This window comes from Oncorhynchus mykiss, chromosome 4, assembly GCF_057628025.1.
Source record: "Oncorhynchus mykiss isolate SJ-2025 chromosome 4, ASM5762802v1, whole genome shotgun sequence".
NCBI lineage: Eukaryota > Metazoa > Chordata > Actinopteri > Salmoniformes > Salmonidae > Oncorhynchus > Oncorhynchus mykiss.
Window position 1 is genome coordinate 14,273,656 of NC_143025.1, and position 72,089 is coordinate 14,345,744.

A 72,089-nucleotide genomic window follows, 5' to 3' on the forward strand; every position below is an offset into this window, starting at 1 on the left:
CCACGCAAAACGGGATATATGAGAGGAATTGTTGTCACTGTTATCCCTTGACTAACCCAGAGGAATCAGTGCAAAATACAGATTTATCGCCCCCTACAGTTACTTTACACCATCAGCAGGAGTTTAATTTACGTTGCCCTTTTTAATGAAGCATTCCCTTCCTGTCTGGCTAGGATACATATGGATACATATTTTCAAATGGAGGAACGCTAACAGCAACAAGGAGCTTGGGTGGAACATAGTGGTATAGTCTGGTTAATTTGTTTACATTGTCCCCTTAGTGAGACACATAGGCACTCTAGCCAGAAGACGCATGGATTCATGCTATGGATCTGTAACGTCCAATAATATCTGTGAGAAATGACTGAAATCAAATCACATTTTATTTGTCACATGCCCGAATACTTCAGGTACAGGTATACTTTACTGGGAAATGCTTACTTACGAGCCTTTTCCCAGCAATGCAGAGTTAAAAAGTATTTTCAAGATCAATGTATTTTTTTAAAATCTGTCAGACAGACACAAAGTTCCCTCGAGCTAAACAACAGGTTTTGAAAGCTATCTGGAGATTTGTGAACAGGAAACTTGTCATTGACAGGAGATGCCAGTGGTCTATATACCTGATGAATGCTGGCCTTACAGTGTCATAAGATATTGGGTACAGTATGTCACATTAGAAACCTAGTTAAAGGTTGTGGATATACAGTATATCACATTAGAAACCTAGTTAAAGGTTGTGGGTATACAGTATATAACATTAGAAACCTAGTTAAAGGTTGTGGGTATACAGTATATAACATTAGAAACCTAGTTAAAGGTTGTGGATATACAGTATATAACATTAGAAACCTAGTTAAAGGTTGTGGGTATACAGTATATAACATTAGAAACCTAGTTAAAGGTTGTGGATATACAGTATATAACATTAGAAACCTAGTTAAAGGTTGTGGGTATACAGTATATAACATTAGAAACCTAGTTAAAGGTTGTGGATATACAGTATATCACATTAGAAACCTAGTTAAAGGTTGTGGGTATACAGTATATAACATTAGAAACCTAGTTAAAGGTTGTGGATATACAGTATATCACATTAGAAACCTAGTTAAAGGTTGTGGATATACAGTATATAACATTAGAAACCTAGTTAAAGGTTGTGGATAAACAGTATATCACATTAGAAACCTAGTTAAAGGTTGTGGATATACAGTATATAACATTAGAAACCTAGTTAAAGGTTGTGGATATACAGTATATCACATTAGAAACCTAGTTAAAGGTTGTGGGTATACAGTATATAACATTAGAAACCTAGTTAAAGGTTGTGGATATACAGTATATAACATTAGAAACCTAGTTAAAGGTTGTGGATAAACAGTATATAACATTAGAAACCTAGTTAAAGGTTGTGGATATACAGTATATAACATTAGAAACCTAGTTAAAGGTTGTGGGTATACAGTATATAACATTAGAAACCTAGTTAAAGGTTGTGGATATACAGTATATAACATTAGAAACCTAGTTAAAGGTTGTGGGTATACAGTATATAACATTAGAAACCTAGTTAAAGGTTGTGGATAAACAGTATATAACATTAGAAACCTAGTTAAAGGTTGTGGGTATACAGTATATAACATTAGAAACCTAGTTAAAGGTTGTGGATATACAGTATATAACATTAGAAACCTAGTTAAAGGTTGTGGATATACAGTATATAACATTAGAAACCTAGTTAAAGGTTGTGGATATACAGTATATCACATTAGAAACCTAGTTAAAGGTTGTGGGTATACAGTATATAACATTAGAAACCTAGTTAAAGGTTGTGGGTATACAGTATATAACATTAGAAACCTAGTTAAAGGTTGTGGATATACAGTATATAACATTAGAAACCTAGTTAAAGGTTGTGGATATACAGTATATAACATTAGAAACCTAGTTAAAGGTTGTGGATATACAGTATATCACATTAGAAACCTAGTTAAAGGTTGTGGGTATACAGTATATAACATTAGAAACCTAGTTAAAGGTTGTGGGTATACAGTATATAACATTAGAAACCTAGTTAAAGGTTGTGGATATACAGTATATAACATTAGAAACCTAGTTAAAGGTTGTGGATAAACAGTATATAACATTAGAAACCTAGTTAAAGGTTGTGGATATACAGTATATAACATTAGAAACCTAGTTAAAGGTTGTGGATATACAGTATATAACATTAGAAACCTAGTTAAAGGTTGTGGGTATACAGTATATAACATTAGAAACCTAGTTAAAGGTTGTGGATATACAGTATATCACATTAGAAACCTAGTTAAAGGTTGTGGATATACAGTATATAACATTAGAAACCTAGTTAAAGGTTGTGGATAAACAGTATATAACATTAGAAACCTAGTTAAAGGTTGTGGATATACAGTATATAACATTAGAAACCTAGTTAAAGGTTGTGGGTATACAGTATATAACATTAGAAACCTAGTTAAAGGTTGTGGATAAACAGTATATAACATTAGAAACCTAGTTAAAGGTTGTGGATATACAGTATATAACATTAGAAACCTAGTTAAAGGTTGTGGATATACAGTATATAACATTAGAAACCTAGTTAAAGGTTGTGGGTATACAGTATATAACATTAAAAACCTAGTTAAAGGTTGTGGATATACAGTATATAACATTAGAAACCTAGTTAAAGGTTGTGGGTATACAGTATATAACATTAGAAACCTAGTTAAAGGTTGTGGATAAACAGTATATAACATTAGAAACCTAGTTAAAGGTTGTGGATATACAGTATATAACATTAGAAACCTAGTTAAAGGTTGTGGGTATACAGTATATAACATTAGAAACCTAGTTAAAGGTTGTGGGTATACAGTATATAACATTAGAAACCTAGTTAAAGGTTGTGGATAAACAGTATATAACATTAGAAACCTAGTTAAAGGTTGTGGATATACAGTATATAACATTAGAAACCTAGTTAAAGGTTGTGGGTATACAGTATATAACATTAGAAACCTAGTTAAAGGTTGTGGATATACAGTATATAACATTAGAAACCTAGTTAAAGGTTGTGGATAAACAGTATATAACATTAGAAACCTAGTTAAAGGTTGTGGGTATACAGTATATAACATTAGAAACCTAGTTAAAGGTTGTGGATATACAGTATATCACATTAGAAACCTAGTTAAAGGTTGTGGATATACAGTATATAACATTAGAAACCTAGTTAAAGGTTGTGGGTATACAGTATATAACATTAGAAACCTAGTTAAAGGTTGTGGATATACAGTATATAACATTAGAAACCTAGTTAAAGGTTGTGGATATACAGTATATAACATTAGAAACCTAGTTAAAGGTTGTGGATATACAGTATATAACATTAGAAACCTAGTTAAAGGTTGTGGGTATACAGTATATAACATTAGAAACCTAGTTAAAGGTTGTGGATATACAGTATATAACATTAGAAACCTAGTTAAAGGTTGTGGGTATACAGTATATAACATTAGAAACCTAGTTAAAGGTTGTGGGTATACAGTATATAACATTAGAAACCTAGTTAAAGGTTGTGGATATACAGTATATAACATTAGAAACCTAGTTAAAGGTTGTGGATATACAGTATATCACATCAGAAACCTAGTTAAAGGTTGTGGGTATACAGTATATCCAGTTACACTTGTGATCTTGTCTTTACTTGGAAATGATGGTATTTTCACCATAATGTGTACTTTTACATCACCATCAAATGTGTTTACACTTTTCACAGCAGTTTCATTTATGTTTTTGTACTTTCACCAAAAGTGCAGTGTTCATACCTTTTACCTGAACTTTTTTTATTAGAATTTTTTACATATGGTAGCAACCCAAACTAGTATCCCAAACATAAACTCAAGAAGCCCTGGAAACTCCAAGTGACAGTACAACACAGTACAACACCTCCTTTTGTACACAATACACATACATCACAGGTGGCTTGTGGCACCTTAATTGGGCTCATAGTAATGGCTGGAAAGGAATAAATCAAATGGTATTGTCATGGCTGTTGAAGGAAGAACTGGACCAAGGTGCAGAGTGGTGAGCGTACATTTTCTTTTATTAGAAAAAATGACGCCAACAAAACAACAAACGAGAAAACAACCGTGAAGCTACAGGCTATGTGGAATAAACAAAAGTCAACTTCCCACAAAGACAGGTGGGAAAAGGGCTACCTAAGTATGGTTCTCAATCAGAGACAACGATAGACAGCTGTCCCTGATTGAGAACCCTACGTGGCCAAAACATAGAAACACAAATAATAGAACATAGAATACCCACCCCAAATCACACCCTGACCAAACCAAATAGAGACATAAAAAAGGATCTCTAAGGTCAGGGCGTGACAGGTATCAAACACATGGTTTCCATATGCTTGATACCAATCCATTCACTCCATTCCAGCCATTATTAGCAGTCTTCCCTTCACCAGCTTCCTGTGTTGTTGCACATCATTACAAGAAAAACATACATACTGTAGACAGAAGTCAGAATGACAAATGGTTGGAAGTATTGGGGAGTTCCATTGCTTTGGACAAAGTTGGGGAAGGAGTTTAGAGTACTGGAGGACTGACATGGTTCGTCAGAGTAGCACAAACAGTCAAATCTGTCAGCAAACCAGTCAATCTCATATTGGGACATTTCACCCTTCACAGCCAGATTGCCTGTTTTATATCTCTTGATCTGGAAGGTATATGGGTTGAGGTGTAGGTAGTCGTCTCTGTCCCAGTGCTTTCTTATGCATCGGCCATTCGCCCGACACAAAGCCTCGCTGCACAGCCGCGATGCTGTGGAAACATTCAAGATGTATGGATTCATGATCTTCTCCAGGTGGCGTCTGGCAGTGAAGCAGGAGTCCTGTGAAAAGTTAGGGACAGAATGATAAAGTGCTTTTGTTGTGTTTACATTAAATGTTTGATTAAATGCATTTAGGTGTATGGATTGTTCTTAGAAGCATATGAAATAGATCTGTAAAGAAATAGGGAGCATACCTCTGAGTCAGTGACATTCATGTCCCCCCAGGAGATCACCCCAGCCGCTCCCAGGGCAGCTGCCTCCCCAATGGTGTTCACCAGGTCATACTGGAAACCACAGAGTTACAAAGTCATAAGGGAAAATCACTATGACATAATACACCCCCACCAAGTCATTTAAAAGATACAAATCACACCAAGTCATTCAAAGAATAGACATTTTGCCAAGACAAAACACTAGCACTTCAAACACACTTCAAACAATAACATGATAGAAAATGACACTAAACAAAGTTGTCATGTTGGTAGAACAGAGGATTAAATAAAAAGATAGAGAGATCACTATGATTTTTTAGCAATACCCTTGAGACATTTAGGCCAGGGGTCGGCCAAAGGTTTTTAGCAACGTAAAAAACTATACGTCTTGTTTGTAGGATTTTAGTTTTACGTCCAAAAAGACTAAAATCACCAGTATTCCAGTAAAACATTTGTTTCATTTAGGAAATCTATTAAATTATTCCCACAAATATAAAAAGAGACATATGTGATCGTGTCTCAATATATTCAAGGTATGAAAGTATTGTTCTTTTGAAATACAATCTCTTTTTGGGCTTAGTTGTGTTCAATTATGCAGTGTACAAATTATTATAATTAAGTTCCATCCTCTACCACGGCTGAATCTAGTTGCAGACCCCTGGTTTAGGCTATGTCTGATTTTAGGCCAGTTAGTGTGCTGTCAGGTACATAAATAGTTTTCAGATCTCTTGACAGTGTTCACTGACCTCTGACATGTAGTCATCACCACTATCTTTGAAAACTGGGCGGATGTAGGCGTAGACAGGAATGGCGTAACTTTGGTTGGGGAGCATGGATACTCTCATAGCTTCCTGAATGCGGTGGCGGACAAACAGGCGGGCTTGGTAGGAATCTCTCAGGATCAGCTCCAGATAGATGGATGGATAGAGAGCAGTGGACTCCTTCCATAGCCACATCAACTCATCGTTCCTCTCTTGCTCAAGCTCAGGACAACTCCCAGAATAATCACTCATATCCTGGTTGTAGTCGTAGTTGTAACAGTCCGGGTACAGATAGTATCCCCAAAGCCTGTTGGGTCTTAGCCTCTTCCCAACCAAGAGAGATCGGAGAAAGTATCGCTTTGCTGCTCGCTCAAACACTATTTTGGCTCTGTCTTCGGCCTCGTCGTCGGATAAGGTTGGGGTCTTGGTTTTCACAGTCTCAATTGAGAGATCTCGATAGACGTCCTTGCTGCCCCAGTTCCGGACCCACTGTGGTCGCCACTCCTCAAAGTCAAGGATGGCGAGGCCCGGTTGGTCTTCGGGGATGTAGTATTCAATGTCATCTTCGGCCTGCTCACGGTGTTCCTGGAAATCAATCAGCTGTGGAAGGCCTTCATCATACATTTCCCCTGTGTCCTCGTCCACGTAGGGGAAGAGGCCGAAACGGTCGGTGTAGAAAATGGAGATGCTTTGGTTGGTGGCAGACTTCAAAGTGCTGCTCACTAACTGGAAGTGGGAGAGGTTGAGAACTACGCCAAATCTGGTCTCGCAGAGTTCTGTGGGAGCGTTCCACATGAATAGGAAGGGGTAGTCAGGATCTACAGGTGGGTCTGTTTTAGGTAGTGCCCAGTTAGTGCCCAGCAGAGTCATGAGAAAAAAACATTCCATGAAGTGCAGTCCACGAACGGAGACCCTGTCAAGATTCATTTTCAACTCTTTGTCTTATTCCTTAAGATGGGAAAACAAAGCATAAATAATCAAAGTTTTTGTGAGTAATGTTTTGGAGCAGAATCAAAAGAAAGCACATCCAACCCAGAGTTAAGTAGGTAAATGTGTTCTGCACTACCTTTCTTTTCAAAGCAGATTTCCTTTCAAAGAAGAAGTATTTGTTTTTGTTTGATTTAATTTTGTCAAATACAAACATAACTGTGACATCACTGGTCAGCATTCTATCCTGCACCATCTACTCAAAAAAAGCTTTTACATTTAAAGTGTTCAATTCAATAAAAATAATTACATTTTTCTGCGAGGGAACATCTTGTGTGGAGTGGAAAATACAACCAAACACTGCACAAATTGTAAAAATAGAAGTGATAGTCAAAATGGAGGCAATAGAGAATGACATCAGCACAAAACTAAGCACATTGTATTCAATCTTTTTTTTTGTTTTTGTTCACCTTTATTTAACCAGGTAGGCAAGTTGAGAACAAGTTCTCATTTATAACTGCTTCCTGGCCAAGAAAAAGTAAAGCAGTTCGACACATATAACAACACAGAGTTACACATGGAGTAAAACAAACATACACATCAATAATACAGTAGAAAAATAAGTCTATATACAATGTGAGCAAATGAGGTGAATCATATCTGTGATTTCTCAACTGCTGAAAATTACCACCCCATTTCCCGTACAATAGAGTTAGTAGAGAAATTCCATTATTATGTAAAGGGTAATTGATTTGGTGCATTTCCAAAGATCTGATCTATGTTCTGTTTTTCTCTTTCCTCAAGAACACCTGTTGGTACTTGTACTATTTCACAATGTATTGCAACTGGAAGAGTAGGAATTGGAGTTGATGATCATTGACTAGCAATGCCTGACGTGTGAATTAGAGCTCTGTGATATGGACAAAAATCCGTAATACAATACATTTCCTGAATATTGTGAGTATGATAATTAGAACTATACATTTATAACATTAATGTGCATCACATATATATATATATATATATATATATATATTACAAATAGTTTGATGGTTGAAGTCATCAATTGTAAAATGAACAATCACCCATATAAGCAAACGTATTTCGCATTTCTGTAGTAAATGTTAATTATTTTAATGAAGGATATCTGCAAAATGTCTGCGATAAGTGAATGGTATGGTCAGAGTTTATTGACCCAGTTCTACACTCTTAGAAAAAAGGGTTCCAAAAGGGCTCTGAAGCTATCAACATAGGATTTTTGTTCCAGGAAGAACACTTATTGGTTCAAGGTAGAACTATTTTGGGTTCCATGTAGAACCCTTTCCACAAAGGGTTCTACATGGAACCCAAAATAGTTCTACCTGGAACCAAAAGGGGTTCTTCAAAGGGTTCTCCTATGAGGACAGCCGAAGACCCCTTTTTGGTTCTACATAGCACCTTTTTTTCTAAGAGTGTACATGCATCTCTCACTTGAACTAATTCGGATGGTGGTTGTACTGGAATAAAGTCACATCCAGTTAAGCTGTCTTGTGTCCAAGTCTTTTCTTTAATAAAGCTGATGTTCCACTCTCTGAAAGCTACAAACGGCGCGTTGCATTACCCATCTCAATTCATTTACATGGCAGACAGGAACTTAGACACACGTCAAGCATTACTAATCAATGATCATCAACTCCAATTCCCACTCTCATTCCTCACATTATGCAACCTTGTAATGTACTCAAGGTTTAAAAAGGCTTCTAAAGTTTGTCATTTCCACTTTGGAAAATGAATCAAACCCTACTAAAATGTCCATTAATTATAATCCACATAATAATTCACATTTCCTTTTGCTGCAGGATTATTTTCCTGCTGTTGCGAACTGGCTCAAATTAAGATCCTATATCTATACCACTTCAAACTTACTTCAAACAATAACATGAGAGAAAATGAGACTTAACAAAGTTGTCGAGCTGGTAGAACAAAGGAATAAAGGTTACAACATGAATGTGCACACACCTGTTCCAGGGATTCACACACAAATCCCTTGCAATCCAGCACACTCTGTATTTCCCCTTCTCCTGCTCAAAATGTTTGATCCCTTACTACAAACTTCACCACAGGTCTCATCTGGGAAATTTAAATAGGGTGTCTCTAAATACGTTTTGCAATAGCTTTGAGCGTAGCTTGCGTTTGAAGACAGACGTTGATTTATATGCTAGGTCTTGTGACTCCCTCAGGTGGTTATATTTATTGGGATTCGTTGATATGAACAGGTTTAAAATGAACCTGTCTGTGCCTGGAGGGGGGTATGAGGAAACATGTTTATCACAACAATGTGTGGACACCACCAAATATCCTTGCTATGTGTCATAATTTGATTTGTCCCTAGTATCTTTCCCTCTATATGCTCGGTCAGTTTAAATTGGAAATGTACTGCTGAGTAATTGTACATACGTAGCTAGTAATTTCATCATATCTATGACCGAATCTGTTAATTCTTTGGAGTCTAAGACGTTGGGGGGGGGATTGTTAAGTTGAAATCTGGATTTGTTTTTAGATGGCCATACTATGGATCATTTAGCTATTTGATTTGGAATTGTAGGACCTTTTTTTTTATACCTTTTAGGTATAATATATATATATATATATATATATATATATATATATAAAATATGTATACGCCCATATAATCACATTGAATAACACATTCATAAATGGCAAAAAGGATAGTCCAAAAATAAATAATAAGAAACAAGGTTTTGAAGTGTTTGTCTTAATTCTAGGAGACGTACAAAAAAACTCAGGAAATATATCTATATTTTTTACACATATTTAAAACAAACTATTTCATCAACTTAATTATCACAGTAGCATTACTCAAAGCCCCTCAAAGGTTATTGGGTTAAAGGTTACTATCACGACCCAAATGCAGACTGTGTTGAAGTAACAATATTCTGGAAGAAATATGTTCTGGAAGAAAACCTGATGGAGTCTGCAAAAGACCTGAGACTGGGACGGAGATTTGTCTTCCAACAAGACAATGATCCAAAACATAAAGCAAAATCTACAATGGAATGGTTCAAAAATAAACATATCCAGGTGTTAGAATGGCCAAGTCAAAGTCCAGACCTGAATCCAATCGAGAATCTGTGGAAAGAACTGAAAACTGCTGTTCACAAATGCTCTCCATCCAACCTCACTGAGCTCGAGCTGTTTTGCAAGGAGGAATGGGAAAAAATGTCAGTCTCTCGATGTGCAAAACTGATAGAGACATACCTCAAGCGACTTACAGCTGTAATCGCAGCAAAAGGTGGCGCTACAAAGTATTAACTTAAGGGGGCTGAATAATTTTGCACGCCCAATTTTTCAGTTTTTGATTTGTTAAAAAAGTTTGAAATATCCAATAAATGTCGTTCCACTTCATGATTGTGTCCCACTTGTTGTTGATTCTTCACAAAAAAATACAGTTTTATATCTTTATGTTTGAAGCCTGAAATGTGGCAAAAGGTCGCAAAGTTCAAGGGGGCCGAATACTTTCGCAAGGCACTGTAATTCTAGGCAGAGTCGCAAAGAAAAAGCCATATCTCAGACTGGCCAATAAAAATAAAAGGTTAAGATGGGCAAAATAACACAGACACTGGACAGAGGAACTCTGCCTAGAAGGCCAGCATTCTGGAGTCGCCTCTTCACTGTTGACGTTGAGACTGGTGTTTTACGGGTACTATTTAACGAAGCTGCCAGTTGAGGACTTGTGAGACGTCTGTTTCTCAAGCTAGACACTATAATGTACTTGTCCTCTTACTCAGTTGTGCACCGCGGCCTCCCATTCCTCTTTCTATTCTGGTTAAGGCCAGTTTGCGCTGTTCTGTGAAGGGAGTAGTAGACAGCGCAATTTCTCGCATGGAGTAGCCCTTATTTCTCAGAACAAGAATAGACTGACGAGTTTCAGAAGAAAATTATTTGTTTCTGGCTATTTTGAGCCTGTAATCAAACCCAAAAATGCTGATGCTCCAGATACTCACCCTCTCTAAAGAAGGCCAGTTGTGTTGCTTCTTTAATCAGAACAACATTTTTCAGTTGTGCTAACATAATTGCAAAAGGGTTTTCTCATGATCAATTAGCCTTTTAAAATGACTAACTTGGATTAGCTAACACAACGTGCCATTGGAACACAGGAGTGATGGTTGCTGATAATGGGCCTCTGTACGCCTATGTAGATATTCCATTAAAAATCAGCTGTTTCCAGCTACAATAGTCATTTACAACATTAACAATGTCTACACTGTATTTCTGATCAATTTGATGTTATTTTAATGGACAGAAAAATGTGATTTTCTTTCAAAAACAAGGACATTTCTAATTAACCCCAAACTTTTGAACGGTAGTGTCTATCAGCCAATACAGCTGGTCCTGTACATTTCTGTGAAACTGCTGCTTTTACTGATATCTGGTCTCCTATCTCGTTTCTGCACTCTGGAAAACACAGATGCCCTTCAAGGCACCTGACCTCTGGAGTGTGCCGAGGATATCAGTGTGTGTCTGCAGTTATCAGCCTAACACATTGCGTGTAAGAGAAGGAATGTGTCCAAATACACATGCAATAGAATCCAAACTTTAAGGGTCACTTTCAGGGCCACTTTCAGGGTCACTTTCAGGGCCACTTTAAGGGACTGTTAAAGGGCTACTAAAGGGCCGATTAAAAACCATTCTCAATGGAGAATCTTCATTGATACGTTGTCAATCGGAAAATAGTCATCCATGTTTATTTCTTGATATCAGCCTCCATACAATGCCATTTAATTAAGTTTCTTAGCTTTGAAGCAGAATGTAGAAACAAATTGATGTATCCAAAATGATTGATTTTTTATTTTTTTGCAGTTCATCTACATTCAAGCAACACGTGTCATATGTTGCATATAATCCTTGTGTATTTGGTTTACAATCTTGGAATCTTAAGTGCAGTCTAGGCAAAAGCACAACAGGGCTACTATTGCTGAGATGGCTGAGATGATGAAATCATCCACATTGAGATGGATTTGTCTACAGTGAAACCACAGTCAGTAGACATAATGAAAAAAATTGTATGAACTACTTATATGAGCCACTTGTTCATACACATAAAACATGAACACAAAGTGAGTAAAGCAATCCAAAAAGAAATGTTGGCGGCCATCAAAATGCTGACATGCCTTATATTGATGCCAAGTCAATTATGACTCTAGCCCTTGGTGCTTCACAGAAAGAACATCTGGAGAACATTTGTTCAGTGCCATCGTGCATGGATGGAACAACATGGATACAAGATTTGAAACATTTCTGTTATTTACATTAAAATAACATATAGTCCATATACAGAATGGTTTTACAGTCTAGTTTAGCATAACAATTGTACATCAAAATTATTTTACAGTTTCACACATTTCAAGAGTAACCTGGGTAGAAAACACTCACTTTGGTGTTGCAAGACAATACCTTGTGACTCTCCTACAGTAAACTACTAACTAAGGAGGACAGGCAAAAGGTGTTGACATTACATACCTTGTCTCTTCCATTGCTGCTCAGTGTTAACCCCTGCCTACCTGAGCTTTAATGTCAGAGTGATAAGTAAAGGCTTTGGCTTCTTTTGAGCATACACCTGTGAATCTATGAGATGTCCAGTTTAAATACAACTTGAACACCAATGTTTGCAAAAAGGTGTGGGAAGGAAACAGCTGGCACCCTCCATAGCGCCTCTGTCACACAATGCTCTGTTGCCTACTAAACAGTGCTGCCTGTGGAAGGCCATGGGAAGGCCCGAACGTGATGTGCTTCGGAAACTTTTCCATGGAGATATACCAATTTGTTAAAGGCTTTTTCAAATTGCGCTGTGCCAAGGAACTTTTTAAAACTTTATTGTTCCTCCAGTAGTCAAATTAGATAATCCGTTCAAATTAATTCGCATTCAATGATAGCGTACGATTAAAAAAAAAAAAAAACTTGGAAATACCAAGCTTATTGCTAGATGAAACTGCACAGTATTAGGGGAGACTGGAGCAAAAAACAGCCCACAGTTTATATTGATCCTAATATTTAGTAAGGCTTAATGAAACCATAATGTAGGTTTGATGACAGGATAAGCATTTAGGGTGGCAGGTAGCCTAGCAGTTAGAGCATTGGGCCAGTAACTGAAAGGTTGTTAGTTTCAATCCCTGAGCTGACAAGGTGGTACCCTTCAAGTAAAGTGTTACCCATTATAGTGAAGGACCGCAGTTGAAAAATGACACAGCGTTGCATGAAAGCAGTGTCCCATGGAAGTGACTTCAAGCTCTGTCTCCCCTACCGCAAATAACACACGGCACTTAAAGTGCTATCATCATACAACAGTCCCCACTAAGGATATAAGTTCAATAGGAGGAGCAACACTACCAAGCCAAGGGTGTTCCCAGTTCGTGAAGCCGCACTTTCCCTCTGCTCCTCCTCCCCCTCTCCCCCCTCCTCTTCCTCCTCTTCTTCCACCACCTTGTTCAGGCTGTCACACTTCTCCCCGGTGTGTCCCTCATAGCAGTGACAGCGGAACCTCTCGGCCAGTAGTTGGAGCTCGTGCTGCGAGTGCCAGCCAGTGACCACAAAGTCCCCGTCCCCTGAGGGCTGGATGTGGTAGCTGTCTCCGCTCAGGTGGAGGTAGTACGGGGCGTGGAGGTTCCTGCGGACACAGCGGCCGTTGCTCTGGCACAGGAAGTCACTGCAGACCTCTGCAGCCCGTGTCACATTGGTGATGTACTGACCCAGGCGCTGGTTCAGGAAGGACTTCACCTTTGTGCAGTTGTGCTGGAGACAAGAGAGAGAGAGAGAGAGAGAGAGAGAGAGAGAGAGAGAGAGAGAGAGAGAGAGAGAGAGAGAGAGAGAGATAGAGAGAGAGAGATAGAGAGATAGAGAGAGAGAGAGATAGAGAGAGAGATAGAGAGAGAGAGAGAGAGAGAGAGAGAGAGAGAGAGAGAGAGATAGAGAGATAGAGAGATAGAGAGATAGAGAGATAGAGAGAGATAGAGAGAGAGAGAGAGAGAGAGAGAGAGAGAGAGAGAGAGAGAGAGAGAAAACGAAGAGACAGTCAAACAAATAAGGACATTGTGCAATCCACGATAATCCCTTATATACTTTAGCGCGTTGCCCCATACTGTCATAACTATTCTCTGTTGGTTTTCAGCTATTTTCAACCAACTATTGTCCTCCTTATAGCATTGGTACGTCTTACACCCAGATTTATAAAATGCTTGAAGCTTCAACTCAAGCTTCAAGAGAACCCAGTAAGCAAAATGAAGTTGAAAATACATATTTTAGACTTCATTTCCAGACGTTGACGGTGTATTTTATCTGCTGAATGAAAGGTGAAAATACTTCTTTTCCGGATGCTGAAAATACTTGTTTTCTGGACGTTGCAATCAAGTGCATTTGAGGTGCTGAATGAAAGGAGAAAATACAAAGACGTCAAAAATATGTATTTTCCAGACATTGAAAAGAGATAATTTACAGATATTGAAATAAGTATTTTTTGGTCATTAATTCTGTGGCCAAATTTCAACTGCACATACATTATCAATGGCGATCTGTTGATGAGGAAGGCACAAAACACAAATTGCTCCTGTAATCCGCTCTGTATAAGAGTGTCTGCTAAAATGTAATGTAAATATAAACTGTGCAGTACTGTGATGTTCAAACTTGTGAAATATAGCCTAGACGTCTATGATTCGGTTGGACAGACCACATTTGTACTTGTTTGGGGGTGGAGCTCATTAGAATAATACCCAGCATGCGTTTGCAAGTGTTTGTTTTTACATTTACAATAATGTAATACATTTAATGTTGCAATCTTCATTTTGCTTATCTTTCCTATTTTAAGAGGCATTATATCACAATAATAATTTATTAGGGTTAGTATATAGACTGTATTTAGACTTTCTTTTTTCTACTGTGTCATTGACTTGTTTATTGTGTTATTGGCTTGTTTATTGTTTATTCCATATGTAACTCTGTGTTGTTGTCTGTGTTCCACAAGATATAGTCCTGACACACATCTAGGGTTGCTAGATGTGCGATCCAGTCGTTCGTTATTTTTGTTCTGCATCTATAGACACGACCCAGTCGTTCGTTCTTTTTGTTCTGTATCTATGGACACGACCCAGTCGTTCATTCTTTTTGTTCTGTATCTATGGACACGACCAAGTCGTTTAGTCTTTTTGTTCTGTATCTATGGACACGACCCAGTCGTTCATTCTTTTTGTTCTGTATCTATGGACACGACCAAGTCGTTTAGTCTTTTTGTTCTGTATCTATAGACACGACCCAGTCGTTCATTCTTTTTGTTCTGTATCTATGGACACGACCCAGTCGTTCTGTCTTTTTGTTCTGTATCTATGGACACGACCCAGTCGTTCATTCTTTTTGTTCTGTATCTATAGACACGATCCAGTCGTTCATTCTTTTTGTTCTGTATCTATGGACACGACCCAGTCGTTCATTCTTTTTGTTCTGTATCTATGGACACGACCCAGTCGTTCTGTCTTTTTGTTCTGTATCTATGGACACGACCCAGTCGTTCATTCTTTTTGTTCTGTATCTATGGACACGACCCAGTCGTTCATTCTTTTTGTTCTGTATCTATGGACACGACCCAGTCGTTCTGTCTTTTTGTTCTGTATCTATGGACACGACCCAGTCATTCATTCTTTTTGTTCTGTATCTATGGACACGACCCAGTCGTTCATTCTTTTTGTTCTGTATCTATGGACACGACCCAGTCGTTCTGTCTTTTTGTTCTGTATCTATGGACACGACCCAGTCGTTCTGTCTTTTTGTTCTGTATCTATGGACACGACCCAGTCGTTCTGTCTTTTTGTTCTGTATCTATGGACACGATCCAGTCATTCAGTCTTTTTGTTCTGTATCTATGGACACGACCCAGTCGTTCTGTCTTTTTGTTCTGTATCTATGGACACGACCCAGTCGTTCATTATTTTTGTTCTGTATCTATAGACACGATCCAGTCGTTCATTCTTTTTGTTCTGTATCTATAGACACGATCCAGTCGTTCATTCTTTTTGTTCTGTATCTATAGACACGACCCAGTCGTTCTGTCTTTTTGTTCTGTATCTATGGACACGACCCAGTCGTTCATTCCTTTTCTTCTGTATCTATAGACACGATCCAGTCGTTCATTCCTTTTCTTCTGTATCTATAGACACGATCCAGTCGTTCATTCCTTTTCTTCTGTATCTATAGACACGATCCAGTCGTTCATTCTTTTTGTTCTGTATCTATAGACACGATCCAGTCGTTCATTCTTTTTGTTCTGTATCTATAGACACGACCCAGTCGTTCTGTCTTTTTGTTCTGTATCTATGGACACGACCCAGTCGTTCATTCTTTTTGTTCTGTATCTATGGACACGACCCAGTCGTTCATTCTTTTTGTTCTGTATCTATAGACACGATCCAGTCGTTCATTCTTTTTGTTCTGTATCTATGGACACGATCCAGTCATTCAGTCTTTTTGTTCTGTATCTATGGACACGACCCAGTCGTTCTGTCTTTTTGTTCTGTATCTATGGACACGACCCAGTCGTTCATTATTTTTGTTCTGTATCTATAGACACGATCCAGTCGTTCATTCCTTTTCTTCTGTATCTATGGACACGATCCAGTCGTTCATTCTTTTTGTTCTGTATCTATAGACACGATCCAGTCGTTCATTCCTTTTCTTCTGTATCTATAGACACGATCCAGTCGTTCATTCCTTTTCTTCTGTATCTATGGACACGATCCAGTCGTTCATTCTTTTTGTTCTGTATCTATAGACACGATCCAGTCGTTCATTATTTTTGTTCTGTATCTATAGACACGATCCAGTCGTTCAGTCTTTTTGTTCTGTATCTATAGACACGATCCAGTCGTTCATTCTTTTTGTTCTGTATCTATAGACACGATCCAGTCGTTCAGTCTTTTTGTTCTGTATCTATAGACACGATCCAGTCGTTCAGTCTTTTTGTTCTGTATCTATAGACACGATCCAGTCGTTCATTCTTTTTGTTCTGTATCTATAGACACGATCCAGTCGTTCAGTCTTTTTGTTCTGTATCTATAGACACGATCCAGTCGTTCAGTCTTTTTGTTCTGTATCTATAGACACGATCCAGTCGTTCATTCTTTTCTTCTGTATCTATAGACACGATCCAGTCGTTCATTCTTTTTGTTCTGTATCTATAGACACGATCCAGTCGTTCATTCTTTTTGTTCTGTATCTATAGACACGACCCAGTCGTTCTGTCTTTTTGTTCTGTATCTATGGACACGACCCAGTCGTTCATTCTTTTTGTTCTGTATCTATGGACACGACCCAGTCGTTCATTCTTTTTGTTCTGTATCTATAGACACGATCCAGTCGTTCATTCTTTTTGTTCTGTATCTATGGACACGACCCAGTCGTTCATTCTTTTTGTTCTGTATCTATGGACACGACCCAGTCGTTCTGTCTTTTTGTTCTGTATCTATGGACACGACCCAGTCGTTCATTCTTTTTGTTCTGTATCTATGGACACGACCCAGTCGTTCATTCTTTTTGTTCTGTATCTATGGACACGACCCAGTCGTTCTGTCTTTTTGTTCTGTATCTATGGACACGACCCAGTCGTTCATTCTTTTTGTTCTGTATCTATGGACACGACCCAGTCGTTCATTCTTTTTGTTCTGTATCTATGGACACGACCCAGTCGTTCTGTCTTTTTGTTCTGTATCTATGGACACGACCCAGTCGTTCTGTCTTTTTGTTCTGTATCTATGGACACGACCCAGTCGTTCTGTCTTTTTGTTCTGTATCTATGGACACGATCCAGTCATTCAGTCTTTTTGTTCTGTATCTATGGACACGACCCAGTCGTTCTGTCTTTTTGTTCTGTATCTATGGACACGACCCAGTCGTTCATTATTTTTGTTCTGTATCTATAGACACGATCCAGTCGTTCATTCCTTTTCTTCTGTATCTATGGACACGATCCAGTCGTTCATTCTTTTTGTTCTGTATCTATGGACACGATCCAGTCGTTCATTCTTTTTGTTCTGTATCTATAGACACGATCCAGTCGTTCATTATTTTTGTTCTGTATCTATAGACACGATCCAGTCGTTCATTCTTTTTGTTCTGTATCTATAGACACGATCCAGTCGTTCATTCTTTTTGTTCTGTATCTATAGACACGACCCAGTCGTTCTGTCTTTTTGTTCTGTATCTATGGACACGACCCAGTCGTTCATTCCTTTTCTTCTGTATCTATAGACACGATCCAGTCGTTCATTCCTTTTCTTCTGTATCTATAGACACGATCCAGTCGTTCATTCCTTTTCTTCTGTATCTATAGACACGATCCAGTCGTTCATTCTTTTTGTTCTGTATCTATAGACACGATCCAGTCGTTCATTCTTTTTGTTCTGTATCTATAGACACGACCCAGTCGTTCTGTCTTTTTGTTCTGTATCTATGGACACGACCCAGTCGTTCTGTCTTTTTGTTCTGTATCTATGGACACGACCCAGTCGTTCTGTCTTTTTGTTCTGTATCTATGGACACGACCCAGTCGTTCATTCCTTTTCTTCTGTATCTATGGACACGATCCAGTCGTTCATTCTTTTTGTTCTGTATCTATAGACACGATCCAGTCGTTCATTCTTTTTGTTCTGTATCTATGGACACGATCCAGTTGTTCATTCTTTTTCTTCTGTATCTATGGACACGATCCAGTTGTTCATTCTTTTTGTTCTGTATCTATAGACACGATCCAGTCGTTCATTCTTTTTGTTCTGTATCTATAGACACGATCCAGTCGTTCATTCTTTTTGTTCTGTATATATAGACACGACCCAGTCGTTCTGTCTTTTTGTTCTGTATCTATGGACACGATCCAGTCGTTCATTCTTTTTCTTCTGTATCTATGGACACGATCCAGTTGTTCATTCTTTTTGTTCTGTATCTATGGACACGATCCAGTTGTTCATTCTTTTTGTTCTGTATCTATGGACACGATCCAGTCGTTCATTCCTTTTCTTCTGTATCTATGGACACGATCCAGTCGTTCATTATTTTTGTTCTGTATCTATAGACACGATCCAGTCGTTCATTCTTTTTGTTCTGTATCTATAGACACGATCCAGTCGTTCATTCTTTTTGTTCTGTATCTATGGACACGATCCAGTCGTTCATTCTTTTTGTTCTGTATCTATAGACACGATCCAGTCGTTCATTCTTTTTGTTCTGTATCTATAGACACGATCCAGTCGTTCATTCTAAATGTTCCATTGCCATACTGACTGGCAACGTTCTTTTCCCTTGCCTGCTAGCTAGCCAACTACGGTTAATTTACAGTCATGTCAAAAAGTGCAGCCAGAATAACAGCAAAGTAGCTGCATTTGCATTTGTTTAAACTGTTTTCTAGTGAAGATGGAACAGAGGAAATAGGCATTTCAACATCATAGATTCAGCCAGTGGTAACTTTTGAAATAGACACTGGCTGGAAGGCGGTTTTAACCAATCAGCATTCTGGATTAGTCCCACCCTTGTATAATTCATTACAGTACAGTATAGTTTAATTCCGTAGAGTACAGTGGGGTGCAAAACAGTACACTATACTTTACTTTTCTATACTTTACTGTTCCTTAATGTGCTCTACTGTACTGTAATGTATTGTACTCTGCTTTTCATCAATGTACTGTGCAGTACGGTGCGGTCCAAACCGGACCGGATTAAATCTGAACCAATTATAGACGTCTATGTTTGGGCCAATTCCAGGGTGATCTGGACCGGACCAAATCTGAAACAATTATAAACGTCTGTTTGGGCCAAATATAGGCACGTCCAGAACAGACATCTGTGGACGGAGAAATCAAGGCTGGTCCAGTCCGGACAAAATCTGAACCATAGACGTCTATGTTTGGCTAAAATAAAGTTGAGACCAAAAATCTGCATCCTTGTACGCTGAAAACAAGGCCAGTACAGACTGCACCAAAAAAAGATATACAAAAGACATCGCCATTGGTAAATGCTTAGTGGGAAGAATGTTTGGAATACATTTAGGAATACATTACATTTCTTCTCAAAGCCTCATTTTGAATGACAGATGTACACAGGCCTTGGAGGTGTTGACAGCAAAATTAAGAATGAACAGAATGAACAGAATGAAATAGCAAGCACATTATTTTCATAGCTTTAATTCATGATTTGTCTTTGTCAGAGCTGTTCATTGCCCTGACGCCAGCCTTTTTGGCTCTTCTCTATTCTAGCTTGTCTAACACTTGGATGGTCTAACTATAATGCAAATCATATAAGATAACAGTAAAGATGGAGAATCAGACTCACTCTGGATGAGGTGAGGTTGAGGTCTCCCCAGATCACAAAACCAGCAGCACCAAGAGCAGCACTCTCCCCAATGGTGTGGATCAAGTCTTTCTGCAATACACATACAGACAGACACACAGACAGGATAATTCCACCACATTTTCAACTTTTTTAAGCAGCCACAAGATGGTGCTAATGTCTCCTCAGGAAAAGCAGAATTGCCTGCACACAACTGATGATGCAGTACTCTAAATAGGGTTGACTGCTGAGGGGGAAACAAATTAGTGTAGGTTAAAGAATGCCAAAAAGAAATAATTCCCAGTCAAACAAATTATGTCTAAACTGATCCTGTCTGTAAAGCATTACAAAGCTTTGTAGTATCAACTAATGATCAGTGAATTACCAGTCCCATTGGGATAATGTAGGATGAAAAGCATTTGATTTTAGACCTTTGGGTTACTAAGTGTGGTAGTCTTACCGTGGTGAGGAAGGCCATTGCCTCGTCTCTGTAGCCCAGGCGTGTGTACACAAATGTGGGCAGATCATAGCTGTGTGAGGTGAGCCCAGCTATCCTCAGAGATTCCAGCACCCTAAACTGGGAGAAATGGAGATTGCTGACACTGTCTGTTTGGCTCTTCCTGATAGCCACTGAGGGAAACAGTGCTGTGCTGCTGTTCCACAACCAGAGCAGTTCGTCATTACGCAGGCTCTCCAGCAGAGGGCAGGAGCCTGTGTAGTTGTGCTCATACAGGTTGTAGTTGTGGCAGTCCGGATAGAGGTAGAAGCCCCAGAGTCCGTTGGGGCGAAGGAACGTCCCTAGCTGGACAGTCTTCTGCATGAACGCACGGGCACTCTTCTCAAAGCGTTTGCTCGCCAGCTCTTCGATTTGTGATGAAGTCACATTAACATAGGCCTGTGTGATCAGCTCCCGGGACTTCCGCCGGTAAATGTCTTTCTTGTGCCAGTTGCGGTTCCACTGTGGGCGCCAGTACTCCCAGTCAATGACCGCCAGACCGGCAAAGTCCTCCGAGGGGATAAAATGGTTGATATCCCTGTAGGCCTTGAGGAGATGGTCATTCATGTTGCAGTTTTGGGGCAGGCCTCCATTGATAGGGATGCTGTGGTCCGTGTAGAAAGGGTAGAGGCCCAGCCGGTTGGCATAGAAGATGGTAACGTTCTGGCCAGTGTGGACGGCCCGCGGACTGCCACTAATGTGGAAGAGGTGCTCCAGGTTGGTGTGGACATTGTACTTGACAGTGCAGAGGTCCAGCGGTGCGTTCCAGGCAGCGATGAAGGGCTTGCGGCCCACCAGGGGCAGTTTGGCAGGCTTCTGGCTGAAGGCGGCATGAAAGAATAGCAGGAGCCAGGAACAGGTGAGGGCGCAGGCCACAGGCACGGCGTGGTGAGGTTGGCCACTTCCAACGGGCACCATGAGCATCCTGGAGCTTGGGTCAATGGGAAGGGCTGTCAAACATCCTGAAGAGAGAAAAGGGAAGAGAGAGAGTGAGTAAGATAGTGAATGATACAGACAGAAGAAGGACAGAGAGTGAAATGGTGTGAAAGAGAGTGAACAATATAGAGGAATGATGGAGAGAGAAAGAGTGGATGAGGAAGAGAGAGAGAGAGAGAGAAAGAGAGGCAGAGTGAGTGAGAGAGAAGGAGAAAGGAAGAGAGAGGACATTAGGGATTATAGATGAGGGGTCATTTTATCATATAGTGTTTCATATAGTGTTTCACAACAATGCTTGTGAAAAAAATGACAATTTTAATTTACGATCTGTAGAAAATATGCGAATAGAAAGGTTCAGAACCTTTGTGAAACATCACAGCACAGTGGGAAAATATATGGCAGCTGGAAATCCAAACTGGATGGTCTTCAGACACAGATGGGAGAGGACAAACAAAATATAACTAAAGTTAAATATACTGTGCATAAAATGAATATACAGTTGAAGTTGGATGTTTACATACACCTTAGCCAACTACATTTATACTCCGTTTTTCACAATTCCTGAGATGTAATCCTAGTAAACAAACCCCTGTCTTAGGTCAGTTAGGATCACCACTTGATTTAAAGAAAGTGAAATGTCAGAATAAGAGTAGAGAGAATAACTTATTTCAGCTTTTATTTCTTTCATCACATTTCCAGTGAGTCGGCAGTTTACATACAGTCAATTCGTATTTGGTAGCATTGCCATCAAATTGTTTAACTTGGGTCAAACGTTTCGGGTAGCCTTCCACAAACTTCCCACAAGAAGTTCGGTGAATTTTGGCCCATTCCTCCTGACAGAGCTGGTGTAACTGAGTCAGGATTGTAGGCCTCCTTGCAAGCACATGATTTTTCAATTCTGCCCTCAAATTGTCTATAGGATTGAGGTCAGGGCCTTGTGATGGCCACTCCAATACCTTGACTTTGTTGTCCTTAAGCCATTTTGCCACAGCTTTGGAAGTATGCTTGGGGTCATTGTCCATTCGGAGACCCATTTGTGACCAAGCTTTAACTTCCTGACTGACGTCTTGAGATGTTGCTTCAATATATCCACATAATTTTCCTGCCTCATGATGCCATCTATTTTGTGAAGTGCACTAGTCCCTTCTGCAGCAAAGCACCCCCACAACATGATGCTGCCACCCCCGTGCTTCACGGATGGGATGTTATTCTTTGGCTTGCAAGCCTCCCTATTATTCCTCCAAACATAACGAGGATCATTATGGCCAAACAATTATATTTTTGTTTCATCAGACCAGAGGACATTTCTCCAAAAAGTACGATCTTGTCCCCATGTGCAGTTGCAAACCGTAGTCTGGCTTTTTTTATGGCAGTTTTGAAGCAGTGACTTCTTCCTTGCTGAGCGGCCATTCAGGTTATGTTGATATAGGACTCATTTTACTGTGGATATAGATACTTTTATACCTGTTTCCTCCAGCATCTTCACAAGGTCCTTTGTTGTTGTTCAGGGATTGATTTGCACTTTTCACACCAAAGTATGTTCATCTCTGGGAGACAGAACGCATCTCCTTCCTGAGCGGTGTGACGGCTGCGTAGTCCCATGGTGTTTATACTTGCGTACTATTGTTTGTACAGATGAACGTGGTACCTTCAGGCATTTGGAAATTTATCCCAAGGATGAACCAGTCTTGTGGAGGTCTACCATTTTTTTCTGAGGTCTTGGCTGATTTCTTTTGATTTTCCCATGATGTCAAGTAAAGAGGCACTGAGTTTGAAGGTAGGCCTTGAAATTCAGTCACAGGTACACCTCCAATGGACTCAAATGATGTCAATTAGCCTATCAGAAGCTTGTAACGTAATTTTCTGGAATTTTCCAAGCTGTTTACAGGCACAGTCAACTTAGTGTATGTAAACTTCTGACCTACTGGAATTGTGATACAGTGAATTATGCGTGAAATAATCTGTCTGTGAACAATTATTGGAAAAATGACTTGTGTCATGCACAAAGTAGATGTCCTAACCGACTTGCCAAAACTATAGTTTATTAACAAGAATTTTGTGGAGTGGTTGAAAAACGAGTTTTAATGACTCCAACCTAAGTGTGTGTAAACTTCCGACTTCAACTGTAGTATGTATGAGCTGGAAGTAGAAGCCTAAGTGTTGTTGTCCATTAGTTTACTTCAATTAGGGGAGGGATGGTAGATAAGGGGAAAATAATATAGAAGGAAAATATATTTAAAATATATATATATTTAAAATAATATATATGGGGGATTGGAAATGATGCAGACAATTACATTGATAGAAGTCACAATCTAACTGCAAGATTAAAGCTGATCTACCCCCCCCCCCCCCAAAAAAAAAAAAATAACGCTAACATTGACTAAGTGCAACCCGTTTTGAACGGCTAGGATTCAATGCCTTTTGCAGATGTTCTTGTGTACATATGGTATAATAACATAATAAAATGGCCTTTTCCAAGAGGAGGCAAACAACCACAGTTGTATATTGGAAGAAGCGTGTAAGTTTGGCCGACTGTCAAATTGAATGATTTATCTTCCTGCACGGAACCCGCAGACCTATCTGGTAGCAATTAAGATAAGATTTTGTTGATGACTGTGGTTTACATGGAAGCCTACTGACCAACATCAACAACTTCTAAAACTGAACTGTTTTTAAGTATCTGTTCTAGCCAATGACAACTCATCTACAATGTATCCCTGCATACCCCACTTAGAGTTTAAAGATGTTGGAACTTCTGTTGGACCAAGAACTCTGACTGTAAACTCAAATGTGAACTTAAAGTGATTTGTAGGAGACACAGTGAGAAAATATTATTCCATTTCACTGTTCATTTAAAGGGATAGTTCGATTTTGGTAAAATCAGTCAGAACAGTCAGAACTTGTGGATACCATTATTATGTCTCTGTGCAGTATGAAGGAAGTTAGAGGTAGTTTTTGCAAGCCAATGCTAACTAGCATTAGCGCATTGTCTGGAAGTCTATGGGTATGTGTTAGCATGCTTCATACTGGACACAGAGACATACAAATGGTATCCACAAGTTCATCTAACTCTGGGGAAGAACATAAAGGGCCTAATTGTCAAAATCCCTACGTATCCCTTAAAGGTAACATGCAGATGTTTTTATCTCACTATCAAATAATTTTTGGATAGCAATTAAGTACCTTACTTTGACTCTTTACTTAGCAAAGAGCAATTTCCCAAGCAAGAATTTTGCTAGGACTCTCTGGGAGTGATCTGAGAGGGGAGTAGAAAACTGAAAAGTAGCTGTTATTGGTAGAGGTTTGTAACGCTCAGGCAGGCCAAAACTCCATCCCCCCAAAACAGGCAGAAATTTCAGGTGGTCTTTTCAAACAGCTCTTACACTAAAAGGGAATTAACATAATTTTCACAATTTTAGAGTATTATTCAAACATTATAGTGTGGAAATATGTGTAAAACACATGAAAATGATTTTTGTTGACTGCCATGGGCCTTTAAAACAGTACATTTCGAAATATGTTTTAACAGCACCTGACATTGCCAGGAGTACTGGGAGAGGAGGATTAAGAAATGCTGAGCTAATCTACAGTACTGTTTTGTTTTGGTTTGAGGTGGATCCTTCCTTGCTGGATGGCTAAAACAACTGAGGGGCTAGGGTCACTCTGTGCTATCTCGTGTAATTCTCCTGTTTATCTGGTGTCCATTGTGATCGTAAGTATGCCCCCTCTTATTCTCCCATCACTCTCTCTCTCTCTCTCTCCACTCTCGGAGGACCTGAGCCCTAGGACCATTGCTCAGGACTACCTGGCCTGATGACTTCTGGCTGTCCCTGTCCCCAGTCCACCTGGTCATGCTGCTGATCCAGTTTCTGCTGTTCTGCCTCGACTATGGAACCCGTACCTGTTCACCAGACGCGCTAACTTATCCCGGACCAGCTGTTTCGACCCTCCCTCTCCCTCTCTCTCTGCCGCACCTGCTGTCTCAACCTCTTAATGCTCGACTATGAAAAGTCAACTGACATTTACACCTGAGGTACTGATCTGCACCCTCTATAACCACTGTTATTTGACCCTGCTGGTCATCGATCTGGCCTTAATGGCCATGTACTCTTATAATCTCCACTGGGCACAGGCAGAAGAGGACTGGTCACCACTCAGAGCCTTGTTCCTCTCTAGGTTTCTTCCTAGGTTCCTGCCTTTATAGAGAGGTTTTCCTAGCCATGTGCTTCTACATTTGCATTGCTTGCTGTTTGGGGTTTTAGGCTGTGTTTCTGTAAAAGTGACATCTGCTGATGTAAAAAGGGATTTTATAAATACATTGAGAGAGAGAGAAAGAAAGAAAGAAAATGAAAGCAAATAGAAAGAGAGGGTAGAGGAAGAGAGAGTGTGGCGGAGAGAAAGACATACAGTGTAATGCAACACCTCAGGTTGTGCCAGAACCTTTACCCTGCGGTGAACCTTCAGGAAGCAGCCCAAACATTGTCAACACAATCTGTCAGTCCTGCAGTGTGTCTGGCTCATCTCTCTGCTTGTGTGGGGGCATAACTCATCCCTCATCACTATTATCCCAGAGCCAGAGAAGCGCTTTATCCATGAGCCAAAATCCCCTCCGGTATTCAGGTATCTAATTCTCCCCCCAAAGGCCTCTTATTCTCATCTCTATAGGAGGCATTCTTACTGTTCGGTTTTAATTATGTGAAGAGATGATTAAAAAAATAGGCAACCCTAAACAAAATGGATGTTTTATAGGGGTTGTAATGTAATTTAATTCCGCTTGTCTTGCCAGCCTCGCTCCCACCGCTAAACTTTGAAATGTCTCTTTTATGTTCGTCATTAAGTGTGAACATGAACAAAGATGGCAAACATGAAAAGATGGGGTAGAAACCAGCGCTGTCTAAGGCACAGTGACTGACTTGTACTGTGCACTATTGTAAGGCTGTGTTTAGACAGCCAGTCCAATTCTGATCTTTTTTTCAGTAATTGACCAATCACATAATATCTTTTATTTTTCAAATACTGATCTGATTGGTCAAAAGAACAAATAGTGAAAAAATATATCCGAAATTTGGACTGCTTGCCCGCAGCCTACGGGTGAACATTCCAGGTCAGACACAGCCCCTTGACTGACACAAAAACATAACTTTAAAAAAGACCTATTACTGGGTAATGAGTGTTTCTCAAGAGCGAAGGAAACCCAACATTATAGGCACAAATTGTCTCCAGCATTGTTCAGCTTGTTTGTGTCCAGTCCTATAGATAAGAGCTATTGGTCAGACACAGCCCGTTGACAGGCACAAAAACATAACTTAAAAAAAAAAAACTCCTATTCACACTGCTGTTGTGCCATTAGTTTGAAAGCTGTTTAGTAAAAGCTATTTTGTTCCTTATATATTACGTGGTTTGTGTGAGAGCAATGTCAGAATCTGACGAATCAGAGAGATCTCTCACCTGTAGATCCTGTACGGTGACCATCACATCAGCCAATCCTGGGGAGAGGGGGGTGGGGGCAGGGGGTGGGGCACAGGAATTGTGCCCCTCTTCATCTGTCCTACACTCCAGTATTCCTTGACTCTGTCTGACACACAATCCAAACACCACACTTATATAGTGTAAAGGAAGGGAGAGAGAGAGAAAGAAAGAGAGTTAAAGAGAGAGAGAGTTTCCTGTGAGGGAGGAGAAACCACCACTGAGCTCGAACTAGCACCACAACAGAGTGATTAGAGTAGGGAAGGAGAGGGGGGTGGAGGAGGAGGGAGGAGAGAATGATGGAGGGAGGGTATAGCCTTAAATAAATTACATTAAAACTGATCTGAATGTGTAAGTCTGATCATCTCTGGCACGTTTTATGCTCGTGTGTGTGTGTGCGTGTGTGTGGCCAAATGTGCGCGTGTGCATGTGTGCGTGGCTGAGGGTCTCCCGTCTCCTGGCTCTCATGTGACCAAGTGTGCGTTAATGTAGCAGAACTTTCCAGCCTTTATACCATCTAGTCTACGGCAATGTGCTTTGCAAGTTATACATGCTACTTTTAGTGTGTCATTGATTTGATTCAATGCTATTGCATACCCACACACTCATTTAACTTGGCTTTAACATGAGAGTCCAATGGCTAACCACACTCATTTACTATGAGAAAAAGGCAGACCCCGCCCAAAACATTCAAACTGTATGTCAATCTACACATTAATTATTTGGCCTGGGTGTCTGTTCAAAATATGCTGGTGAGTTATTTTAACAGACCTCATTTGGCCTGACAGCATGACTCAATAACAATAGACCATTTTACTAATCAAAATGCTTATATCTGAAGCGAATAAAGTTATTGGCCTTGTAAAACAAAACCTCATTGAAGTAAGATATATTTAATCATTGCTTGTAGATATTATTCATCCCCCTACGTCATACTACTTAATCTTCAGTTTCCATTCCGTTTTTTTGTTTTGTTTTTTTTGTTGTTTTTGTTGTTTTTGTTGTTGTTGTTTTTAATTTTTTTTGTGGTATCCAATTGTTGTCTCATTGCTACAACTCCCATACGGGCTCGGGAGAGACGAAGGTTGAAAGTCATGCGTCCTCCCAACCAAGCCGCATTGCTTCTTAACACAGCACGCATCCAACCCGGAAGCCAGCCGCACCAATGTGTCAGAGGAAACACTGTGCACCCTTGGTTAGCATGCACTGCGCCCGGCCCGCCACAGGAGTCGCTGGAGGGGCACAATACCGGCCAACCCCTCCCTAACGACACTAGGCCAATTGTGCGTCGCCCCGCGGACCTCCGGGTCACGGCCGGTTACAACAGAGCCTGGGTGCGAACCCAGAGTCTCTGGAGGCACAGCTGGCGCTGCAGTACAGCACCCTTAAACACTGTGCCACCCGGGAGGCCTCCATTACATTTTGAATGTTTACAGGGATATCATATTTTGAATATTTCCAGGAAACAAATGTTCCGCTATGTTCACAGACAAAGAAAACGATTGTAAGTTGTGATCCTTTGTAAGTTAAGGCAACCAATGAGAGGCTATGACATAATGTTGACTTCCAATAAGGATATATAACAGGTTGTAGCTGCCAGAGCATTCAGACAGCCAATGGAAGATAGCATTAGCTGTGACTAGCTCGTTGGCTGTAAATAGATGGTTGCAGTAATGAGTGTTTCTCAAGAGCGAAGGAAACCCAACATTATAGGCACAGCGTTGTTCAGCTTGTTTGTGTCCAGTCCTGTAGTTAAGAGCTATTATATGCAAAACTCCTAGAAAAAGAATGAATAGAACGGGCTTGGAACCTATCTAACCCTGGCAATTTGAATGATAAACTCATGGGTACACTCGCAATGGCTTCCTGGTATTGTGATGCAATTGTGATACAACACAGAGTTACGCATAAACAAACGTACAGTCAATAACACAATAGAAAAAGATATGTACAGTGTGTGCAAATGTAGAAGAGTAGGGAGGTAAGGCAATAAATAGGCCATAGAGGTGAAATAATTACAATGTAGTATCAACACTGGAGTGATAGATGTGCAGATGATGATGTGCAAGTAGAGATACTGGGGTACAAAAGACCAAGAGAATAAATAACAATATGGGGATGAGGTAGTTGGGTGTGCTATTTACAGATTGGCTGTGTACAGGTGCAGTGATCTGCTCTGACAGTTGATGCTTAAAGTTAGAGACAGGGATATAAGACTCCAACTTCAGTGATTTTTGCAATGTGTTCCAGTCATTGGCAGCACAGAACTGTAAGGAAAGGCGGCCAAAAGAAGTGTTGGCTTTGGGGATGACCAGTGAAATATAACTGCTTTGGTGCGGGCTACGGGTGGGTGTTGCTATGGTTACCAGTGAGATGAGGTAAGGCAGGGCTTTACCTAGCAAAGACTTATAGATGACCTGGAGTCAGTGGGTTTGGCGATGAATATGTAGCAAGGGCCAGCCAATGAGAGCATATAGGTCGCAGTGGTGGGTAGTATATGGGGCTTTGGTGACAAAATGGATGGCACTGAGATAGACTACATCCAGTTTGCTGAGTAGAGTGTTGGAGGCTATTTTGTAAATGGCATCGCCGAAGTCAATGATCGGTAGGATAGTCAGTTTTACGAGGGTATGTTTGGCAGCATGAGTGAAGGAGGCTTTGTTGCGAATTAGGAAGCCAATTCTAGATTTAATTTTGGATTGGAGATGCTTAATGTGAGTCTGGAAGGAGAGTTTACAGTCTAACCAGACACCTAGGTATTTGTAGTTGTCCACATATTCATAAGTCAGAACCGTCCAGAGTGGTGATGCTAGTCGGGCGGCAGGGTGCGGGCAGCAATCGGCTGAAGAGTATGCACTTAGTTTACTTGCATTTAAAAGCAGTTGGGGACCTCGGAACAAGTGTTGTATGGCATTAAAGCTTGTTTGGAGGTTTGTTAGCACAGTGTCCAAAGAAGGGCCAGAAGTATACAGAATGGTGTTGTCTGCGTAGAGGTGGATCATAGAATCACCAGCAGCAAGAGCGACATCATTGATATGTACAGAGACAATTGTTGGCCCAAGAATTGAGCCCTATGGCACCCCTAATAGAGACTGCCAGGGGTCCGGACAACAGGCCCTCCGATTTGACACACTGAACTCTATCCGAGAAGTAGTTGGTGAACCAGGCAAGGCAGTCATTTGAGAAGCCAAGGCTATTGAGTCTGCCGATAAGAATGCGGTGATTGACAGAGTCGAAAGCCTTGGCCAGGTCAAGGAAGACGGCTGCACAGTACTGTCTTTTATACTCTTTTCATGCACCAATGACCAGCTTGGAAACCAGATTGCATAGTGGAGAAGGTATGGTGGGATTCAAAATGCTCGGTGATCTGTTTGTTAACTTGGCTTTCGAAGATTTTAGAAGGGCAGGGCAGGATGGATATAGGTCTATAACAGTTTGGGTCTAGAGTGTCTCCCCCTTTGAAGAGTTGGATGACCGCAGCAGCTTTCCAATCTTTGGGGATCTCAGACGATACGAAAGAGAGGTTGAATAGGCTAGTAATAGGGGTTGCAACAATTTCGGCGGATACTTTTAGAAAGAGAGGATCCAGATTGTCTAGTCCAGCTGCAAAATCTGGAGCCCTTTCAGAACATCAGCTGTCTGGATTTGGGTGAAGGAGAAGTGGGGGGGGGGGTGGATTAGCCAGGTGCCAGGTGCCAGGTGGAAAGCATGGCCAGCCGTAGAAAAATGCTTATTATTATTGAAGTAATCGATTATCGTAGATTTATCGGTGGTGACAATGTTTCCTATCCTGAGCAGCTGGGAGGAGGTGCTTTTATTCTTATTATTGATCCTATGCCATATTCTACAGTCTCCAAGCCTCTGCCATATTCAACAGTATCCAAGCCTCTGCCATATTCAACAGTCTCCAAGCCTCTGTAATATTCAACAGTCTCCATGCCTCTGCCATATTCAACAGTCTCCATGCCTCTGCCATATTCAACAGTCTCCAAGCCTCTGCCATATTCCACAGTCTCCATGCCTCTGCCATATTCAACAGTCTCCAAGCCTCTGCCATATTCAACAGTCTCCATGCCTCTGCCATATTCAACAGTCTCCAAGCCTCTGCCATATTCAACAGTCTCCATGCCTCTGCCATATTCAACAGTCTCCAAGCCTCTGTCATATTCAACATTCTCCAAGCCTGCCATATTCCACAGTCTCCATGCCTCTGCCATATTCAACAGTCTCCAAGCCTCTGTCATATTCAACAGTCTCCAAGCCTCTGTCATATTCAACAGTCTCCAAGCCTCTGTCATATTCAACAGTCTCCATGCCTCTGCCATATTCAACAGTCTCCATGCCTCTGCCATATTCAACAGTCTCCATGCCTCTGCCATATTCAACAGTCTCCAAGCCTCTGCCATATTCAACAGTGTCCATGCCTCTGCCATATTCAACAGTCTCCATGCCTCTGTCATATTCAACAGTCTCCATGCCTCTGCCATATTCAACATTCTCCATGCCTCTGCCATATTCAACAGTCTCCAAGCCTCTGCCATATTCCACAGTCTCCATGCCTCTGCCATATTCAACAGTCTCCAAGCCTCTGCCATATTCAACAGTCTCCATGCCTCTGCCATATTCAACAGTCTCCAAGCCTCTGCCATATTCAACAGTCTCCATGCCTCTGCCATATTCAACAGTCTCCAAGCCTCTGTCATATTCAACATTCTCCAAGCCTGCCATATTCCACAGTCTCCATGCCTCTGCCATATTCAACAGTCTCCAAGCCTCTGTCATATTCAACAGTCTCCAAGCCTCTGTCATATTCAACAGTCTCCAAGCCTCTGTCATATTCAACAGTCTCCATGCCTCTGCCATATTCAACAGTCTCCATGCCTCTGCCATATTCAACAGTCTCCATGCCTCTGCCATATTCAACAGTCTCCAAGCCTCTGCCATATTCAACAGTGTCCATGCCTCTGCCATATTCAACAGTCTCCATGCCTCTGTCATATTCAACAGTCTCCATGCCTCTGCCATATTCAACATTCTCCATGCCTCTGCCATATTCAACAGTCTCCAAGCCTCTGCCATATTCCACAGTCTCCATGCCTCTGCCATATTCAACAGTCTCCAAGCCTCTGCCATATTCAACAGTCTCCATGCCTCTGCCATATTCAACAGTCTCCAAGCCTCTGCCATATTCAACAGTCTCCATGCCTCTGCCATATTCAACAGTCTCCAAGCCTCTGTCATATTCAACATTCTCCAAGCCTGCCATATTCCACAGTCTCCATGCCTCTGCCATATTCAACAGTCTCCAAGCCTCTGTCATATTCAACAGTCTCCAAGCCTCTGTCATATTCAACAGTCTCCAAGCCTCTGTCATATTCAACAGTCTCCATGCCTCTGCCATATTCAACAGTCTCCGTGCCTCTGCCATATTCAACAGTCTCCATGCCTCTGCCATATTCAACAGTCTCCAAGCCTCTGCCATATTCAACAGTGTCCATGCCTCTGCCATATTCAACAGTCTCCATGCCTCTGTCATATTCAACAGTCTCCATGCCTCTGCCATATTCAACATTCTCCATGCCTCTGCCATATTCAACAGTCTCCAAGCCTCTGCCATATTCCACAGTCTCCATGCCTCTGCCATATTCAACAGTCTCCAAGCCTCTGCCATATTCAACACTCTCCATGCCTCTGCCATATTCAACAGTCTCCAAGCCTCTGCCATATTCAACAGTCTCCATGCCTCTGCCATATTCAACAGTCTCCAAGCCTCTGTCATATTCAACATTCTCCAAGCCTGCCATATTCCACAGTCTCCATGCCTCTGCCATATTCAACAGTCTCCAAGCCTCTGTCATATTCAACAGTCTCCAAGCCTCTGTCATATTCAACAGTCTCCAAGCCTCTGTCATATTCAACAGTCTCCATGCCTCTGCCATATTCAACAGTCTCCATGCCTCTGCCATATTCAACAGTCTCCATGCCTCTGCCATATTCAACAGTCTCCAAGCCTCTGCCATATTCAACAGTGTCCATGCCTCTGCCATATTCAACAGTCTCCATGCCTCTGTCATATTCAACAGTCTCCATGCCTCTGCCATATTCAACAGTCTCCAAGCCTCTGCCATATTCAACAGTCTCCATGCCTCTGCCATATTCAACAGTCTCCAAGCCTCTGCCATATTCAACAGTCTCCATGCCTCTGCCATATTCAACAGTCTCCAAGCCTCTGTCATATTCAACATTCTCCAAGCCTGCCATATTCCACAGTCTCCATGCCTCTGCCATATTCAACAGTCTCCAAGCCTCTGTCATATTCAACAGTCTCCAAGCCTCTGTCATATTCAACAGTCTCCAAGCCTCTGTCATATTCAACAGTCTCCATGCCTCTGCCATATTCAACAGTCTCCATGCCTCTGCCATATTCAACAGTCTCCATGCCTCTGCCATATTCAACAGTCTCCAAGCCTCTGCCATATTCAACAGTGTCCATGCCTCTGCCATATTCAACAGTCTCCATGCCTCTGTCATATTCAACAGTCTCCATGCCTCTGCCATATTCAACATTCTCCATGCCTCTGCCATATTCAACAGTCTCCAAGCCTCTGCCATATTCCACAGTCTCCAAGCCTCTGCCATATTCAACAGTCTCCATGCCTCTGCCATATTCAACAGTCTCCAAGCCTCTGCCATATTCAACAGTCTCCATGCCTCTGCCATATTCAACAGTCTCCAAGCCTCTGTCATATTCAACATTCTCCAAGCCTGCCATATTCCACAGTCTCCATGCCTCTGCCATATTCAACAGTCTCCAAGCCTCTGTCATATTCAACAGTCTCCAAGCCTCTGTCATATTCAACAGTCTCCAAGCCTCTGTCATATTCAACAGTCTCCATGCCTCTGCCATATTCAACAGTCTCCATGCCTCTGCCATATTCAACAGTCTCCATGCCTCTGCCATATTCAACAGTCTCCAAGCCTCTGCCATATTCAACAGTGTCCATGCCTCTGCCATATTCAACAGTCTCCATGCCTCTGTCATATTCAACAGTCTCCATGCCTCTGCCATATTCAACAGTCTCCAAGCCTCTGCCATATTCAACAGTCTCCAAGCCTCTGTCATATTCAACATTCTCCAAGCCTCTGCCATATTCAACAGTCTCCAAGCCTCTGCCATATTCAACAGTCTCCATGCCTCTGCCATCTCGTTGTTTCGAATAAAAACAGTTAGCAAATAATCCAAATAGCTAACTTCTCAGTTCAGTTGGTAAAATAACTAACTTGCCAGTCTTGCACTGAGTAAACTGTCTTGACACGCTCTCTTGTCAAACGCATCCACTCTGGTGCTAAAAACACAGATAATGAATCTGTATATCTATCCTGTTTGAATGATATTCCAAATATTCGTGGGGGTTGTTTTTGAGTATCCAAAGGAGTGTAATTACTGGTGCCACCCGTCTTGCATTACGTCAGAGCTGGAGCTCAATTGAGCTGAACATGATCCTGACTGTCAAGTCTGACTCAACTCAAAGCCAACTCAGAGTACAACTTTCCTTTCTCTCTACTACTCAACACTTCTACATGATGAACCTGCATCTAACACAGAACAGATGGTGGAGGTCTATTAGAAATTGGAGATTTGATGTGAACACACACACACCCTGTTTTCTAATTGTTCACGTGAATGTTAGTTTTGTATCAAATTCTCCTTTCATGCTACGCCCGCTAGGGACCATGGGACCACACCCCACCCCACCGTCCTCCATCGTATACACCCCCATTTCCCAGTGCCCCAGCCAACAGACATCCCTTGCGTGCAGTCAGTTTGGAGACAAGCGTCTTCCCAACAAGCGAGAGTCTGGGGGTGGGTGGTGGTTATGAACATTTCAGAGAAAACCACATTCTCACATTCGGAGGGGTGGGATGGTTCTTTTGGCTTGGTGTTGAGATACTTGCTCCAGCCTCTAGATTCACTTTACAACCACCTTGGATGAAAGCCTGTCTCTTGACATTGGAGCCCCTAGCTCACTTTTTCACTCGACAACTCTCTCTTTTTCTGGTTGGAAAATGTACTTGTGCATTGAAGATGTTATTTGAACTGAATTTCCATGTTTGTGTGAACATATGGCATGTGTTATGATTATGTCTATGGTTTCACCATGATGGAATTGGGCTCCAGATACAGTGTCTAGGTATAAGGAAAATGAGCATCTCTCGCAATGTCTTGGTGTCCAACTGGTTATAGTATGTATCCTGTACCTGAATACGTCACCCCAGTAAATAATTTTTTACCATTCAACGAACAGTTGGCTGATGAAAGGTTATGTCGACCCTCTGATCAGTTGAGTGAATGTCACCATGATGTCACAATAACAGATGTTACTCATACCTTTCACCTTTAAGGGCTGAGCCTCAAGAAAAAGGGTTCCAAAAAGGGTTCTTCTGAACCCTTTCTGGTTCCAGTTAGAACTCTTTCTGGTTCCAGGTAGAACTATTTTGGGTTCCACCCTCTATGGAAAGGGTTTGACATGGAACTGTTTTAGGTTGTAGAATGCACCTTTTTCTCTTAGAGAGTAGGAAATAGTGGGGTTGAGAACACCCAGACTCATCCAGATTCAGTGCGGTTGAGAACATCCAGACCCATCCAGATTCTGTGGAGTTGAGAACACCCAGATTCAGTGGAGTTGAGAACACCCAGATTCAGTGGGGTTGAGAACACCCAGACTCATCCAGATTCAGTGGAGTTGAGAACACCCAGACTCATCCAGATTCTGTGGAGTTGAGAACACCCAGATTCAGTGGAGTTGAGAACACCCAGATTCAGTGGGGTTGAGAACACCCAGACTCATCTAGATTCAGTGGAGTTGAGAACACCCAGACTCATCCAGATTCAGTGCGGTTGAGAACACCCAGACCCATCCAGATTCAGTGGGGTTGAGAACACCCAGACCCATCCAGATTCAGTGGGGTTGAGAACACCCAGATTCAGTGCGGTTGAGAACACCCAGACTCATCCAGCTTCAGTGGGGTTGAGAACACCCACACTCATCCAGATTCAGTGCGGTTGAGAACACCCAGACTCATCCAGCTTCAGTGGGGTTGAGAACACCCACACTCATCCAGATTCAGTGCGGTTGAGAACACCCATACTCATCCAGATTCAGTGGGGTTGAGAACATCCAGACTCATCCAGCTTCAGTGGGGTTGAGAACACCCAGACCCATCCAGATTCAGTGCGGTTGAGAACACCCAGACTCATCCAGATTCAGTGGAGTTGAGAACACCCAGATTCAGTGGGGTTGAGAACACCCAGACTCATCCAGATACAGTGGAGTTGAGAACACCCATACTCATCCAGATTCAGTGGGGTTGAGAACACCCAGACTCATCCAGGTTCAGTGGGGTTGAGAACACCCAGACCCATCCAGATTCAGTGCGGTTGAGAACACCCAGATTCAGTGCGGTTGAGAACACCCACACTCATCCAGATTCAGGGCGGTTGAGAACACCCAGACTCATCCAGCTTCAGTGGGGTTGAGAACACCCAGACTCATCCAGCTTCAGTGGGGTTGAGAGCACCCATACTCATCCAGATTCAGTGCAGTTGAGAACACCCAGATTCAGTGCGGTTGAGAACACCCACACTCATCCAGATTCAGTGCGGTTGAGAACACCCAGACTCATCCAGCTTCAGTGGGGTTGAGAACACCCAGACCCATCCAGCTTCAGTGGGGTTGAGAACACCCAGACCCATCTAGATTCAGTGCGGTTGAGAACACCCAGATTCAGTGCGGTTGAGAACACCCACACTCATCCAGATACAGTGGAGTTGAGAACACCCACACTCATCCAGATTCAGTGGGGTTGAGAACACCCAGACCCATCCAGATTCAGTGCGGTTGAGAACACCCAGATTCAGTGCGGTTGAGAACACCCACACTCATCCAGATTCAGTGGGGTTGAGAACACCCAGACCCATCCAGATTCAGTGCGGTTGAGAACACCCAGACTCATCCAGGTTCAGTGGGGTTGAGAACACCCATACTCATCCAGATTCAGTGGGGTTGAGAACACCCAGACCCTTCCAGATTCAGTGCGGTTGAGAACACCCAGACCCATCCAGATTCAGTGCGGTTGAGAACACCCAGATTCAGTGCGGTTGAGAACACCCAGACCCATCCAGATTCAGTGCGGTTGAGAACACCCAGACTCATCCAGCTTCAGTGGGGTTGAGAACACCCATACTCATCCAGATTCAGTGCGGTTGAGAACACCCAGACTCATCCAGATACAGTGGATTTGAGAACACCCATACTCATCCAGATTCAGTGGGGTTGAGAACACCCAGACTCATCCAGGTTCAGTGGGGTTGAGAACACCCAGACCCATCCAGATTCAAGAAGACATTTATCATCAATCCTGGATGAGGACCAATACCACAGAGGTTGGGTCAAATAAAAGACCAGAAGTAATCCAAGTTTTCTCTTTTCTTTTTTTCACACCTGTTGTGAACATCTAATTATTATTTTAACAGCCTTTGTAAACGCATTAAGGTTATTGATACATTCTTAATGCTTTACAAACATGTGTTTTGTAGAAAGAGTTACCAAGACTCCTCTCTGACTGAAGGGAGAAACATGAGTTTCCTGGCCAACACATCTTTTACAGTAAAGGATTGCAAAGTGTCACCTAAACCTGTTTTCTGTATGAATCAGCAAATTAGCAGTGTACTGATCAGTGATAGTAGCCTATTAAACACAAAAACTACATTTCAAGTGAGAATTGGGCAGGTTATTTACTGTGCCTTTAGAACTTATTCATACTCCTTGACGTATTCCACGTTTTGTTGTGTTACAGCCTGAATTCAAAATGGATTAAGTATTTTTTTTGCCTCACCTATCTACAAACAATATGACAAAGTAAAAACATGCTTTTAGAAATGTTAGTACATTTATTGAAAATGATTTACATAACTATGTACACCCCTGAGTCAATACTTTGTAGAATTGGCAGAAATTAAAGCTGTGAGTCTTTTTGGGTAAGTCTTTCCACACCTGGATTGTACAACATTTGCCCTTTATTATTTTCAGAATTCTTCAAGCTCTGTCAAATTGGTTGTTGACCATTGGTAGAAAGCCATTTTTAGGTCTTGCCATAGATTTTCAAGTAGATTTAAATAAGTCAAAACTGTAACTCGGCCACTGTGTTCTTGGTAAGCAACTCCAGTGTATATTTTGACTTGTAGTTTATTGTCCTGCTGGAAGGTGAATTCATTTCCCAGAGTCTGATGGAAAGCAGACAACCAGGTTTACCTCTGGGATTTTGCCTGTGCTTAGCTCCATTCGGTTTATTTTTTATCCCGAAAAACTCCCCAGTCCTTAACGATTACAAGCGTACCCATAACATGATGCAGCCACCACTATGCTTGAAAATATGGAGAGAGGTACTCAGTTATGTGTTGAATTGGATTTGGCCCAAAATAATACTTTGTATTCAGGACAAAAAGTGAATTGCTTTGCCAGATTTTTTTGCAGTATTTCTTTAGTGCCTTGTCGCAAACAGGATGCATGTTTTGGAATATTTGTATTATTCTGTACACCTTTCCTTCTTTTCAGTCTGTCATTTAGGTTAGTATTGTGGAGTAACTACAATGTTGTTGATCCATCCTCAGTTTTTTTCATATCGCAGCGATTAAATTCTGCAACTGTTTTAAAGTCACCATTGGCCTCATGGTGAAATCCCTGAGCGGTTTCCTTCCTCTCCGGCAACTGAGTTATGAAGGATGCCTGTATCTTTGTTGTGACTGGGTGTATTGATACACCATCCAAAGTGTCATTAATTACTTCACCATGCTTAAAGGCATATTCAATGTCAGCCTTTTATTTTTTGCCCATCTACTGTACCAATAGGTGCCCTTCTTTGCGAGGAATTGGGAAACCGCCCTGGTCTTTGTGGTTCAAACTTTGTTTGAAATTCACTGCTCGTCTGAGGGACCTTACAGATAATTGTATGTGTGGGGTACAGAGATGAGGTAGTCATTCAAAAATCATGTTAAACACTATTATTACACACAGAGTGAGTCCATGCAACTTATTATGTGACTTGTTGAGCACATTTTTACTCCTGAACTTATTTTGACTTGCAATAACAAAGGGGTTGAATACTTACTGACTCAAGACATTTCAGCATTTCATTTTTTATGAATTTGTAAAAATGTAGAAAAACATAATTCCACTTTGACATTATAGGGTATTGTGTGTAGGTCAGTGACCAACGAATCTAAATGTAATCCATTTTAAATTTAGGTTGTAACACAACAACATTTTTAAAAAGTCAAGGGGTGGGAACACTTTCTAAAGGCACTGTAACTTACTAGTTGAACTACATGTACTGTAGGTAGCCTAGTTGTTAAGAGTGTTCGGCTAGGAACTGAAAGGTTGCTGGTTCAAATCCCCGAGCCGGCTATGTAAAAAAATCTGTTGATGTACCCTTATCCAGAGCAATTAGTGTTAAGTGCCTTGCTTAAGAGTGTCTGCTAAATGACAGAGATGTAAGATGTACTCCCAACACTGGTAATGAGGATGTGTCAGTCTTTAACACTAAATGCTGGTCTTTAAGGGAGATAGTAAATTATAAAGTCAACTATAGATCTGAGTAGGTGACAATTAGCAATGACGGATGTGTGGTGTGAGATGTGCCTCTTGTTTTTCTGAGAGTGCAAACATTTCCAGCGTGGCATAAGCCTATGTTACAGTTATGCTGTGTTGTGAATCTACAGTCAATGTATGCTGCAAAAGCTTGACATCCATTGAGTTTTGAAAAGTTTTATGTGAAACGATTAGTCATGAAACATTCCAACGGTCGGTGCGGACGAGTTGCAAACTGTTCTTATTGTGCCGAGTGGTGTCAGTTTTCCCCTTGTTATATTATTGTTGGTAGAGTCACTTGAATTTATAATTGTAAGTTACTCTGCAATTGCCCAAAACTGTCCTGTCCGTCTCTTGTTTCTGAAAACCACCTAGGTTCAAATATTTTTTTAAAATTACAAAAAATTGGGTGGGGGGGTGCTGCGCTTTATTGAGCTTGCCTGGCACGATGGAACCAAAACACAGTCCCAAAAGCGCAAACAAAGCCCATCTATTACAGGCAAGCTCAGTCAAAAACAAATAATATTTTAACCCCCATTACATGTGTAATGTTACTATGACTTTCTCATTGTGCTCTTGGACTGTGTTTGGGTGGGAAATGGGCATTGTTTACCTCCTCAATCACTTGAAATACTGCAGCATGGGTCCAGTGATTACAATAATACTCCATTTCTTTTGTTTCTGGCACACTATTATTCAATTCCAATACTTTACCGCCTCTGTTTTTCATTTCTGAGCTATTTTTACCAACAAGTGTGAATGTAAGAGGCTATAATGGAAAATAAATGTTTCTCTTTCTATTTGTTCTGAATTGAATTCCAAAATATTTTTTTGCAGAGACTTATAGCATAACATCTGAACTGCTACTATTTGATCAGATTAAATACTTTGTTTATCCTCAACAATTAAATAGTGTATCTTTTACAATCAATTAATGATAAGTAGTTAATGTATTACCTTACTGAGAGTCAAGTTACGTGCTTTGTTTACATCTGGACTTAAGTTAATGACGTATTTTTCGGGAAAGGGGGTCTTCAGAAGTACAGGAAGAATTGCCTTGCCTCTGGCTCCAGGGGTTTAGGGAGCAGGAGCGACATCAGCTGCATGGAGACATCATGTTGCATCTGAAGTTGTTGGTGTTTAGGCCTTGTAAAGTATTTGTGTAAGAAGGGGCCTAAGATGTTTACCTCTGCAGTCTCCTTCTCTCCTCTAATTATCTCAAACAGATGAGCCTGATAGTCAGACCACAGAAATGAGAGACCAACAGATAAACAGACGGCTTACAATAGAAAGTCCATGTCAGAAATGTCAATTTCCTCAACTAGTGCTGTGCAAGCGCACACACACACAATAAATTGTCACCCAGTTTGCTTAGTATTGAGACACCCTCCTCTTTAATAAAACAGGGTTTATGTGTTTTGTTGATCAATGAAAATATCAGGACTCATGTTGGCAATATTATGACCTTAAGTTAGTTCCCTAAGCTGCCAATAACCATAATCCTTTAACAGTGCTGAACACAAACACATGTCAAACTCGTTCACAAACTCTTCTTATGGACATGGGTCAATCATTTTGTATTTTAAACCATGAACAATAACCAATATATTGCTAAAATTCTTTGACAGACACAAGTGCTCAATTAAATTGAAATATTACCCTTTATGTTTTTGTAATTTCTCCTCATGGTGCATCACAAGTTTTAGGTTCTGGCGGTGGCGCCGGCAACTCAGATAGCTGTTTTGATTGAATATTGCCCTGGATCTGGAAAATCAACTTCACCTTGATGTTTACGGGCAACAGCAAAACAATATCTGAGTAAAAACCAGTGTATGACATTTGACCCAGTCAGCTGGCCGAAACCTAGTGTTAATGGTGAATGGTAGTTTTGGAAAGGAGAGGTGGAGGGAGAAAATTGTTAGAGAGATCGCTTCATGCTTAGTTTGTTATAAGCAGACTATTACAGTGGCTAGGCTTCAGTTGTATCCTTCCGAATCCAGTTTGGTATGAGTATAGTGGTGAGGATGATGATGGTGATGATCAAAAGATCACAAACTCATTGTATGACATGTTCCTGTAAAAACAAACTCACGCATGCACACACACACATTATTCCTTTAAAGTATCCCAAATGTGTATGGGGTTATGGTCCTCATGCCCTTCATGTTGGGCGTTTCTTTCCTGTCTTTCCCCCTGTGGGTCTGTCTGCTTGTATTGGATGTGATCGTCACACATCAAAAGTCAACGAGGAATTATATAGTCTACAGATGCTGTAGCGCATTCCTGTTACTGGATCTGTCTGCAGTCAAAAGCACAACTGCTGCTCTTGAACCTCTTATAGTGGATGTTCAGAATGTTCAGTACTGTTTTATGATTGTTTCAAGACTTATAAATCAACAGAGACTTAAAGGGGAATGGAAACACTTTTCAGGAAGTGAAGCTGAGCAAAGTGATGCACTCAATCCACCAATAGAGGCTGCTGAGGGGAGGACGGGTCAAAATAATAGCTGGAATGGAGTAAATGGAATGGCATCAGACACATGTGTTTGATACCATTCCATTCACTCCATTCCAGCCATTACACTCCATTCCAGCCAAAATTATGAGCCGTTTTCAACTCAGCAGCCTCCACTGCAATCCACTAATACTTAACATTTTCTTGTAACTAAGGACAATCTGTACATATACAGTTGAAGTCAGAAGTTTACACACACTTAGGTTACACACATTTCTTTTCAGTTTTGGCAAGTTGGTTAGGACACCTACTTTGTGCATGACACAAGTATATTTTCCAACAATTGTTTACAAACAGATTATTTCACTTATAATTCACTGTGTCACATTTCCAGTTAGTCAGAAGTTTACATACACTAAGTTGACTGTGCCTTTAAACAGCTTGGAATATTTCAGAAAATTATGTCATGTCTTTACAAGCTTCTGATAGGCTAATTGGCATAATTTGAGTCAATTGGAGGTGTAGCTGTGGATGTATTTCAAGGCCTACCTTCAAACTCAGTGCCTCTTTGCTTGACATTATTGGAAAATCTAAAGAAATCAGCTAAGACCTCAGAAAAAAATGTGTATACCTCAACAAGTCTGGTTCATCTTTGGGAGCAATTTCCAAACACCTGAAGGTACCACGATCATCTGTACAAACAATAGTACGCATGTATAAACGACACGGAACCACGCAGCCGTCATACCGCTCAGGAGTTCTGTCTCCTAGAGATGAACGTGCTTTGGTGGGAAAAGTGCAAATCAATCCCAGAACAACAGCAAAGGACCTTGTGAAGATGCTGGAGGAAACAGGTATAAAAGTATCTATATCCACAGTAAAACAAGTCCTATATCGACATAACCTGAAAGGCCGCTCAGCAAGGAAGAAGCCACTGCTCCAAAACCTCCATAAAAAAGCCAGACTACGATTTGCAACTACACATGGGAACAAAGATCGTACTTTTTGGAGAAATGTCCTCTGGTCTGATGAATCAAAAATATAACTTTTTGGCCATAATGATCATCGTTATGTTTGGGGGAAAGGGGGGGATCCTTGCAAGCCAAAGAACACCATCCCAACTGTATAGCACGGAGGTCTGGTGCTGGTGCACTTCACAAAATAGATGGCATCATGAAGAGGGAAACATCTCAAGACATTAGTCAGGAAGTTAAAGCTTGGTCTCAAAAGCTTGGTCGCAAAAAAGTTGTGACAACAAAGTCAATGTATTGGAGTGGCCATCACAAAGCCCTGACCTCAATCCTATGGAAAATGTGTGGGCAGAACTGATAAAGCGTGTGTGAGCAAGGTTGCATACAAACCTGAATCAGTTACACCAGCTCTGTGTCACGCCTTGACTTTAGTTCCTTTTTTATGTCTCTATTTTGGTTTGGTCGGGGTGTGACTTGGGGTGGGCATTCTATGTGGTTTTCTATGTTTTCTTTTCTATGTGTTTGGCCTGGTATGGTTCCCAATCAGAGGCAGCGGTCTATCGTTGTCTCTGATTGAGAATCATACTTAGGTAGCCTTTTCCCACCTGGTGTTTGTGGGTAGTTGTTTCCTGTTTTGTGTTTTCACCTTTCAGGACTTTTTCGAAATCATTTCTTACTTTCACTTTGTGATTAAGTATTTTTGTGTTCTGTTATAATAAATAATCATGGACACTTACCACGCTGCGTTTTGGTCCGATCCTTCCTACTCCTCATCCGATGAAGACGAAGATCGTTACACTCTGTCAGGAGGAACGGGCCAAAATTCACCCAACTTATTGTGGGAAGCTTGTGGAAGGCTACCCGAAACGTTTGACCCAAGTTCAACAATTTAAAGGCAATGCTACCAAATACGAATTGAGTGTATGTTAACGTCTGACCCATTGGGAATGTGATGAAACAAATAACAGCTGAAATAGATCATTCTCTACTATTATTCTGACATTTCACATTCTTAAAAAAAAGTGGTGATCCTAACTGACCTAAAACAGGGAGTTGTTACTAGGATTGAATGTCAGTAATTGTGAAAAACTGAGTTTAAATGTATTTGGCTAAGGTGTATGTTAACTTCCGACTTCAACTATATGTATTTTTGGTTAGCGAGGTATGGGTAGCGCCATCTTGAAATGCCATAGTATTGACTGACAAGTGTTCTTTCCTAACAACAGCAGTCAAGCACCCCAGACACTGACCATTTTTCTCGCCCTAGCAGAACTGGTTGGCTGTTTTTATGTTATCCAGAGCGTTAAGGACTGCAACTGTGTAGCTGGCTAAATGTATCCTTTTTTTGACAATGTTTACTGACACCGGCCATGTTCAGTGGGTGTTGAACATGAACATTTGTCAGTTATTCTGCACTCAGGCACACTCAGATGAGAGTGCTCTTAAATCGGAGTAGATAGCCAGAGTAAATTTACCAGCTACGTCTATCCACCGTTGTCGCAGTGACATTTTATTGAAAGGGTGACTTGCATAGTGTAGTCTTTTGTTAAGACATGTAGCTAGCTAGCTAGGTAAACAATGAACCATAATCCCAACTCATGACGTTACTAGCCTGAATGAATCTGCAGGTAGCTAACCAACCAGGTTCAATGTTAGCTATCTGACATTAGGCTATAACTAGCAAAGCAAATTGCTCTGAGAACAGAATAATACGATTATATACGTCATGTTAGCTAGCGAGCTAGCCAGTTAACTTTGAAATTAAAACAACTTTGTCAAAATTAGAAACGTGCAATATCTGAAAATGTAGCTAGCTAGACTATTTTACCCCATATACATCATGGATGGACGCTTCTCGCGGTCGCGGATGCCATCGTTGCCCTTAGCTTGAAGATGTAGTCCAGAGACAGGTGTTTTCTCCATCTCCTTAGCTATCATAATCTAATTCCACTGATTTCAAAACTCGGTCCTCCAGAAAGTGGAGAGCAACACTTATGCAGTTCTACTACGCAATATATTTGAAAGAAAGCCGCGTTCGACAGGATTACCTACTGACCAGGTCAAATAGACAGAAGCCTGCTATTTGGCAGACCAATCTGAACTCATCTCTCGACATGTCCAGCACACTCATTATCTCAGCAAATAATGGCTAGAGGGAAGTTTGAGAAATCTTTGCATTTTGTAAGTCAATTTCCTGCAATTCTGCAAATTTCTCCATGGAGCTGAGATAAATATTTGGAGTTTTAAAGGTCCTTTCCTGCAATTCTATTTATTTTGCCATGCAGCATCAAGAAAATGTTGAAATTTTTAAGCACATTTCCTGTGATTCTACATATTCTGCTATGGCTATGTTCTATCTATACTGCTAAATTCATTGTTTTTATATTTTTCTAATCCCCCTGACTGTTTAGCTTTTATTTTGGTGATTGTTAGTTCTCAAATATTATATTATTTAAACATATATAGGGTGTCACGACTCCTACCGAAGGTGGCTCCCCTTCCTGTTTGGGTGGCGCTCCGCGGTCGTTGTCGTTTCCGTGTACGTGTGTTGTTCGGGACTGTTTAGTTCCCCTGTGTTTTGGGGCATTTGTTTGAGTGCCGTCATTTTCACCTGTTTAAAAGACTATCTACCAGCTCCCAGGAAAAACGCCTACATGGTGCCGCAGCAAATCACAAAATGAGACCAGTACTTGCCACACACAACAACTTTGAATGATGATCCTGTTGCCACGTCCCACACAAATGTTACAGGAAAGGAAGACCCAGAGTTACCTGCTGCAGAGTATAAGTTATTTTGAGTTACCAGCCCAAATAAATAATTAATTAATTGTAGCCCAAATAAATGCTTCACAGAGTTCAAGTAACAGACACATCTCAACAGCAACTGTTCAGAGGAGACTGCGTGAATCAGGCCTTCATGGTCGAATGGCTGCAAAGAAACCACTACAAAAGGACACCAATAATAATAAGAGATTTCCTTGGGCCAAGAAATGGACATTAGACCAGTGGAAATCTGTCCTTTGGTCTGATGAGTCCAAATTTGATATTTTTGCATCCAATCGCCGTGTCTTTGTGAGACGCAGAGTAGGTGAACGAATGATCTCCACATGTGTGGTTCCCACCGTGAAGCATGGAGGAGGAGGTGTGATGGTGTGAGGGTGCTTTGCTGGTGACACTGTGTGTGATTTATTTAGAATTCAAGACACACTTAACCAGCATGGCTACCACAGCATTCTGCAGCGATACGCCATCTCATCTGGTTTGCGCTCAGTGGGACTATAATTTGTTTTTAACCAGGACAATGACCCAAAACATACTTCCAGGTTGTTTAAGGGCTATTTGACCAAGAAGTAGAGTGAGGGAGTGCTGCAGTAGATGACCTGGCCTCCACATCATCTGACCTCAACCCAATTGAGATGGTTTGGGATGAGTTGGACCGCAGAGTGAAGGAAAAGCAGCCAACAAGTGCTTAGCATATGCAGTGGAGATTTTAGCATGTACATTTTGGTGGGGAAACAAAAAAAAGGTGGAATTCATGCCAGCAAAGCCACCACACCACACAACACTAAACAATACATTAATTGCACTATAATGGTGACAAACGGTGCCCACAAACTGTTAGGGCCTACATAAAGCTGTCCCAACAGCAGAGTCCCAACACCTTACCACTGCTACACCTGGCTATCAGCAGAGCCTTGTCTGGCAGTGAAACAGTTTATTCAGGCTTTAAAAAAACATAGCTGATATGGCTGACGTGCTTAAACAAATGTGGTTTCTACGGACAATTGAGATGTGCAAACTATGGCATAAGGGGACGACAAGCAGATAAGAGGCAATCCATAATTTTGATTATGACCTTAATGAGCGAGCTAGGACAGACGTAGTCAAAATAAACTGCTGCCACTCTCTGTTATTATCTATGCATAGTCACTTTAATAACTCTACCTGAATGTACATATTACCAGAGGTGTGGACTCGAGTCACATGACTTGGAAATATGATGACTTGCAACTCGACTTTGACTTTAACACCAATGACTCGTGGCTTAACTTGGACTTGAGCTTTTTGACTCGAACTGACTTGATACCCTCCCCAAGCCCAAATATTTAAAATGATGCTATTAAAAAAGTGTGCAGCGCATCAACTCTTCATTTAACCGATTACAGTTTGAATCGTACAGCAGCCAATTGTGCCAGCTGAGAAAAAGTTGCACGTGGCAGTGCAGAGGAACGTCGGCGACTGAATTCAGATGGAGCCCTTGGAAAGATGATACCCCAAATTATTATTTTCGGATATAAAGACTACGCTGTATCAACAAAAAACGGATTGCAACTTGCAAAACATGCGGGAAGAAAATGACAGACAACTTCCAACTTTGTTTGACATTTGAAGCTGCACAAAGAACGGTAAGTCGTGGCTAATATAGCCGACAGCTATATCATTTATAACTTTGCTAGTGTAGCATGTTGGCTAACATAACGTTAAATCAATGAGCCTCCACACAGTCAGTCAGTGTGGCAACGTGATCATTGCACCCAAGACTGAGCTACAACTGGCTAGGCAGTTGGTAGCCTAAATCCTGCCTGATGTTACTGCTGTTCCTAAAACCATTGACATATGTTAATGTGTGTGTGTGTGTGTGTCTGTGTGTGTGTGTGTGTGTGTGTGTGTGTGTGTGTGTGTGTGTGTGTGTGTGTGGGTGTAAGGTTGGGCGATTGTGTACAAGCCTACATCGCCCGATCGTGCCCCATAGTTATCCTGATCCTAGTCGATCACTATTGGTGGGGGGGGGGGGGGGAGGGGGGGGGGGGATCTTTCTTATGACTACCCATGTATTTCCATGGAAATATAAAGTTTATTTGGAAAGTAATAAATATATTTTTAAAAGCGTTCATGATTTGCGTAATTGTAATATACTAACTATTACTCTTGTTAAAAATATGAAATGGTATTCCATTTGGTGAAGAGCACATTATGAATTGTTTAGGACTCGAAACTCAAAGTTTAGGACTTGAGACTTGACTTGAGACTTGAGACTTGTTGGTCTTGACTTGGGACTTGACTTGGGACTTGAGTGCTAAGACTTGAGACTTACTTGTGACTTGTAAAACAATGACTTGGTCCCACCTCTGCATATTACCTCAATTACCTTGACTAACCGGTGCCCCCGCACATTGACTCTGTAACGGTACCCCTGTAGCCTCGCTGTTGTTATTTTACTGCTTTAATTATTTTTTACTTTTATTTCTTATTCTTATTTATTTTCTTTTTTTTACTGCATTTTTGAGGAGGGCTTGTAAGAAAGCATTTTACTGTAAGGTGTGTAACCTGTTGTACTCGGCGCATGTGACAAATAAAATGTGATTTGATTTGATTTAACTATTTGTTCAGCACTTTTGAAATGTACAGCGACAGATTTCAGAACATGGGCCGTTCTTACAGTGTTCTCCCTGTACACAAAGTCAGAACCGTAGCATAAATAAAGGGGGCATATGATCAGACAATGAAAGCTCTTACAATATTAGATGATTACATTTCTCAAAAACAGGTTATAGACCACGTGTGCACCACCAAGTCAGAACAGTAGGTGAAATTAAGAGGTGAAAATAGACCATTTTAGGACTCACCTTGTTGTGCTACGTTCAGTTGAACAGGAAGGTGGAGCGGCAGTCCTTTGTGGGCAAATTTTGTCATCAAACCTTGTCATCAAAGTCTGGCATTTTCTGGATTCATGGTGCTTTCAAGACAACTGAGAACTCAAGAAAAAAATAAAAAGTTGAATCATGATGACGTCAGTGATCTTCAGGTCGTAGCTCTAGAAAGAGGCCTGAGTTCCCGATTTACAATTCCGAGTTGGATGAAAGTTCAAAACATATTTTACCAGTCGTAGCTCATTTTTCCTGAGTTTCCAGTTGTCTTGAACACACTAAAGTCAAATGTTCCAGTTCCGAGTTAGCAGTTATTTTGAGCACAGCACAAATCATGCTTCATTGACAACATGGCCAATAGGAAAAGAGACCATAGGAAAAGAGACCACACAGCCACTCCACTGAATACCAGGCAAATTATTGTTTTGCAATTGTTGCAGTTAGCCAATGATTCCTTGTCCAATGGCCAATGAGAACTGATAAGTTTCTTCATATGACAATGATTAAAAAGGATTTGCCAGTAGATTGTCGACTTTTTTCATGATGATGACTGCTAGTTAATATTTTGAAAGTATGATGTTGATGATATTGATCAGTCCAATCAAAGCTACTGTAGATATAACATCATTTGACATCTTTTTATCTGTGGCCAATGACCTTGAGCCTTCTTGGATGGGCACTTTTTCGAGCTCTACCCTTAGACTTGTCGGTGACGTAGTGTTCCCATGAGTGACAGAACACTGAGCCAATCACAGCACAACAATCCGTGTTTTCTGCTGGCTTGCCCAACTACCACAGAAAGCACTGAGCTAGGCAGAAGAACTTGTATTTTGGAGCTCTCTTACTCAAGAAAACAAAAAAGAGACCATGTTTGTATATATATATATATATATATATATATATATAATTTTTTTAAACATTGTTTGCAAATTGATATGTGACACGTATTAATGTCAAAATAGCATGCTAATCAGGTGGGGCACTGCCCTGAATGACGGGTTGCCACTGAGCATATGTGGGAACTCCTTCAAGGCTGTTGGAAGAGCATTCTTCATGAAGTTGGTTGAGAGTATGCCAAGAGTGTGCAAAGCTGTCATCAAGGCAAAGGGTGGCTACTTTGAAGAATATAAAATCTAAAATATAGTTAGCTACTTTTTTAACACTTGTTTGGTTAGTACATGATTCCACATGTGTTATTTCATAGTTTTGATGTCTTCACTATTATTCTACAATGTAGAAAATAGTAAAAATAAAGAAATACCCTTGATTGAGTAGGTGTGTCCAAACTTTTGACTGGTACTTTACATAGGATGTGGTGTTGTGTTGTAATCAGTGTAACACGGGTCATGCTAATGTAACCATCCTACAAACCAAACACACTAATGTCAACAATCTGCATATCAAGCTTCAACTAGCTATTTAACATTAGCTAGTTGAATTAAAGGCATTGGGCATCTGTGGGGTTTGAGCAGTGTAGCTACATCAGGGATTGGGCATCTTGTGGGGTTTGAGCAGTGTAGCTACATCAGTGATTGGGCATCTTGTGGGGTTTGTGCAGTGTAGCTACATCAGGGATTGGGCATCTTGTGGGGTTTGTGCAGTGTAGCTACATCAGGGATTGGGCATCTTGTGGGGTTTGAGCAGTGTAGCTACATCAGGGATTGGGCATCTTGTGGGGTTTGAGCAGTGTAGCTACATCAGGGATTGGGCAACTGACGTCACCCTTTTTGAAGGCCCACGGATCACCTTCCCACTTTTTATTTACTCAGTTGGGATAGAATTAGAATAGTATAATACACAAAGTGCAATTTTGAAATTTGGTTGTGCATGAGCAGTTTTTCTCTTGTTATGTCAGTCGCTGCAACCACAAAAACATTTGCTAATTATGTGTACGTATATGACAAATAACGTTTGATTTGATTTGAATTAGCCCATGTCAGCTAATATGTTTAAAATTGCTAAATTAGTTGCCAGCTAAACTTGTTATAATGGTTGAATTACCGGCCGGTGGGCCTCAATTGATTTTGTTAGTCAGTTTCACTCAGATATCATATTAAACACTGCTAATATTTCTCAACACCCTATTGCAAAATGTGTAGAATTGCAGGAAATTAGCTGTCAAATAGAAAATGTTCCTCTCAGCCCCGGCGCAAAACGGTCTGATTACAGATGTGAGTTAGCTTGAACATTGAACACACTAAGGTCAGCAGCTAACGCACCTAGCAGGCCCAAAACACAATCCTACACCTACCTACCAGTCCTGTAGAACGGTGGCCATTTTGGCATCACTCTTCCACCATTCAAAATTAATTCCAATGTTTATCCGGTTTCTGTATTGGCCATGAGCAGTCTTTTTCTCACTTATTTTTCTATTTTGCGGTCGAGTTGATTCAGATTCAAGAACATAAAATTATGCTTGTTTCTGTTGTCCCTGCCACAAGGACAGTTTATCTGCAAACAAGTTGGTTAGATTATTGGCTTAGTCTGCAATGTGTTTGATTCTGGCGGCTGTAATTTTAACTTGCAAGTGACTTTCACTTCCTCTCTAACTCTGGGGCAGCAGGGTCATATGAGTAGGCGGGATTTAGCGCAAAGACACTCCTTGCCCAGGCCAGCCCACAGAGGCTCTGGGTTCAACCTCCTTGTTTTTGTTCAAATCATAGAGAATAATAGTGGCCTGCATTTTGTTCAAAGCCTGTGTGATTCACTTGAGTTACAATGCATTCGTAAAGTATTCAGACCCGTGACTTTTTCCACATTTTGTTACATTACAGCCTTATTCTAAAATTGATTCAAATGTTTTTTTCCCTAATCAATCTACAGACAAAGCAAAAACGTTTTTGTTGTTGTGTGCAAATGTATTAAAAATAAAAAACAGAAATATCACATCTACATAAGTATTCAGACCCTTTACTCAGTACTTTGTTGAAACATGCGCCTTTGGCAGCAATTACATCCTCGAGTCTTCTTGGGTATGATGCTACAAGCTTGGCACACCTGTATTTGGGGAGTTTCTCCCATTCTTCTCTGCAGATCCTCTCAAGCTCTGTCAGGTTGGATGGGGAGTGTCACTGCACAGCTATTTTCAGGTCTCTCCAGAGATGTGTCTTGGCTGTCTTGGCTGTGTGCTTAGTGTCATTGTCTTGTTGGAAGGTGAACCTTCGCCTGAGGTCCTGAGTGCTCTAGAGCAGGTTTTTGGTCTGACATGCACTGTCAACTGTGGGACCTTATATAGACAAGTGTGTGCCTTTACAAATCATGTCCAATCAATTGAATTCACGACAGGTCTACTCCAATCTAGTTGTAGAAACATCTCAAAGATGATCAATCGAAACAGGATGCACCTAAGCTCAATTATAAATCTCATAGCAAAGGGTCTGAATACTTATGTAAATAAGCTATTTCTGTTTTTTATTTTCAATACATTTGCAAAAATTCTGAAAACCTGTTTTGGCTTTGTCATTATGGTGTATTGTGCGTAGATTGATGAGGAAAAAAGAGGGTTTGTCACCGGTTAGGCACCGGTTAAGTTGATTAACAAGGAGTAACCTATCTTCTCAAAGGGTCATCTCCACTTCTTTATTGTCATCCTAAAAATGACGTTGTCACGAATTTGATGTCTAATTTAAACATCTCCATTTATCTGAACTAAACATTTTCTTAAATCAAATCAAATTGTATTAGTCACATGCGCCGAATACCACAGGTTTAGACCTTAAAGTGAAATGCTTACTTACGAGCCCCTAATGAACAATGCAGTTTTTTTTTATTAAAGAGCAGCAGTAAAATAACAATAGCGAGACTATATACAGGGGCATACCGTTACAGAGTACATGTGCAGGAGCACCGATTAGTTGAGGTAGTATGTACATGTAGGTAGAGTTATTAAAGTGACTATGCATAGATGACAACAGAGAGCAGCAGTGGTGTAAAGAGGAGGGGGGGACAATGTAAAAAGTCTGGGTAGCCATTTGACTAGATGTTCAGCAGTCTTATCGCTTGGGGGTAGAAGCTGTTTAGAAGCCTCTTGGACATATACTTTGCGCTCTGCTACCGCTTGCTGTGCTGTAGCAGAGAGAACAGTTTATGACTAGGGTGTCCTATAGGAATGAGGTCAGAGACCTGGCTGTGTGGTGCCAGGACAACAACCTCTCCCTCAACTTGATCAAGACAAAGGAGATGATTGTGGACTACAGGAAAAGGAGGACCGAGCACACACCCATTCTCATCGTCGGGGCTGCAGTGGAGCAGGTTGAGAGCGTCAAGTTCCTTGGTGTCTACATCACCAACAAACTAACATGGTCCAAGCACACCAAGACAGTCGTGAAGAGGGCTTGACAAAACCTATTCTCCTTCAGGAGACTGAAAAGATTTGGCATGGGTTCTCAGATCCTCAAAAGGTTCTAAAGCTACACCATCGAGAGCATCCTGACAGTTTGCATCACTGCCTGGTATGGTAGTGCAAATGGCCCAGTACATCACATGGGGCAACCTTCCTGCCATCCAGGACCTCTATACCAGGCAGTGTCAGAGGAAGGCGCTAAAAATTGTCCAGACACCCAAGGCATAGACTTTTCTCTCTGCTACCACATGGCAAGTGGTACCAATGCACCAACTCTGGAACCAACAGGACCATGAACAGCTTCTACCCCCAAGCCATAAGACTGCTAAATATTTAGTTTAATATTTAACCAAATAGCTAAATCTGAATTTACACATAAGCTGCTGCTACTGTTTATTATATATCACTTTATTCCTAGTTATATGCACATACAGTATCAACACTCATAGAATAAAGGGTTCCAAAAGGTTTATTGGCTGTCCCCATAGGATAAACGTTTTTGGTTCCAGGAAGAATCCTTTTTGGTTCCAGGAAGAATCCTTTTTGGTTCCAGGTAGAACCCTTTTGGAAAGGGATTCTATATGAAACTGAAAAGGGTTTCCACCTGGAACCAAAAATGGATATTCAAAGGGTTATGCTATGGGAACAACCGAAGAACCCTTTTAGGATCTGGATATTTTTTTCTAAGAGTGTACCTCAATTACCTCATACCCCTGCACATTAACTCGGTACTGGTACCCTGTGTATATAGCCAAGTTATCGTTACTCGCTTTATTATTGCTTGTTTTACTTTTGATTTGATTTGATTTCATTTGATTTGCGGCGAAGTGAAGTGACAGGATGACCAGTATGTCCCCTAGCAGACAGCAGTCCCTGGTCCAGGGTGACCAGTATGTCCCCTAGCAAGGGTGGCATCTGGGGCATCTCACAGTAGACCCCCGTCCAGCCCTGGTAGCACTGGCAGGTGAACTTATGCTTCATGGCCAGGATGTTGTGGTTGTTAAGATGGCCGCTCACGTGGAAGCTGCGGGCCCGGGTTTCTGCTAATGTAGAAGAAGCGGGGTCGGAGGTAGGCCCCCGAGTCGAAGCTCTTCCTCACACACTTGCCATTCTTCTTGTACAGGTCTTGGCTGCACAGCTTGGCTGCTGATGTGACTTTGATGTCATTGTAGCATAAAAGGGCAGTCAATGTACTTCTTCACGGCCAGGCAGTTTTCTGGAGGTACACGTAGACAGGCAGATACACAAACACATAATGCTTCACAGCATAAGTATAGGTGTCACTGTAAGTATAGCTAAAAATAGGTCTGCAGTTAAATGGAAATAGTAGTTATGTTGAATGAACCTTCCTTCTGTCACCCACAGTATGTTCATTACTTCATGTACAGATCTAGGATCTTAATTTTATCCAGTTTGCTACAGCAGAAAAATAATCCTGCATCTACAAGATGCAATTCATTTACATTTTTGTAGGGGCTGATATATTTTTAGTTAGAGCATATCAAGTCTGACATTTAAAGTAGACATTATACACTTTAGAAGCCTTTTTAAACCTTGAATACACTACAAGTTTGGAATTCCTCTGGGCAGGAAAATTCTCAGCAACAAAAAAGTAATCAAATTAAGATCCTACATCTGTACTAACTATCCTTTGATGCGCTTCTCTTTTCTTCTCTAATTCATTGCCTCTTAAAATGGTAATAGAGGGAATCCAGGCTTAATTATGAAATGTCCCATCTGATACACAGAATGAGTTCGGTAAAAACATATCATCATTTGAATTTGAAATAGTGGAAAAATTCCTCCCTTAAGTCCTTCCCCCTGTACAGATGTGGGATCTTAATTTGATCACTCTTTCGTTTCTGAGAATTTTCCTGCACTGCAGGAAATGCAGATGAGCTTCATGATTTACATAAATTCACTGATAACTTGCACTAACACACGGTTCTAATAACAATATTGCACTTTTTATGTAGCCTAATTTTGGCTAGCTAATAGCTTAACCACCGACTAAATGTTCAAATTCTGTTGCTGCAGGATAATTTTTCTGCCACAATGATGGTCAAATTAAGATTCAACATCTGTATATAATTCAAATTAATCCACATCCACACTTCATGTATGACTGATGCGCCTCTTGTAAACAGAATGCAAAAGGACCCACAAAATCCTTTTCGAAAAGAACACCACAGCACTGTCTGTCTGATATAAATCAGGCCATTTCCAAGGCTCCTAATCTCATAAACCACAATGACTGTGCTGAAACATACTATTTTAAGAGACACTGAGAACTGGCTAGGAAGGGAATCCCACGTTGAAAGTGCTTGATGTCATGTCCTGTCATGGAACCCTGTAGACACTAGCTGCTCTTACTTACTGCAGGCAACAAGACATTATTATGTAATTGTAATTATATTTTCTATACTTTAACGTTGAAGCATGGGTCACATGTTTCATGACTCTCCATTTCATGGTTTCTCCCTGGAGTACAGAAAGAGGCACACTTTTTTCTTAACCAGCACTTTCACATCTGGGTTTGATGATTAGTTGAAGTCACGTGTTGCCAGAAAGTAACAAAACTGTGCCCCGCTGTGGATCCAAGGGATTCGGGATTAAGAAACCATACTCTATGGAACATTTTGAGTTCGAGCATCTTCGGAGGAGCCCCAAATACCATTCCCAACGCCCCAAGAGCTGCACTCTCTCCAATAGTGTGGACCAGGTCACTCTAGGAGAGATATAAGAGAAGGTGTAACACTCCAAACACATAGAATAGAATAGAAATCCGAAATGGATGATGTTGAGAGATAGATGGGAGGGGTTGAATGGAGCTGAAGGGTGGGACTAATAACAAGATAAACAATGTAAAACATACGGGATCTGTAAAATGTATATAGGTTCAGAACTTTTGTGAAATAGCATAGTTACAAATAGAAATCAAACTGGATGGACATCAGAAATAGAGGAAGGACTAAGAACGAACAAGAGAGAACTATTGTAAAGTAGACTGTGTCTGTAAAATGTGTATAAGATGTATAAATTGAAGGTAAAAGTGTTTATTAGTTTACTCCAATTGGGGGATCGGAAGGGTTTGCGGGAATAATAACAAAGGTATATTCTTTAAAAAAGGATGTATGTCTATATAGGTATGTGTATGTATATATGTGTATATGTATTTTTTAAAATGTTATTTCACCTTTATTTAACCAGGTAGGCTAGTTGAGAACAAGTTCTCATTTGCAACTGCAACCTGGCCAAGATAAAGCATAGCAGTGTGAACAGACAACAACACAGAGTTACACATGGAGTAAACAATAAACAAGTCAATAACATAGTAGAAAAAAAAGAATCTATATACATTGTGTGGAAAAGGCATGAGGAGGTAGGCAATAAATAGGCCATAGGAGTGAATAATTACAATTTAGTAGATTAACACTGGAGTGATAAATGATCAGATGAACATGTGCAGGTAGAGATACTGGTGTGCAAAAGAGCAGAAAAGTAAATAAAATAAAAACAGTATGGCGATGAGGTAGGTAAATTGGGTGGGCTATATACCGATGGACTATGTACAGCTGCAGCGATCGGTTAGCTGCTCAGATAGCAGATGTATAAAGTTGGTGAGGGAGATAAAAGTCTCCAACTTCAGAAATTTTTGCAATTCGTTCCAGTCGCAGGCAGCAGAGAACTGGAAGGAAAGGCGGCCAAATGAGGTTTTGGCTTTAGGGATGATCACCTGCTGGTGCGCATGCTACGGGTGGGTGTTGCCATCGTGACCAGTGAACTGAGATAAGGCGGAGCTTTACCTAGCATAGACTTGTAGATGACCTGGAGCCAGTGGGTCTGGCGACGAACATGTAGCGAGGGCCAGCCGTCTAGAGTATACAGGTCGCAGTGGTGGGTGGTATAAGGTGCTTTAGTAACAAAGCGGATGGCACTGTGATAAACTGCATCCAGTTTGCTGAATAGAGTATTGGAAACTATTTTGTAGATGACATCGCCGAAGTCGAGGATAGTCAGTTTTACTAGGGTAAGTTTTGCGGCGTGAGTGAAGGAGGCTTTGTTGCGAAATAGAAAGCCGACTCTAGATTAGATTTTAGATTGGAGATGTTTGATATGAGTCTGGAAGGAGAGTTTACAGTTTAGCCCTGCACTTAGGTACTTATAGATGTCCACATATTCTAGGTCGGAACCATCCAGGGTGGTGATGCTAGTCGGGCGTGCGGGTGCAGGCAGCGAACGGTTGAAAAGCATGCATTTGGTTTTAAATGGCGTTTAAGAGCAGTTGGAGGCCATGGAAGGAGTGTTGTATGGCATTGAAGCTTGTTTGGAGGTTAGATAGCACAGTGTCCAAGGAAGGGCCAGAAGTATACAGAATGGTGTCGTCTGCGTAGAGGTGGATCAGGGAATCGCCCACAGCAAGAGCAACATCATTGATATATACAGAGAAAAGAGTTGGCCCGAGAATTGAACCCTGTGGTACCCCCATAGAGACTGCCAGAGGACCGGACAACATGCCCTCCAATTTGACACACTGAACTCTGTCTGCAAAGTAGTTGGTGAACCAGGCAAGGCAGTCATTAGAAAAACCGAGGCTACTGAGTCTGCCGATAAGAATATGGTGATTGACAGTCGAAAGCCTTGGCCAGGTCGATGAAGACGGCTGCACAGTACTCTATTTTATCGATGGTGGTTATGATATCGTTTAGTACCTTGAGCGTGGCTGAGGTGCACCCGTGACCGGCTCGGAAACCGGATTGCACAGCGGAGAAGGTACGGTGGGATTTGAGATGGTCAGTGATCTGTTTGTTGACTTGGCTTTCGTAGAGATCTTAAAAAGGCAGGGCAGGATGGATATAGGTCTGTAACAGTTTGGGTCCAGGGTGTCTCCCCCTTTGAAGAGGGGGATGACAGCGACAGCTTTCCAGACCAGATCTCAGACGTTACGAAAGAGAGGTTGAACAGGCTGGTAATAGGGGTTGCGACAATGGTGGCGGACAGTTTCAGAAATAGAGGGTCCAGATTGTCAAGCCCAGCTGATTTGTATTGGTCCAGGTTTTGCAGCTCTTTCAGAACATCTGCTATCTGGATTTGGGTAAAGGAGATGCTGGGGAGGCGTGGGCGAGTAGCTTCGGGGGGGGGGGGGGGGGGGGGGGGCGTGGGCGAGTAGCTGCGCTGTATGCATGCGTGTATGGATATATATATTTACCAAAAAAATATGGGGGATTGGAAATTATGCAGACAATTACATTGGAAGCAACATTCTTTCCGCAATATTAAGCTGATCCTCCCTCTAAAAAAATATAAAAAATAAAAAATAAAATAAAAATAAAAAACACTCCAAACTCAGTCTTCCCCTCAAGTCAGAGTATGTTGAGGTCAATGCTTGCTCCCGCTCCAGTGTCCAGTATTCGTTGATATTTCATTGTTATGTTTTACCTCTTGACCCCTGAATGTCAGAATAGACATCATGGCTCAGTCTAGAACCAGCCCCTAGCAGCTACTCTCAATAGGCACTTTTATACACCTTAAAGGTTTAGATAGGTAAGTAATATCCCACCCAGGCAATCAGAGGGCAAGGTGAAATGTTATATTGCTTATAAGTAACTATCCAGTACTTTCAGATTTACTTACCTACCCTACCTAGGGGTTAGGGACTAGGTTTTTTTCCTGGACAACACCTAGGTGTTGTAAATCAATTAAAGGTCATCTGAGGTCTCGTAGCTGAGACTGTGCATTCCATTCATAGACCTGTGACAGTTCTAGAAGCTTCAGTTGATTAATAGCTTTTTATCCACCACACTGACTAGGGGGCAAAACATGGGGGGAGACGAGACAAGTTTCTTGACAGAGAAATGCAGAGGTTAGGTAGTTTATCACAATGACTGACAGGCAATGAAACACTTACCGCAATGAGAAAAATAGCTAACTTAAGAAAATGTGTTGGAATATTTATCCTTGTCCTAACCACTATTTTTGCTCTTGAACCAACAGCAACGGAAGATATCAGTTTCCCAATATCACCAGTGTTTAGTAATCCTTCTCACCTCTGAGAGGACCGTGAAGGTGTAAGCATAGAAGAGTCTGTAGTAGACAAACACGGGCATGGGGTGAAGTCAGCGTGTGTGATGGACGCAATCCTCATGGCCTCTGACTGGGTAGTGAACGAACTTGATGGTGTTGGCCGTGGACTTGAGTTCGTAGTAGGGACACGGAAGGGTAGAGGACTGTGCTCTCACTTCAAAGCCACACCAGGTGGTCATTATGGATGTGCTCCACGTTAGACATTCACTCTTGCAGCGATGCAAGTGTGTCTTGACACCTTAGTTTTTGAGGTCAGGGAACAGTTTGAAGCCCCAGAGGCCGTCAGGTCGTCAGCTTTCGTCTAACAGTAGAGTGTTGTTCATCAAATAAAATCAAACCAAATCAAATTTTCTTGGTCACATACACATGGTTAGCAGATGTTATTGCAAGTGTAGTGAAATGCTTGTGCTTCTAGTTCCGACAGTGCAGCAATATCTAACAAGTAATCTAACAATTCCACTACAACTAGCTAATACACACAAATCTAAGTAAAGGAATGGAATGAAGGCCTGTCCAGCCTCCTTGACCTCCTTCTCCACCTTGATCTCAGGCCAGCCTAGATGGAGCTTTCGGATCTGCTCCTTGGAGCCCCAGTTGCGCACCCACTGGGCCTCCAGTTCTCCCAGTCAATGACACCCAGGCCTCCTTGTGGAGGATGAGCTTGTCACTGTCAGCCCTGGTCTTGCTCAGGTGCTTGGACAGGCTCTGGTTCTGGGGCAGGCCCCCATTGATGGGGTCCCCAGAGCTGGCTTAATAAGGGTAATAGCCCAGGTGGCTGTGGTAGAAGATGGTGACATTGGGTCTCGTTGAGGTTTGCCACGATGTCGATGACACTGAGGTCCAGGTCCACCTTATAATGAAGGCGGCAGGACTCCGTGGGGGCGTTCCACACCATGATGAAGGGCCGGGGGGCGTTCCACACACTATGAAGGGCCGGTGAGGGATCAGAGGAGCCTGGGCATGCTTCATCTGCTCACCACCGGCTCTTTCCCTGACCCCAACCCACAACCCCACAACCAGCTGACAGCAGCCAAACAGCGGCATCGCCCACATGGATCAATATGTCATCCTATCCCACATCAAAAGGGAAAAGGACAGGAGAGAAATCACCACATCTTTTTGCGGGGAAAAGTAAACACATCTTGGGCTTAAGTGGGGTTGGTGAATGGACATGTAAGTGAGGGTCACTGAGCTGCACTGCTCAAGATTCAATACACTGTTCTTCTCAGAGAAAGGTGTCATTTCACTTGTCAAGCTCTGTGAAGTCTGCCGGGCTTGGTTTGTCATGTACATGTATGCCTACATTTCCAAATAAAATAAAATAAAATTGTATTTGTCACATTCACGTGTTTAGATGTTATTGCGGGTGTAGCAAAATGCTTGTGTTCCTAGCTCCAACAGTGATGTAATATCTAACAATACACACAATCTAAAGTAAAGAAATGGAATTAGAATATATAAATATTTGGACGAGCAAAGTCATAGCGGCATAGACTAAGCTACAGTTGAATAGGATAGAGTATAGTATATACATGTGAGATGAGTAATGCAAAATACTGTATGTGAGCATTATTAAAGTGACTAGTGTTCCATTATTAAAGTGGCCAGTGATTTCAGGTCTATGTATATAGTTATGGCTGTTTAACAGTCTGATGATCTTTTTGGCCTTCCTGTGACATCGGGTGCTGTAGGTGTCCTAGAGGACAGGTAGCTTGCCCCCGGTGATGTGTTGGGCAGACCGCACAACCCTCTGGAGAGCCCTGCGGTTGCGGGCGGTGCTGTTGCTGTGCCAGGCAGTTATACAGCACGACAGGATGCTTTCAATTGTGCATCTGTAAAAGTTTGTGAGGGTTTTAGGTGCCAAGCCAAATTTCTTCAGCCTCCTGAGGTTGAAGAGGTGCTGTTATTGTGACCACAGTAAAGATATTTACATATCAAAGTGGGCCTTAATAAGAACTATTGTGTCTGTTGTATTTTGACAATGATCCCGCACACATGCATACCAACACACACACACTCCCTCTCTCACACACACACACACATTCTCGCTCTCACACACACACACGTTGGTTTTACTATCTAAGTGGGAACATTTATTCCCATTCAAAATGATATTTTCCCTAACCCCTAACCCTAAACATAACCCTTAATCAAACCCTTAAGCCTAACATTAACCCTAAACCCAAATCTCTAACCCTAAAACTAAACCTAACCCTAATCCCAACCCCTAACCTTAATTCTAAACCTAACCCCTATTTCTAAAATAGCATTTTTCGTCTTGGGGACCTGCAAAATTTTCCATGTTTTACTATCCTTGTGAGGACTTTTGGAACCCAAAAAGATAGCAAAGTGGACCACACACACACACATGGGCACGCACATTATTTTCTAGAAAACTCTTTCCAGTTTCTTATGTAAGATCCCCTCACATCTAATTACAATTGGCGCCCTCTCCCTTTGCAGTTCCCTTTTTCCGAGTGCAGAGAGAAAAACCATGACCCCACTCTCGGGATACATGGCTACTGAGGTTGTCTCCAAGAGAGACATGGAAACTCAGCAGTCATTTTCGCCCACCGCTAACACGGAGCAGGAGATTGGGAAACCACTGATGGGAATGTGATTGCTCCATTAATTTAAGAATTCACTCACTCCTAGGAAAGCAGCTTTGTATGTATAGGCAACAGGCTCATTGTATGTTGTCAAATCAAATCAAATCCTATTGGTCACATACACATATCTAGCAGATGTTTTTGCGGGTGTAGCGAAATGCTTGTGTTCCTAGCTCCAACAGTGCAGTAGTATCTAACAGTGCAGTAGTATCTAAAAAGAATTGACAACAATACACACAAATCTAAAAGTAAAAGAATGGAATTAAGAAATATATAAATATTAGATAGACAATAATCAAGATAGATTTCGGTATAATTTTGACCAGTAACTGATTCTGGGGGATTTTCAAACTTATTTTGTTATTCATAAATGTTTAAAACCAGAAAGAACCATATGGTTGTTGATGTTTTGGGTAATTAACTACTGTGCCACTTCACAGAATTCCTGAAAATGAATATGTAGTTATAACTGAAGAGGAAAAGGCTTTAGACAGGGAGTCCTGTACCATGCTTTGACGGTCAAACTGTATAGTAATCACTGCCCAAGACAAACAGTCTGTGGTGAAGTCTCTCAGGCCGTCCTCAAACCACAAAGAGTCACAGTGCCTCCAGAAACACCACTCGTCCTGGCCACTAAAAAGACCCCCCCCCCCCCCCCCAAAAAAAAACAATGTCTGAGTCAAAACGGACAAAAGACTCCACATTTGATGTCATGTCTTTCCTCAAATAGACACAATTGCTCTCAAACGGGAGCCAAGTTTCCTGACTGTGCTGATTGATTCCAGATGAACGTAGCAGTGGTGAACTTTGAGAATGGAAGCTAACCTTTCTCTTAAAACTTCAATGAGCAGACGAAGCAAGTATCCTAATCACTTGCTATAGGATAGCATGATCTGTCCATGTACATATGGACTATGTTCAATCAGTCATTATAAAAATGTTATACATTATCCTCTATTAGTGTCATTGCTTAGCAATACTGACAGTTATGTCTTGTATCATCACTAGCTTTCAGTTCATATATCTTTCATACTTTGACATATGAACTGCAATTTTGCACGGAAAATAATCATCAAACTATTTGAATTTGTTCCCATAAAATACTGGGAGCAGCTAAAATGAAATGAGTCCCTCGTCACTAGTTTGTGGTAAGAAAATAATATATATACTGTATGTGTATATATGTGGCATATCGTCACCATGTGTGTGCAATTGTCATATATGTTGCTCAGGGCAACTTATCCTCATCCATGGTTTGCATGAAGACCCTGTTCGTACATGTATTTCATTCACAGGCTGTTCATGTAATTTGGAAAATATGTGACCAACATTGGAAGTAAATGACCCATCTTTAAGTACCATGCCTACGGGCTCTAGCCTTTGTGTAGAACAATCATAGTCATTATATCGCAATTGCATTAATTGTACAGTGTTTACAGTAACATTTGTGCAACAAAACTGTGTATCCTAAAGTGTGTGTATGTATTTGTGTGTCCGGATGTGTGCATGTTTGGGAGGGTGCGCAGGTGTGAGTGCATGCATGTGTCCTGGCCAGTACTGCACTGTCTGTGGATCTTTTGTCAATGTGTTAATGTACTTCTGGGGGAGCTGGGATGGCGTGAGGTTGAATGTTGAAAAGAACGAGTGTGGAAATAAAAGTAAACATGTGGAGACACTAATCTGCACCACAGTGCTGGGCAGAACAGATGAGTCAGACTCTCTCTCTCTGCTTATTTTGGATCCAACGCTAGTCTAGTCAGCATCCAGGGAGATGTTTATTGATGCTATCCCTGTGATCTGCATATCATGTGTAAGGTCTTTCCACCGTGTGTGTCTGTGTTCCTATCTGTGTAATCATGGGTCTGACAATTGTTATGAAACAGGTTGGCCTTGATGAAAGCAGACTTTTGTCGGCCTGTCATGAACTTGATGCACTTGTCACTATTCCAGTTCTCATTAACATTATAACAAACTGTGCTCTAATAACACCCTCCCTACATAATTCACACATGAAATTGTGCACGCACGGTATGCACGTGCACCACCACCCATGAACTCATTTGTGGGCTGTTCAAAAGCTTTGATCCGGTCTTCAAATCTTGTGGTCTTTCTACCCCCATCTTCAGTTTGGTGAATATAATTCCCATATGTGATGGTGAATGTATTCATATTCCCTGCCAGTTCATCTACTGTGGCACCATACTTTTGGCTCAATACTCTGAGTTTCAATCTTAATGATCCTGCAAGTCTTAAATATTATCATTATCAGATGCTGCAAATTTGATCCCCTCAATGATATGTACTGTAAGGCCTGTGAAACGAAAAGCTGTAGAAGTGAATATGTCTTATGATAGAAATAAGCTTGATCTGAGCTGTGATTACTACTTCTTTATTTTTTTAATTATTATTTTTATCTTTATTTAACCAGGAAGGGCTCTTTGAGATTTGAAATCTCTTTTTGAAGAGCGTCCTGGCCAAGATAGGCAGCACCAAGTCATTACACAATTATAGACAGACAACATGAAAAACAACAAGTAATCTATGAAAAAAAACATAGAAATCAAAGGAGTATAAGGAAATCATAAAACAACAAATTAAAACATTGACAGGTCTATCATGACACAAGGCGAGACCCAGATGCAGACACAGGAGGCAGATGGTTGGAGTCATACAATGTTTATTAATCCAAAAGGTGTAGACAAGAGAATGGTCATGGACAGGCAAAAGGTCAAAACCAGATCAGAGTCCCGGAGGTACAGAGTGGCAGACAGGCTCATGGTCAAGGCAGGCAGAATGGTCAGGCAGGCAGGAACAGAGTCCAGAAACAGGCAAGAGTCAAAACCGGGAGGACTAGAAAAAGGAGAATATCAAAAAGCAGGAGAATGGGAAAACCGCTGGTTGACTTGGAAAAACATACAAGACGAACTGGCACAGAGAGACAGGAAACACAGGGATAAATACACTGGCACAGAGAGACAGGAAACACAGGGATAAATACACTGGCACACAGAGACAGGAAACACAGGGATAAATACACTGGCACAGAGAGACAGGAAACACAGGGATAAATACACTGGCACACAGAGACAGGAAACACAGGGATAAATACACTGGCACAGAGAGACAGGAAACACAGGGATAAATACACTGGCACAGAGAGACAGGAAACACAGGGATAAATACACTGGCACAGAGAGACAGGAAACACAGGGATAAATACACTGGGGAAAATGAGCGACACCTGGAGGGGGTGGAGACAATCACAAGGACAGGTGAAACTGATCAGGGTGTGACAAGGTCAAGGAATCAGCTTCAAAATCCTTCATCAATGATTTAAAAACACCAATCAGGATATAATACAACGAGTAAGACTTAGCTATGATCTAAAGCAGAGGCACTCAACTCTTATCCTATGAAGTCCAGAGCCTGGTGGTTTTCCATTCTACCTGACAATTAAATCAGTCCCTGATTAGACGGGAACAATGAAAACAAGCACGGGAACTGGCTTAGAGGTCCAGAGTTGAGTTTGAGGGATCTAAAGTCTCACATACCTCTTTCCAAGCTTCTACTGATCTAGTCTTATCCTGTGGATCCTGAGGCACGTGTCCAGGTCCTCTTGAAACGATAAGTGTCAAACGATGCTCTCCTCTCTCCTAGATGCCTCTTCATATGGGTTTTTGGGGTGCAGCAGTGCCCTTCATTTTGGAGCCCCCCTGGGTCCCTTGGTATCTATGTGGCCAGAGATGCCCCTCGTTTGTTGGCTTGGCACCTCCTCATTGACCTGGCTAAGTCAGGCAGTGGAGATGGCACAAAGGCCAGGCACAGGGGTACACCACTCTTGCAATAGAGGGGACCCATCTCTAGCAGTCGCTCTCACTCTGCTAACTATCTCTTCTCAACGGGAGGATTTTAACCAAAGAGTGTTATGTTTCAAACATGAAAAGAGATGGCATGTATCATCATGGACTTCATCAAATGGTCAATGGCTTCAGTTCAAATGAGACCTGTTACAATGTAACCAAGCTTTTTAAATTATTTTTATACAGAATTTGTGTACTGTTAAAACCCACGACTACATCTACAAGGTAGACTCACACAGGTACAGTAGATGCTTTCAGTTTTCAGGAAAGGAAATGTGTGGCTAAGGTGCATATGGATAAGGTGCAACGTGGGTAAGGTGTAGAATATTACCATGGACAACCATTGTAATAAAGTGTAGAATATTACCATGGACGACCATTGTAAAAGGTGTAGAATATTACCATGGATGACCATTGTAATAAGGTGTAGAATATTACCATGGACGACCATTATAATAAAGTGTAGAATATTACCATGGACGACCATTGTAATAAGGTGCAGAATATTACCATGGACGACCATTATAATAAAGTGTAGAATATTACCATGGACGACCATTGTTATAAGGTGCAGAATATTACCATGGACGACCATATTAATAAGGTGTAGAATATTACCATGGACGACCATTGTAATAAGGTGCAGAATATTACCATGGACGACCATAGTAATAAGGTGTAGAATATTACCATGGACGACCATATTAATAAGGTGTAGAATATTACCATGGACGACCATTGTAATAAGGTGTAGAATATTACCATGGACGACCATATTAATAAGGTGTAGAATATTACCATGGACGACCATTGTAATAAGGTGCAGAATATTACCATGGACGACCATAGTAATAAGGTGTAGAATATTACCATGGACGACCATATTAATAAGGTGTAGAATATTACCATGGACGACCATTGTAATAAGGTGTAGAATATTACCATGGACGACCATTGTAATAAGGTGTAGAATATTACCATGGACGACCATTGTAATAAGGTGTAGAATATTACCATGGACGACCATTGTAATAAGGTGTAGAATATTACCATGGACGACCATTGTAATAAGGTGTAGAATATTACCATGGACGACCATTGTAATAAGGTGTAGAATATTACCATGGACGACCATTGTAATAAGGTGCAGAATATTACCATGGACGACCATTGTAATAAGGTGCAGAATATTACCGTAGACGACCATAGTAATAAGGTGCAGACTATTACCATGGACGACCATTGTAATAAGGTGCAGAATATTACCATGGACGACCATTGTAATAAGGTGCAGAATATTACCATGGACGACCATTGTAATAAGGTGTAGAATATTACCATGGACGACCATTGTAATAAGGTGTAGAATATTACCATGGACGACCATTGTAATAAGGTGTAGAATATTACCATGGACGACCATTGTAATAAGGTGCAGAATATTACCGTAGACGACCATAGTAATAAGGTGCAGACTATTACCATGGACGACCATTGTAATAAGGTGCAGACTATTACCATGGACGACCATTGTAATAAGGTGCAGACTATTACCATGGACGACCATTGTTATAAGGTGTAGAATATTACCATGGACGACCATAGTAATAAGGTGCAGACTATTACCATGGACGACCATTGTAATAAGGTGTAGAATATTACCATGGACGACCATTGTAATAAGGTGCAGACTATTACCATGGACGACCATTGTAATAAGGTGCAGAATATTACCATGGACGACCATTGTAATAAGGTGCAGAATATTACCATGGACGACCATGGTAATAAGGTGTAGAATATTCTAACAGACCATATGGCAGAAATCATGGTACAGTCAGAGTTAATCTTTATTTCAACAGTTCTGAAAATAGCTCTCACAGCAGTTGCATGTACTTTTCGTAATGTAAAGCACCCAAGAAGTCTACTAAATCTACAATCTATTTACAAAAGTTATGGGCATGTCACACAAACATATGGACTACATGAGAAAGTAGGAATAACATTCTTTGGTAGTCACGGAATACTAACTAAAACTAACTGTATGCTGTTTTGTGCATATACATGTGCCATCAAAGCACATTCCTCCAACCTAAATATTTCCTGTGGAAACAGCAGAAACACCCGCTAACAGGGGGAACATTTTATTGCATTCCAAGACAACATAGAAATGGCTGACTGGGCATTCTTGTCCTCCCTCTATCTGACTGTGATGGGGAGTGATGAGGTGGTGAGCAAGGTCCTTCCCCTCAGCTGCAGAAACACTGAAAAGGCTTGCAACTTTTGACTATGGCTGCATCTATGAATGATTACACTCAGCTTTCTGTTTCAAGCAGTCATGGACTGTGAATTATTGACCTGCACTGATAAGGGAAGGAAGGGCTCCTACCCTCAATAGTTCTCATGTACTTATTTCCTAAAACATTTAATTAACAAACTAAGGAAAATTGAGCTCAAGGTATCTAGAGATCAAATAAATATTGGTGTCTGCCCAACTTCTTTGTCACACAGGGGACATACAAGGAACAGCTTGTGCCTATAGACCTTTTCATGATGGTGGTTCGTTCAGAATTAGGGTAAAACAAATTAAACAGATATCATATTTAGGACCTCTTCAACTTGTAGTTGTCTGGGTCTAGACACCAATTATATAATAGGAAACATCATAGGCAAGGTAATTACATCAAGCCCTTCTGTGGCAGACAACATTAAATGCAATGCAAGTCCTTCTCTTCATAACCCAGGGGTGGAGTTAATTCATTATTTCATAAAATGGAAACGGCCTGCTATTGATACATTTCTTCCCATCTTCATTAATGAAAATTCAAGCCAAATCCTCCATTGACTGTTGAAATAAATAGACCCCAGCCATTGAATAGACCCCAGCCATTGAATAAACCCCAGCCATTGAATAAACCCCAGCCATTGAATAGACCCCAGCCATTGAATAGACCCCAGCCATTGAATAAACCCCACCCATTGAATAAACCCCAGCCCTTGAATAGACCCCAGGCATTGAATAAACCCCAGCCATTGAATAAACCCCAGCCATTGAATAGACCCCAGCCATTGAATAGACCCCAGCCATTGAATAAACCCCACCCATTGAATAAACCCCAGCCCTTGAATAGACCCCAGGCATTGAATAAACCCCAGCCATTATATAGACCCCAGCCCTTGAATAAACCCCAGCCCTAACGCAGTGTCTACCTCCATCTAGTGGTGAATAATGAGTTGTCCTACCGTAAGTGAGATAAAGGTTCAATATTAGAAGACATACAAGTAATTGAAAAATTGACAATACCATCTGAAACAGAATACCTCATTATAATCAGCCTATGGTTTGTCTATATGTTGATATGTGACAGGTCTATGGTTGTCAATGATTTAACAGAGTAGGAGTCAAGATATAGACTCTTAATATAAAAGGCGTAACTCCTACTCTGAGAAGATGTATAAACACAGGCCCTGACCGTATAGGTCCAAATAAGATCAAGTTCAATCTTTTTGCGCTGACAGTCCCTTAACCAAATGTTGCAGTTGTAACTATTGATCATAGAATGGTCCCGCTGGAAACAGATCCAGCCATCTTTCCACACAAAAAGGTTCAACTGCTGCTCTCCCACGCTTTTCTACAACTACATTCCTCACAGGAAGTGAAAATATGGACCGTTTTGGGGGTATTACGAACAAGTAATTACATAAAGGAAACCCCTGCAATTGTATTGTTCAAAACAATAAATGTTGTCTATTTACATTGAAATACAAATGCTAAATTGTATATTGTTGTCACGCCCTGGTCTTAGTATTTTGTGTTTTCTTTTTTATTTTGGTCAGGCCAGGGTGTGACATGGGTTAATTATGTGGTGTGTTTTGTCTTGGAGTTTTGTAGGGATTGGGATTGTGGTATAGTGGGGTTGTCTAGAAAAGTCTATGGTTGCCTGGAGTGGTTCTCAATCAGAGGCAGGTGTTCATCATTGTCTCTGATTGATTACCATATTTAGGCAGCCATATTCTTTGAGTGTTTTGTGGATGATTGTTCCTGTCTCTGTGTTTGTTTGCACCAGAGAAGGCTGTTTAGGTTTTCACGGTATGTTTATGGTTTTGTAATTGTTTGTGTTAATCTTTTATTAAACATCTATCGAAATAACCACAATGCATTTTGGTCCGCCTCTCCTTCACCGGAAGAAAGCCTTGACAATTGTTCTGACAAGAAACAAATGTCTGTTCAGTTCTTCTTCATAAAACCTTTCTAAGGTATGCATGGATGCAACATAAATAATGTATACCTGTAAGCAAATGTGTTGCAATAAAATTGGTGACAAAGTAAATAAAAAAAAAAAGGTTTTGAGGCTTTATTAAACCTTTGAATGTAATGTTACATGTACATTGTTATGTCCAAAGTCTACTCTGGAAATTGATGATTTGGCTAAAACCACTGATTGAAGTGGTTCAGGCTTTGTCTAGCCTAGGAACACTGGCCTATGATGAGCCCATGACACAGAAAGGCCTAATTGTGCCCACCATATTGATCTGACGTCTGCTTCATGAATGCAGCACAGAATCTACTTGGGATGTGAATGGATGAATATTCCCCAGCCCACATGTTACCGTCACCAACTGAAATGACGTGACCCATCTGAAGGAGAAAAACATACAGTGAATGATTGATTTTGGTACTTAGTTTAATTCAACCATTTAAAAAAAACAAGTACACATAAAAAATAACCATGCATGCACATTAGTAAACCATTGAGGATAACACACAATGTCTAGGAATGCACAGAAGAGGCCTAGGGAAAGTGAGGGGGAGTGGTGGATGTCTCAACTGGGGTTCTTTCCTTTCTTCATTTCCTCTCAGCCCATTCTCTTGTCTTAATGACACTGTCTCTCTTTGTTGCACAATCCACTGGCAGTAGTCTGTGAGTGTCGAACCACAGACAAAACAACAGTGGAAATTGTGTGCCCTCCGCCGCTATTTCTATCACCTTTGTGTGTGTGTGTGGAGATCAAGAGATGTGTAAGTGTATGAGAGATGGCAAAGAGGTCAAATGGGGGGGGGGTGTGTGTGTGTGTGTGTGTGTGTGTGTGTGTGTGTGTGTGTGTGTGTGTGTGTGTGTGTGTGTGTAATGTAATGCGATTACATTCCCCTTAAGAGGCATTAGAAGAAGACAAAAAGGATCCATCAAATGCATTTGGTGTGTCATCATAGTGGTCTCTGATCTGTGGTCAGACTTGCTCAGGTGGAACAATCTTAAACGTGCACCTTTTTTCAATGCTGATTTTAATGTTATTGAGAAAATAGAAAGGTGTCAAAATGAATTTTTGTTTCGCAAACATCCTTTATGAATGTAAAAGTAATCCAAAAAGTTATCATCTACAGTAGTTTATAAAACGTATCTGTAATCTGATTACAATATTTTTAATGGTAACATAACTGAATACGTTTTTTGCATGCATTCGTACGTGTGTGAGTGAGAAAAAGAAAGAGAGAGAATCTTGTGGCCACCACATAAAATCAATGTTTATTGGTCGTATAAACAGATTAGCTGATGTTAGTGCAGGCACAGTGAAAAGCTTTCAATTCAAAACAATACACACATCATCCATAAAGTGATTTTTGTTTATTAAGAAGTATCAGAAAGAGCAATATCAGAACGAGCAATGTCAGAGTCAAATGGTAAGACTTATGATGCAGCAAGTCTTTCCCCGCTAATGTTAGCCTAGTGTCGAATCCAATAACCTTTTAACGTCATACACCCAAACACACAAGAAGTGTTGCTAGCCTAATAGATTAGCGCTTTGCTAATACCTCTCTGACAGGGTTTAAGGAAGGACCAGGTGGCACCTGGTAGGACACCCCCCTCAGATAAAGTCTGTCCATCTGTCTACCTCTCTTCCTCCCTTCTTTATATGTTAGATGAAAGACATGGAGGAGCACTTAGAGGCACATCTCCAGGGAGTATTGATTAAAGCTCAATGTTTGGGGTGAGATAATGAAGCACAGGGCAGTGTGGTATCATAATACCTGAGGATATTAAACCTGAAAACACCAAGTGCTGTTGGAAAGGTTTCCTAAAAGCACTTTCGTGCTCCGTTTTACACCTAATAGCCAACCCCAAGGCCCCATGGCCCAACATATTTAATTTATATCAGCCATAGTTGTTCATGTTGAAATTCCAGTGTCACTAAATGCTGTTTGCACTACAGATGAAAACTCATAGTCTTGTTTGGAGCAATTTTACCGAATGAATGATTATACAATCAAATCCTGAATAAGATGAACATTTGAGTTTTAAAAACACAGATGCCAGCTTGAGGCTATCAAGTAAAAAAGTGGTCGACTATTTTACATTATTTTATTAAACAAGTGAATCTGAGAAATTACAGTCATATTTTATTCAATGTTAGTCATACTCAACTAATCATGTTCAAATTATGATATAGGTTTTGGACTTG

At 41.1% G+C, this 72,089-nt stretch overlaps 2 protein-coding genes and 1 pseudogene across 4 annotated transcripts; all 3 read right to left on the minus strand.

Annotated features, from left to right (window-relative positions):
- Positions 1–4,102: 4,102 nt before the first annotated feature.
- On the minus strand, positions 4,103–8,981 carry LOC110521336 (hyaluronidase). Of its 2 annotated transcripts, XM_021598832.3 has the most exons (4): positions 8,756–8,981; positions 5,816–6,778; positions 5,052–5,141; positions 4,103–4,917 (listed from the first exon to the last, which is right to left on the minus strand). In XM_021598832.3, the coding sequence occupies exons 2-4, from the start codon at positions 6,755–6,757 to the stop codon at positions 4,486–4,488; spliced, it is 1,464 nt and encodes a 487-aa protein (XP_021454507.1). In that variant the 5' UTR covers positions 6,758–6,778; positions 8,756–8,981; the 3' UTR covers positions 4,103–4,485. The 2 variants fall into 2 exon arrangements, with proteins under 2 accessions (XP_021454507.1, XP_090087308.1); XM_090231182.1 differs by lacking the exon at positions 8,756–8,981 and having other exon boundaries at positions 5,816–6,966.
- Positions 8,982–11,577: 2,596 nt separating this feature from the next.
- Positions 11,578–49,280, minus strand: hyal4 (hyaluronidase 4). 2 transcript variants are annotated; one of them, XM_090231183.1, is made up of 5 exons: positions 48,715–49,280; positions 26,997–27,123; positions 20,574–21,571; positions 20,117–20,206; positions 11,578–13,546 (listed from the first exon to the last, which is right to left on the minus strand). In XM_090231183.1, the coding sequence occupies exons 3-5, from the start codon at positions 21,531–21,533 to the stop codon at positions 13,109–13,111; spliced, it is 1,488 nt and encodes a 495-aa protein (XP_090087309.1). In that variant the 5' UTR covers positions 21,534–21,571; positions 26,997–27,123; positions 48,715–49,280; the 3' UTR covers positions 11,578–13,108. The 2 variants fall into 2 exon arrangements, with proteins under 2 accessions (XP_090087309.1, XP_090087310.1); XM_090231184.1 differs by lacking the exon at positions 48,715–49,280 and having other exon boundaries at positions 11,578–14,175; positions 26,997–27,125.
- On the minus strand, positions 40,696–60,210 carry LOC110522740 (hyaluronidase Eo Hy-1-like; annotated as a pseudogene).
- Between the last annotated feature and the right edge of the window lie 11,879 nt (positions 60,211–72,089).

Coding starts and splice junctions, on each gene's coding strand:
- hyal4 (XM_090231183.1), bottom strand. CDS start 21,533: ATGCTCATGGTGCCCGTTGGAAGTGGCCAACCTCACCACGCCGTGCCT. Junction 20,207..20,573: donor CAATGGCCTTCCTCACCACG/GTAAGACTACCA, acceptor TGTGTATTGCAG/AAAGACTTGATCCACACCAT. Junction 13,547..20,116: donor TCAACCTCACCTCATCCAGA/GTGAGTCTGATT, acceptor TCTTGTCTCCAG/CACAACTGCACAAAGGTGAA.
- LOC110521336 (XM_021598832.3), bottom strand. CDS start 6,757: ATGAATCTTGACAGGGTCTCCGTTCGTGGACTGCACTTCATGGAATGT. Junction 5,142..5,815: donor GTGATGACTACATGTCAGAG/GTCAGTGAACAC, acceptor TGTGGTTTCCAG/TATGACCTGGTGAACACCAT. Junction 4,918..5,051: donor TGAATGTCACTGACTCAGAG/GTATGCTCCCTA, acceptor AACTTTTCACAG/GACTCCTGCTTCACTGCCAG.